The following is a 60,948-nucleotide window of genomic DNA, read 5'->3' on the forward strand; positions in this document are numbered from 1 at the left end:
CATGACAAAGCCATTTTTCACCTTCTCACCCCTTGCTTTTTCCTGTAAGACCTATTGCAGTCGTTAAGAGTCGTCAACAGGCTCATCACAGCTATCTGCCAATCACCTATTCCCACCACCCTTCTGAGTAATACCCCTCCCCACCTTCTCACTATATAGAGGGATCTGGCAACTTCTGTTTCAGTGTATCTGAAGAAGTGTGCATGCACATGAAAGCTCATACCAAGAACTAACTTAGTTGGTCTTTAAGGTGCTACTGGAAGGGAAAAAAATTTTTTTTTTTGTTTTGACTATGGCAGACCAACACGGCTACCTTTCTGTAACTGGAACATATGATCTTACTACACGTTTCCTCTTTCATAAGGAGTGGGAGACACAAACATGTTCCTCTTTTGTAAAACAAATACTCTCCTCTTCCCACCTAGACCTGCTTCAATAGAACATGAAGGACATCATGCCAATGATACTGGATTGGGGCTAGCATGTTGAAATACTTGGGAAGAAAACAAGGCTTATGTATTTTGCAGATGTGATCATTAACCAAGTCAGCATCTTTTCAAGATTATTAATTACTAACTTGCTGATCCTACAAAAACAGGAAACATGTCATCTTATTTCCCCTAAATTAAATCACCTGCACTCTAAAGCAATTAATCCATTTCTTTATGAGAGTGAAGGTCTGAATCAGCTGACTCAAGACAGCCTTGTGCAAGTTCAAAGTTGAATACATATTGAGCTGGTGATGTCAAAGGAATAAACATGACATTTAGAAGACATCTGAAGACAGCCAGTGTAGTGTAGTGGTTAAGAGCAATAGACTCGTAATCTGGTGAACCGGGTTCGCTTCCCTGCTCCTCCACATGGAGCTGCTGGGTGACCTTGGGCCAGTCACACTTCTCTGAAGTCTCTGAGCCCCACTCACCTCACAGAGTGTTTGTTGTGGGGGAGGAAGGGAAAGGAGAATGTTAGCCGCTTTGAGACTCCTTCACAATTTCATGACCATAAAGGACACTACTACAGGTAGCATATTATTAACTTTAAAAATCTGTACTTTATGTCAGATAATGTTATGTTATTCCACATTCTCTTCAGTCCTGATTTAAGGTTTCTTTAGCGGACGGAAATCTGCAACTCCAACCATATCTTCCTTGCGTGACCTAAATTACAAGAAAACATATTACTTTTCATTATTAATGCCCAAAGAAACTTAATTTCAGTTTACATTCATTCTGTGGTACTTCCTCTCATCCCATTTCGATGCAATTCTAACCTGAAAACATTTGCATGAAATAAGAGGAACTCAGAGATAGGTATAGGGATATTTCTATTCCACAAGCTAGATCCCAAATCTCTATATGTATGTACCTTCTTGTTTAAATTGTGTACATTATCCATAAGCTAGGATACCAGCATTATAATATAACAGCCAAAATAATATATTAATATTACCCTATTAATAAGGTGGGTTATAATGTAGTGAACTGTTAAGGTCATATCATTTCCAGCCTTTACTAAAAGAAGTGTGTATTTGGAGGTGAAAAGTAGTTTGAATATATTTCTCGAAGCATGGCCATAATTATATGATAGATACCACAGTACTGCATAGATGTAATAGTCTAACACCTTGACCCATTGCAAATGTAATGGCCTGCCCCTGGGCTCACACATGGACTCAATTTTCTCTGACATGAGTTTAGAAACTTTCACTATTTTAGATTAACTGTGTGCAGCTTGCCATGTCATCCAAATCCAGACAAACTGGTTAATCTGAACTACAGCTAGGGGAAATGAGCCAACTTCAAGCCATAGTTTGTGAAGCTGGCTTGTTTTCACTAACCATAGTTAAAATTAACCACACAAGAGTTTGGACCACATGCTACGCTATGATTAATCTAAAAGGGAAGCATACCCAAGTAGGAAAAGACGTGAAGTGTTTGAGAGCCAAAGCCAATCAGTATAGACAATACTAGATGGCCCAGTAGGACCCAGCTTTCTATGAACCTAAGCTTCCAGTGCTGGAGGAGTGGATGGGGTGCAGGGAACCTACACAAACATGGGGGAGGCTAGGCACATTTTCATTACACTGAACCACTGCTTACTGTTAGATCTGACTACAGCCAGTTTCCCAATCTCTTAACCATGGTTAAAAGATCAGGACAAAGGCACGTTTTCTCCTCTCGACTGCCACATTAATCTCATTATCCCTTCATTTTTCAGCCTAAAGTATTGAGTAGAATTACGTTTGCAGCAAGCCTAACCGTAGCTGACTTTAAACAGAATTTGAAACTGGTTTGCAAGCTAGGATTAAAGGTAACCATGGTTAGCATAAGCCTCAGTGCAGATTAATATTTTCCACTCTAATTTAATTCTCAATTTAAAACAGGCAAATAATATTAATATTTTTAAAACTTTTTATTGCTGTTTTATTTTTTCTTTCGGTAACCAAATTCTCAACTCAACTGTACAAACTACATTGTAAGAAGCTGCAAGAAGCAGCTACAGGGGAAACTTCAAAGAGCAATTCTCCTTCAAAACTGGTGAAAAAATAATATGTTAATCTGATCGTGAAAACCATAGCTTCAGAAGAACAAATAAAAAGAGCCTGCTTGACTAAAATGCAGTTCCAAGCCAAATCTGGATTGTATTGCATTCAGACATCCAATTAATACTTACACTTGTTCTTTAAGAGCCTTGAGGAATTTCTCAGTAGATTCCTCCGTTATCTCCTCATCTAAGCTAGCCAAGTAGCTATAGATAAATGCAAAAGTGTCATATGGAATGCGGGCTGCTCCACCTTCGGGATCCTTTGTAAGAATTTCACAGGCATGTTTCATAGAACTGAGTAAGGACTGAAAAAGATAAAAGGCAAGCATACATTAGCAGTCATGCGCTAAAGTAAAGTGATGAAAGTACAGAGTGATCTGTGCATAGCCACTGCAAGAGCCAGATCAAACACCAATGATATATTAGCAAAAAGTATGGAAATTGTGTAGAAATTATCATATGTGGTGATGCTGCATGTTTCTAATTTATTGCATCTGCCAGGAAGTCATGGCTAATTGCACAGAGATGTACTGGAAAACTGCACAGAAGCATGTGCCATCACTAGGCTGTAACAATCTACTAGGATTCACATGCTTTTTTCTACATGTTTTCTGATTAATGCATTCATAAAATCTGAAGCACTCCTCAGTTTACTAGTATAATCCTAAAAGGTGATAGGTAATCTGTTTATAAGCCAAAAAAGAAACTCAGTATAACATTAAAAAAAAGAATGCCATCCAGTGCTACTAAACAGGCATAATTGAATGGCACCATGGAATGAATCTGCAATTCAGGTGCATATTACTCCTAATTTCTGCTATGACATGGTCTCTTAACTTCTACTCAAACTGAAAATTTCAGATAATTTGCTCTTGGTGAATATTAGGAACCAAATAAATGATACTGTTAAGGAAGAAACATGTCACCTCTGTAATGAATGATGAATGTGAAACCGTTTCCAAATTTTGAAAAGCAGATTTACAATACAAAATTTAAAAGTTGAAAAACTGTGAGCCAAGGCATGTCTCAAAATCCAGAGAACATAAATATAGGAATCTTGATCTTTCAAAATTCTAAACACTGCAAACAGGTACACATTATGTTTGACAGGCCTACATACCCCACCAAGAGCGCTACATGCAAGGGCAAAGAACTTCATCCATTCCACTCCTTCTGCAAAATTGTCCAGTCGAAGAAGGTTGCGGAGCTGTTCCATTGGCAAGCACAAGTTTTTCCACTTTCTCTGAAGGTCCGATATTTCCACAGTTTCCTTTTCAGAGAGCTTTAAAAACACATGTACATCATAAATAAACCATAAGAAAACAGCATGGAAAGTTAAGTTATTTCTAAAAGAACATTCTGCAAAGACTTTTTACCTGTTTATGCAAAATTTTAAGGAGTCCTGGAGTCAGACCAGTGTCATTTTTCTGTGTGGCTACTGGCCTTTCAAGACGGTCCTTCACAGGAAGAGGTTCTCCATTTGACAAAGCATAGAAATACCTATGATAGCACAAATGCAAAAATATGGTTCATGTCAAATAAATAAATATTTAAAATCAGTACATGAATTTAAAGGTCAAATGTGTATAATGGTGGCCCAATAAGCCCTTTCAGGGAGAAAAAGCCATTTCCTGTTAGGGTGGAAGGGAGTAGGGAAACTTTTCCTCCCATAACGCAGGGAAACATGGATTTAAAATCCCATGGGATGAGGCCCTGCAGGTGGAAAACTACTAACCCCTTGCCCAGATTGTCCGGAGCTTTGGGCTGGGTTGTCACCAATATGCTGATGACACTCAGCTCTATCTGCTGATGGATGGCCATACCAACTTGGCCCCGGACACACTGACCAGATGTCTGGAAACTGTGGCTGGATGGTTTCGTTGGAACCGATTGAAACTAAATCCTTCAAAGACAAAGGTCCTCTGGCTTGGTCGGGATGGTATGGGGATGAGGGACCAACTCCCTTTTCTTGCTGGGGCCCAATCAGTGCCATTGCCTTCCGTTAAGAGTTTGGGTGTAATCCTCGACGCCTCCCTTTCCACGGAGGCACAGGTTACAGCAACAGCCAAGGCGACATTTTTCCACCTTCGCCACATCAAGCAGTTGGCCCCTTACCTTTCCCGCCCTGACCTGGCCACAGTGATCTATGTGACAGTCACCTCCAGGCTTGACTACTATAATTCGCTCTACGCGGGGCTGCCCTTGAAGCTGTCCCAGAAACTCCCAGTGGGTGCAGAATGCTGCAGCGAGGCTCCTCACGGGGTCTCTGCCATGGGAGCATATTGACCCAGTGCTTTTCCAGCTGCACTGGCTCCCGGTGGAGTACAGGGTCAGATTTAAGGTGCTGGTTTTGACCTTTAAAGCCCTTCACGGCCTAGGACCCTCGTACCTACAGGACTGCCTCTCCTGGTATGCCCCACGGAGGACCTTAAGGTCCATAAATAGCAACACCCTAGAGGTCCCGGGCCCTAAGGAAGTTAGATTAGCCTCAACCAGAGCCCACGGCCTTTTCAACACTGGCTCCGGCCTGGTGGAACGCTCAGTCTCATGAGACCAGGGCCCTGCGGGATCTGATTTCTTTCCGCAGGGCCTGTAAGAAAGAGTTGTTCCGCTTGGCCTTTGGCTTAGAATCAGTTTGATCCCCTCCCCCTCTTTCTTTTCCTTTCTCCTCCTGTGAAGAGGCTGCATCTTAATGTTTTAATGTTGTATTTTAATCTTGTTTTTTAAATTGTATTTTAATCAACTTGTTTTTATTATTGGTTGTTAGCCACCCTGAGCCCGGTCTTGGCTGGGGAGGGTGGGGTATAAATAAAATTTTTTATTATTATTATTAGTAGTAGTAGTAGTAGTAGTAAAATAACTAAGTATCTCTCTCTGCCACAATTCTGCTACCCTTTGAGAAACATTTATTTTCTCATTCTTAGAGGCTGTTCAGCTGCCATCGCACACCAATGCATTAATGTTGTTTAGGCCAAAATGCTCAAGACTGCCAATTTGGTTAGGACTTTGAGTGGACTGCCATTTCTCCATCCTCAGGAACCGTCTTTTTTCAACTCACTGTTTTTATTATCATTTTGTCTAAGCGAGACAGTAACATTCATGAGCCAAACCTGCCAAATTGGCTCATAACCCGCTAAACTGAGCAGGTTTCTGTACACACAAGAGTTCTCTAGCACACCTGCATCTAGCTGGATTGACCCCCCCTTGCATCAGGCAATGAATGGGGAGATCAGTCCTGATTAGCGCTGGTTTCAGGTGAGAGAGTTATTTGCAGGAAGCATTCTTATGCACTGGACCATGCAAGACTGACTTTCCCACAAAGTACAATCCTGCTTTGCAAAAAAGCTTCAGAAGCTCCTGACAACCAGTTGGCTGTTGGGCACTTTGGAAGTTGTGCAAGGGGGCTTTGCCTGTGCTGCCAGTTTGCCACTCCCACAGAGATGCTATCCAATAGTGATTGTTATGTGAAGACTTCTGGATCAGGGCCATTAGTTTCAGTTTTCTACTCACGCATAAGACCACTGAAGTACATCACGCGGTTGGGTCCTGATAGCAGCCTTGGTAAATTGTTTCATAATATCTGGCAGTTCAGGAGGAACATGGATCTGCTGCGCACAGAACATAACATCTGGAACAGGCATGGTTGTACTAGGTCCAAAACCAGAAAGCTAAGAGAACTAAAAAGAACATTATTCCTAAACAGATGACCCTCAAGACCACTTCCAACTCTACAATTCTATGAAGCTATTTCAAGCTGTCTTACTTTGGATAACGAAGATTTACCTGGATAACTCCAAAGACATGTACTGGCCTCGCCACACTGCCTGATCTTCTTGAACATGGTAGCATCATCATCACTGTTTGTCGATCCTCCCTCCCTGGTCAAAATTCCCCACACATATGTAACAATTTCCCTTTCTAGAACATTTCCTTCAGATTTGTTCTCAGCGCAAAATTTGTATACTAAAGCATCAATACTAAGACAAAAAGAGACCAAAAGTCACCAAAGGTCAAGAAGCATAGCTAATCAAGTAGATGCTTGTCTTAGGCTGCAATCCTACATATAAAACTCAATCACATGCCTACCTAAGGTAAAGGTAAAGGTACCCCTGCCCATACGGGCCAGTCTTGACAGACTCTAGGGTTGTGCGCCCATCTCACTCAAGAGGCCGGGGGCCAGCGCTGTCCGGAGACACTTCCGGGTCACATGGCCAGCGTGACAAAGCTGCATCTGGCGAGCCAGAGCCGCACACGGAAACACCATTTACCTTCCCGCCAGTAAGCGGTCCCTATTTATCTACTTGCACCCGGGGGTGCTTTCGAACTGCTAGGTTGGCAGGCGCTGGGACCGAGCAACGGGAGCGCACCCCGCTGCGGGGATTCGAACCGCCGACCTTTCGATCGGCAAGCCCTAGGCGCTGAGGCTTTTACCCACAGCGCCACCCGCGCCTACCAAGTAGGTAGGCACATGCCTACCTACTTGGAAGTAAATCCCACTGACTTCAATGAGGTGTTAGGCTTGTTGCCATCATCTCTTAGGAATGAATACTATTAAATTCACTGGGAATTGTTTTCAAGCAAACGTACTGGAAGTCTGAATTGAAGTGTGTGTGTGTGTGTGTGAGAGAGAGAGAGAGAGAGAGAGAGAGAGAGAGAGAGAGAGAAGCATTGTGGCTATGGGGTACTAGTGAGTGTCAACTACAGGAGCCTAAAGCAGACAGCTGATCCTGAAAATGTCCCTGCTTGTACATGGGGGGGTATGTTCACACATCCAGCAGGCTTTTTAAAATGAGTATGTATGTGTGTCATGGGATGTGGGTGGGTTAAACCACTGAGCCTAGGGCTTGCCGATCAGAAGGTGGGTGGTTCGAATCCCTGCGACGGGGTGAGCTCCCGTTACTCAGTCCCTGCTCCTGCCAACCTAGCAGTTCGAAAGCACATCAAAGTACAAGTAGATAAATAGGTACTCTTCCGGCGGGAAGGTAAACAGTGTTTCCGTGCGCCGCTCTGGTTTGCCAGAAGCGGCTTAGTCATGCTGGCCACATGACCCAGAAGCTGTACGCCGGATCGCTTGGCCAATAAAGCGAGATGAGCGCCGCAAGCCCAGAGTCGGCCACGACTGGACCTAATGGCCAGGGGTCCCTTTACCTTTATGTACGTGTGTAGGTTACGGACTGTTCTCTGCATCTAACATATACTGCTTTCAACAACAAAAAAGTGGTAAAAGCTCACCCGTGTACAACTGTGCACTGTACGCGATGGGGCGGGGAGGGCTGTGGATTAATCCTGGGTGTGCAAGAGATTCTGCACACAGGCGTAGCCAGGATTTATGTTGGGGGTGGGCAAAACCTCAGTTAAGGATTCCTGTTGATTTATTTGATTTGGAGGAGGGTCACTGCCCCCATTGGCTACTTCCGTGCATATATACACACACACGTACACGCACACATACATATATATGTGTTCATAGAAGCCGCCTCGAGTCTTGTCAGAGAAAAAAGGCGGGGTATAAATAACACATAATATAAATACATATATATTAAATATAGCATATTTTATCTATTTATAAATAATGTACTATATATATATATATATATATACCCACACCCACACACCCACACACCAACAAACTGTGCCCTCAGAGTTTGGGAAAGAGACGGCAGGATTAATACCACAATGACTTATCACAAATGGATATATATATGCAGTTTTTTGCCTCGCGAATGCTCCCCCCCCCCCTCCGAGGTTGAAACAGCCCCCGGCGACTCGAGGAGAAGCGGCAGAAGCGGAGGCCATTTACCTCGCCGGGGCTTTTAAACCCCTCGCCCTCCCTCGCGCTCTTTCTCGAAAGGGACGAGGCGGCCCGCCGCCGCCGCCGTTGAGTTGCTATGGCAGCGCGCTCGCGCCTCGCCGTCTCGTAGCAACCGCGAGAACCATAGAGAAGCGCGTGTCGGGGGGGGGAATGGATGTTCGGCGGAACGCCTAGAGCGACACTTGAAAAGACGCGTTCCGCGAGGACGCGAAAGGAGCGGGGGAGAAGGGGGGGGGAACTCTATGGTGGAAACCCCTCAGGTGCTTCGCTGTGGGAGCTGCGATAGAAAAGGCCTTCGAGCTTCGGGCCGGAAGTGCAGTCTCTGTATTGATTCGACGGTCTGTGGGCAGGGACGTCGGGGGCGCAGGCGCAGTAGGAAGGGAAGGGAAGGTGCATTTAGGTCGCCCAGCTACCAAGGTGGGTCCTGTTTTGGGGGATTGTGTTCATAGAAGCCGCCTCGAGTCTTGTCAGAGAAAAAAGGCGGGGTATAAATAACACATAATATAAATACATATATATTAAATATAGCATATTTTATCTATTTATAAATAATGTACTATATCATATATTCTCGTATACAGTATATGGCTTTTTAAAAAAAAGAATGGGGTGCATTATGGCTATTTCAAAAGCATCAATCAGCGCTCTCCCCATTCTTTGGAAGCAAGACAGAGATTCAAGCAATTGTTCACATTTTCAATACTGCTTTGATCTTTAAGAAGAGCCAGTTTTTTCTTCTAAAAAGTAAATAAAGCATATTATAGAATCATAGAACTGTTGAGTTGGAAGAGACCCTGAGGACCATCTATTAAGTCCAACCTCCTGCAATGCACAATAATCATTATTCCAATTATTAATGGAACATTGCACTTTGATGTGTGTAATCTTCACATTAATGGTGTTCACAGCAGAGACTTGTAACGAGATGCACACTTTTAAAGATCCCAAAACGGTGCCAGAGTTGGGTGGCTAAGGAGAGATTACTGGAGGAAGCCTATGACAGGGCACATAAGTTTCCGCACCTCGTAAATCCTGGTTTGCCTTTCAGCTGTCGCTTTTAGGTATGGAATTCTCTGAGGTGCTCACAAAACTCATCCATCCACAAAGATCCCTTGCTTCAAAGAATGGAAAAACTCCAAGCAGAGAAAGGGAGACATAGGCAGGTGTCTCCACTGAAACTAATGGGGACGGCTACTTGCCGATCGAAAGGTCGGCAGTTCGAATCCCCGCGGTGGGGTGCGCTCCCGTCACTCGGTCCCAGCGCCTGCCAACCTAGCAGTTCGAAAGCACCCCTTGGTGCAAGTAGATAAATAGGGACCGCTTACTAGCGGGAAGGTAAACAGCGTTCCGTGTGCTGCGCTGGCTCGCCAGATGCAGCTTGTCACGCTGGCCACGTGACCCGGAAGTGTCTGCGGACAGCGCTGGCTCCCGGCCTCTAGAATGAGATGAGCGCACAACCCTAGAGTCTGTCAAGACTGGCCCGTACGGGCAGGGGTACCTTTACCTTTACCTTACTTGCACAGAAGAGACCTGGATTCAGTCAGAATGCAGTGTGTGTCTCAAAACTATGCACTGTGTCTCAAAACTAATCTCTACAGCCTTGAAGACTGGAAACTCGCTCAGACACTCCATGCACCAGGTCCTGAGTAACAATGTTCTCGTGGCACCACAGAAAGTTACCATCCTACTAGCACTAGGAATATATATATAGCTGAACAGCTTAATCTGAACACTGTTTTGTTCCTACAGTATTACCTTATATTTTGATTTATTGATGTCAGTCCCATGCCACTTTTTAAGGTTATATAAAAAACCCCTACAAATATCACCTTCCTTTGGCAAGTATTCTTGGGCTTGCAAACTTGGGCTTTTCTTCTTTTTCATTTTAAAGTACGTTTCTAGTATGCTACAACAGCAGCGAGAATACTTATTGCAAAGGATTGGAAGACACAAGATCTACCCACACTGGAAGAATGGCAGATGAAGGTGATGGACTACATGGAATTGGCGGAAATGACTGGCAGAATCCGAGACCAGGGAGAAGAGTCGGTGGAAGAAGATTGGAAGAAATTTAAAGACTATCTACAGAAACACTGCAAAATGAATGAATGTTAGAATGATGTTGGAATGAAGTTAAGTGGTTTTAGCAGCAATGTTATTAAGGTCTATGTAAAAATGGATTGTTAATAGATGTGAACTTGAAGTAATAATATACTAAGATAAAGGATTAAGATAAGAACAAAGAGGGAAAGGATTTGCTGAATTAAGTAACTGAACTGGAATGCAAAAAAGGGAGGTGTGAGGAGGTCAGGGAAACAAGTGAATTAAAGACAAGATATGGAAAGACTGATTTGTTTTTAATTGTTATTCTATTTTTTCTGTTTTTTGTATTTTCTTTTTTTAACTTTTCTTGTATTATTTTGTTTGAAACTTTAATAAATATTATTTTTTTTTTAAAAAAGTACATTTCTAGTCCTTGGAGGCAACAGCGAAACATATAGGAAATGGGTGGTGAGATATGGATCGCAAGTATGAAGCACCCCACATACTTCCTTTCCCATTACAGTGGCACCTCAGGATGCGAACAGGATCCATTCAGGAGCCCCGTTCGCATCCTGAATAGAACGTAAGACGTGATGGTGCGCGTGCGCGGGTCACGTTTTGCCGCTTCCACGCATGCGTGAGTGGCGAAACCCAGAAGTAACGCACTCCGTTACAACCCGAAAGCTCTCAACCTGAAGCACACTGAACCCAAGGTATGACTGTACTAATAGAAGAACAATAAATAAACTTGGAGTAAGTGCACTTAATTTGTGTAATTGATACAAGTAAACAAAATCCAGTTTCATGTTGGCAGCCTTTGGTTCTACCCGCTCCAATCCCTTTAGAACAGAACACACACAGCCCTGCTTTGTGCTGCAATAAGATAGCAAGTGTCAAGGCTTTTTCTTAATAAACTTTAATAATCTTTGCAGATCAGGTTGTCCGGGATAAAAACAAAAATTACAAGATACTGCATTTCTGCAAAATGCTACAGGAAAAAGCACAGCATCGCTGGCAATATCCCAGTGGTAAGACTGCTTGGATATTAAAAACAAAAACAAAGACCATCAATGACAGATAATTGTGCAACCAAACACATGTATTACCGGAAAATGCAGTATTTGGGGGTAAAATATGCTCCTGTACAGAAAAGTATACCATTATAAATATTGAAATGTGTAATATTTGCATGTCCCAGAGGATCAGGCACAAAAGACTCAAAATTAAGATCTTTGTACAGTGAATTAGAAGTGTTTTTGGCCATCTCTCATTACTATGCCCTTTTTATTTGGAATTTTGTGAAATATTTATTTAGAAATAAACCTCAAGTGTATCAACACATTTTATAGCCCAGAATGTCTAAAATGAGGTAATGCTGCAAAATACCAAAGATGGACCTCTTGTTAGATAGTCCAGTTGGATAGTCCAGTTCCACTTCCACTACACAATTCTACTATTCTATTGGGCATGAGCGTAGATTGTCAGAAATCTTAACCACCGCCTCTGCCCCCAAACATGGAACCAGAACAGCTCTTGACATATTTCTGCTTTTTCTTTCAAGCACAAAGACATATCCTGAAGACAGTAGACAAATTCCTTGGTAATCTATTCAGTACACATAATTAAATATACATGATGTTCAAGGACACAGTCCTGACTGGCCACACAACTGCATAGCATTAATGTTTCTCAATACAATAAACCTAAATCAATTTCTCACTGTTTTTGAATAGGATGTTGTGTGTTTTAAGCACACAACTGAACTGTACTTAAAGCTTCGGCATAGTTCCATTTGTCTGTCTCAGAACTATTTACATTAAAAATGCATATCTACCTGCAGAAAATAAGTACACGTATAAAAATATGAGAATTGGTGAACTTGATTTGGGGGGCCTCTTCCTTAGCGCTATCATTGTAAAGATCAGCTCTTTATTTTATTTTTGGTTCTCTTTCTGCTGTTGTTAATACTATAAAGGTTTTCTCCCATAGAATCTACAAATTTCCCCCCAAAACCTCTAGCATTACTGCCATGCAAAATTAATGCTAACCATTTCTAGAATTACAGATGTTCATTTTTAATATGATATGGTATAAAGTCCATAGTACAAATTGCAACTTTGGTTGTAAGAAGGTTTCAGGCCACTCAAGAAAAAAGGAGGGTCTTTCGTAACATGTTCCAGCCTTTAAGTTCTCTGTGCTCTTGAATAAACTTGTCAGATAACCTTCTGCACTATTCTCTAGAGAGTAAATAAATCCTTGTAAGCATTTAAACTGTATAGCTTCAAAGATGTAAAAAGGAAATATTGGCTTATGCATTGGAAATGCATTCTTCCACAAACCTCTCAATTAGCAGATTTAAGTATTCCTGCCACTTAGCTCTAATGAACTTTGATTTAAGTGCTTAGAAATTCATTAAAATTCTGTCTTTCAGTGCCAAGGAATTAATGCCTTCCAGCCAAACAAGCAATGCCAAAACTGCTTGAAGGAGAAAAATCCATCTTGATTTACCAGTTACTGTACAATATTATAAACTTACACATGGAAAAAGATAATCAGGCAATAGAAAATTTACATCAGCTTTGATGTTATATAAAATGATAAAAAAATGAAGCTTATGTGTTCTTGCCACAGCCACTTCACTGCTGACTGTAATGGTCATTTTGTTTTTATATTGATGAGCCCCCAGCTTTGCAAAAATGACACTTGGGAAATGGCCAGAGCCACCATAAAAATGCAACTGTTGTTTTTTTTCCAAAAAAAGTGTCTTGCCTCTTGCAGTATTGCTTTGTGGCACATATGTCAACAGAACAGCAGTCCAAAACAAAGTGGCAACTAGATTTAATAAATTAATATTCTTTTAAAGATGTACAATGAACATTCATTTTTTAATTCAGGGTATTAGGGTATTGCTATTTACACATTTACAGATCTCAGCGCTGATAACTTCAGAAGTTGCAGGTAAAAGGTGCACAGCCTTGACTGCTTTCTGAACGCCATGAAAAAAGTAAGCCAAAATTAAAAGATAAGAACCCAGCTGAGAGGATTGTTGGGAAAGACACCCAAAGAATGAAGACCAGTCAATGAAAAAGGACACAAAGGCAAGGGAAGATCAAGTAATTCCATGTGAGCGTTTCTATTCTTGTGAAGACTGAGGGGGTGGGGCTGGTGTCCCTTGTTTTCCAGTTTTCCTTTCGTAATTCACAAGTCGCTGCCCAACAAGGTACCTATGATTTAAAAAACAAGCAAACACACCATTATGTTTCGTCATCACATGCCGTTCAAAAAAAATAGCGGGCAGAGTAAATGGGGAAGTATTTCATTTAAAATACTTTGCTGATGGAAAATTTGCTTGCAGTCATTAAGATCCCAATAGCAAGTATACAAAATATATTTTTTAAGCTTCTTATATAAAAGGAATGGACATTCAAAGTACAGTGGTACTTCGCAAGACGAATGCCTCGCAAGACAAAAAACTCGCTAGACGAAAGGGTTTTTTGTTTTTTGAGCTGCTTCGCAAGACGATTTTCCCTATGGGCTTGCTTCGCAAGACGGAAATGTCTTGCAAGTTTGTTTCCTTTTTCTTAACACCGTTAATACAGTTGCGACTTGACTTCGAGGAGCAACTCATAGCACGCGGTGTGGTAGCCTTTTTTGAGGTTTTTGAGGACTTTGGTGATGCTTTTCCAAAACTTTCCCGACACCGTGCTTTGCAAGACAAAAAAAATCGCAAGACGACAAAACTCGCGGAACGAATTAATTTCGTCTTGCGAGTCACCACTGTACAGAAAGTTACGAATATTTTTATTTTGAACACCTGCTTGATCCCCTTTGCAAATTCCAAATGGGCAGGTCATGGCATACCAACACGAATCGCTTCACAGAATTTCTGGTTTTGAAGAAAAGCTTTCAGTGTTTCCAGCGGCAGTGACATTATCATCTCTGTTTAGACTCAGTAAATCTGATCCAGTAGTCTGTCACCTCACTGTTCATCCCAGATGCTTCAGAAAAGGTTTAAAATACCACTTTCACAATGCTCCAAAATCTATCCATCACTTCTAGCTTCCTAAAACTTTAGCATACTAGTATTACTGCCCCAGAACTGATGAACTTTACTAATGCAGGTACTCACTTGTCATTTTTAATGTGTTCATAAAGGCGCTTGAACTGACGGACCTGGAAAGATAAGATCCCCATCAAAACCACCACCATGAGCAGAAAAGGATAAATTCGACGTTGCACTAGGTTTTGCATTTCAGGAGTGACACCTGCAAAAAAGTTAACAAGAGCAAATGAGCTAAAGGTTAAAATAAAGGCTTTGCATTTCAAATATTGGAACTGGAGCAACCAACAAGCAAAACTCTACCAATATCAACCTCTTGATTCTTGCCTTTCATCTCACCAAGTGATACTGCATTATGCTGCAAGGCTTGTCTCTTTGCTATGGGTGCTCAGTGGCTGCTGGTTTACGTGAAAAGAGAAGAATTTTTCCTGAAACCTCTTCTGCTTACTGGTATTCGGATTTTTGTCAGCAAATAGGCTTCCAGAGTATCAGAACATTTCTGTCTTTGCAAAGCCGAATTCATAGAAGCTGGAGCTAATAAAGTTATGGCCTGTTTAATATCCAGTTGCATGTTTGGTTTATTACCGTGTCACACACCCCACATATTCTCCCTCGGTAGGGACAACCATATTTTATAATGGAAGCTCAGAACATGAACACATTTGTTGTTGCTCAATAAGCCATTCTCCACTACCCTCTAGCAAACTACTGCCACCTACAGAACAAAATAAGTAATGCAGTGTTTTCTGGGGAAGGACACATTGCTTATCTACAAGGAGAAGCCATTGACTACAGCCACATTGTAAACGCTGTAAAGTCTTCCAACTAGTATTTGTAATTTAGTTGTATGATTAACCTGAATAGCTCTGAAATGGAGAATTCATAATACAAATAATTCTGAATCAATAATTCAATCTTGAATGCTGCAGCCATGTTTTTATTTGAGTGATTGTAAGCTCATTATGCATGGGATGCGGGTGGTGCTGTGGGTTAAACCACAGAGCCTAGGACTTTGCCGATCAGAAGGTTAGCGGTTCGAATCCCTGCAATGGGGTGAGCTCCCGTTGTTCAGTCCCACTCAAAGTGCAAGTAGATAAATAGGTACCGCTCCGGCGGGAAGGTAAAAGGTGTTTCCGTGCGCTGCCCTGGTTCACCAGAATTGGCTTAGTCATGCTGGCCACATGACCTGGAAGCTGTACGCCAATAAAGCGAGATGAGCGCCGCAACCCCAGAGTCGGCCACGACTGGACCTAATGGCCAGGGGTCCCTTTACCTTTAAGCTCATTATGTCCTAGATATACCGTATTTTTTGGTGTATAAGACTCTGTTTCCCCCCAATTTTTTTAAGTTTAAAATTGGGGGTCATCTTATACATGGGGGCATCTTATAGATGGAAAAATATGGTACTTCCAAGGTGACAAATGACAATGGGTGGAATTCAACATCACACTCTTCCAATTCTTCCATCTGACAAGCATTTCAGCTTGCCAGATGGAACAATCTCCCGTCTCCTCCCCCCATGTGTGGTTCAGGGGTTCTCCTGACACCACCACCCCAAGCCAATTTCAGAAATGCACAGGGTGAGGGCGAAAGGAGCCCAGTTGCACAAGCGGAAGCCCTTCTGCAGAGCTTCCACCAACGATGCTGGTTTGGTGAATCCCACTTATTAGGTCTTTCTTCTGAGTAGGGCTGCCCAATATTGCATTGTCACTGGACTCTAAAATACTAGCTATTTCGTGGTGGTAACCCTACTCCCCATCTGAATGTTTATGTATTTTGTACAGTTTCTTCTGTATAAATATTCACATATTTAATAGGCTATCTTTGTTTACTTGAAATGATTCTTTTTAGGGTGCTATTTTAGCCACCACCTTCAAATTTAACACATATTTCTATTTCATTTTTAATGACCTAGAAGTACATCTCTTTGAAAACAAAAGCTGGGAATCTCTAAATTTCAGCTAAAGCCTACAAACTGCTAAACAGCTTCAGGATCTATGCGTGGGCCAAAACTATGTAACTCTCCAAATGATGTAACATGATGGTTTTCACTGAAGCTAGCAAACGAAATACTTCTTGAACCTTTGGGCAAGATGCAAAATGTGGTACATGAAGTACAGCTACCTAATGGACATGCTTGACAGAACACTCATTTGACATCCTAACAAAAGATTTTTCATGATTCGTATCTTAAGCTGGGACCCACACAATGAAATCTGTATGCCCACCTGCACTTACCTAGTAAAGGTACAATACCAGAAGCTATGATGTAAGGTACGCAAAGAGAAAGCAACAGAACTGAGATAACAGGCGCTGCAAGCTTCCGTATTATGAAGTGTAAGTCAATATTCCTAATTCCATTTGCATAAACCTGAAAAAATAAGACCACAGTCAAGATGCATGAAGGCCGCTGCCCGGCTCCTGACATTAAACGTATTACATACAAAAATCTCCATATTTATGATTAAGAAGGAATGACAGCATTATAGCATTAAAATATTAGCATTAAATGTGGAAGTTAATATTTTAATATCAGCGTTAGCATGTAAACGATGGTTTAGTGCTATCTAGATGAGCTGCAGGCTGAAGCAAGCCCAAACAAATTACTGAGCCTGCATATCTTCCCCTCCATGCACAGCCAGGAGCAGTTCTGCAGAAAATAGTTTCACTTACAAATTAAGGTTGGCTTGCTGCCTCCAACAAACCAGGAATCCTGGCTTACAACAAACTCTATTAGTTTATGAAGCCAGTTTCATAACCCATGAGTTGAAGTTAACTTGTTTTGAAACTTAGTACAGTTTGCTGCAAGCCAGGAACTCTATTCCTGGTTCGTAGGACTACGCATTCTTCATTCTTTAAAAGCAAAGCTATTGTTTGCAGACATTTTGCTTGGGCACACTGTATCTCATCCACATAGAGCTAAACCACAGTTGAGTTTCCACGTACAGTGGTACCTCTGGATGCAAACAGGACCCGTTCCAGAGCCCCGTTCACATCCTGAAGCGAACGTAAGACGCGTCTGCACGGGTCATGTTTCGCCGCTTCCGCGCATGCGCGTAACGTCATTTTGAGCATTTGCGCATGCGCGAACGGCGAAACTCGGAAGTAGCGCACTCCGTTACTTCCGGGTCGCCGCGGAGCACAACCCAAAAATACTTTAGCTGAAGCGTATTCATCCCGAGGTATGACTGTATCACTAAACAGGTGTTTTAGTATGTAAATCAACTAAAGCAGATTTGGGAAGGAGAGGTTTTGTTGCACAGGCAGAAACCTCTGTGCAAATGGGACAACTTGGTTGGACACAACCCATTATTTATGTCCTAATAATCAAGATCATATTTTCTCCCAATATATAGAAATAAAAATATACTGTAATTAAACGAAAAGCTCAACACAGATAGAAACCAACCAGCAATGTTCCATGATAAAAATTTAAGATTGGCTTTATCACGGTCGAGTCTTTGTCAATTATTAGCTAAGGTACTTTTAGGGTTTGTCGCTTTATGTATCGGTCGCCTATCGTCTTTGTATGGCGGACTATCCAGCCGCTCTATGATTTCAATAGGTGAATGCAAAGTGCTCACATTTGTGAACACCGGATCTTTATTATGCATAAATTCCTTCTGTGGATATTCTGTTGCGGCCTGATTTTGGCCCAATTCTGTTTCATCTAGGTATCTCATTTTGTCCCATACGTCTGGTAGGGTCACCTTAGGGATATTTCTCCTTCGAGGGGGTGATGGAGTGCTCTCCTTGAAGGGTGGCACATTCTCTCTTGATGGAAAGTTGATCTCCGCTTTGATCTGAAGGTTATGTGTTGTGGTCTTTTTTTGGTCCCCCTTAATAACCTCGTTGCCTGAAGCTCTCTCGGCCAGCTTATCTCTTAGCTTGTCTAGTCTTCCCAAGATGTCAGTTTGTATTAATGGTGGGAACATCCAGAATTGGTCAATTAGGATATTTTCTTCCATAGTAAAGAAATCCTCACCTTTGCTCACAAGGCATTGCGGATTCTGTTTGTCAGGCCAGAATTTTGAGATTTGTTTCCCCTTTCTAAAATTTGCCTGCTTAGTTTTCAAAAGGGGGCTCAAAGGAGCCTTATTTTCAAAGAGCCTAAGTATTGTTATCCGTGCTTTTAAAAAGGCGGGTCTTGACCTAAAAATAAACTTGGCCAGGTTCTGATCCCTAAAAGTGGTCAGTGCTCTCACTGAGTGACCATCATAATGTAGATATTCCACCGAGATGATATCATTAGAATTAACCATTCCTGGCAGTATGTCGTTTAGGCTAGATACAAAGTTCATTATTCGCTGTTTCCCTGTAAGGAAGCCCTTAGGCTTCGGGAAGTTCGTGAATACCAATTTTTGGGGATTTAGGATCAGATTCCAATCTCTTTCCTGGCTGGAGGCTTGTCAGGCCTGAAGGGGGGTATCAAAATTGGGGGAGGGGGGACACCTGAGAACAGAGTATGTGTTAGGTGCTGCCTCATTTGTTTATATAAATGGGGGGGGGGAATGTACAAGGAAACAGGCATGTGTCTCCAAGGAGCTATGCATTCTGTATTATGGGCCCAATTCTGTGGAACTCCCAGTTGACGTCAGACAGCTCCTCTTCCTATTGATCATCCAACACCATCTGAAGACTTCTTTTTTTATTCCAGCAGGGATTTTAATTGAAGTCTTATTTTAAAGTTTTAACTGACTTTTACCCTTCTGCATTGCACACCATTCAGAGATGACTGTAGTTAAGTAGTATATAAATTGTTTAAATAAAATAAATACACTTTAACAATTTCAAGTTGTTTTTAAGTCTATAATACGTGCTGCTTACTCCTGTAGATGCCTCCATTATAGTGCATATGTAAAAAAATGAAAGTATGTTTTGTACTGTGTGTGCAAGGTTTGGTTATGGCTTATACCATGTGACCATTAGAAAACCATTGTAAAATTATAATACAGTTGGATTTAATCCATATTGCCATTTTAGTTTTTAAAATGATACAACCAAGAGTACTATATGTTGAAGATGCTCTAATAAGGGTGATCTTTTTCACATTTGCCATGTTCAGATGATAATGGCTTAACAGAGGTGAATAAACCTTCCCATAACCAAACCAGGAAATCTACAGGTATTTAGTTTCCTGTTATATCTGAAGAAGGAAACTGTGGCTAATGACTGCAGCAAGGCAGAATATGAAGTCATGGTTTCAAGTGGGCTTCTAGCTTATTCCAAAATTGTTTGTCAAAGTTTCCCAGTTCAGACAAAACGTAATTTATAGGTAACTTAAGACTTCCTCAGTTGTTTGCTAGGTTATACTGAGGAACAAAGCATCTTATTGAGCCAGGATATGATCATCTGAACAAGGTAACAGTAAAAGCAGAAATAAAACTTAGAAGGTATAGAGACAAGGCATGTTCAACTCATGGAATCAATAAGAAACATCCTTTGGGGGGAAATATTTGATAAAAGTGTGCCTTATATAATAAGAAAGGTTTCTATAGTGTTATTTGTTGCAATTTGTTTAACACTTAATTTGTTTGCTATATTTGCTTTGAAAAAACCTAACCAAAAGCCCTGTAAAATTTACTTACATTTTCTCCCTGCTTTTTCCCTTAACACTAGTGACATCCCTTCTGTGCAAAACCTTTGTCAACTTTTGTCACATTCTCCTCTGAGTGATAACCCATTGTAAGGTTATGCTTTTGGAGAGTGGGGAGAAATGAGAGCTATTTTGTAGCTTCTTGGTCAGGAAAACACAGTTCCAAACTGAAAATTCAGTAATTATGGGTATCAAGCCAAAGGCTCCCAAGCGAGAGGACAGATGCTAAGTTTTAGAGGTAGCTAAGGAAGAAGAAAAGAGAATAAACCAGGGATAAGGGACCTAGAGGCCTCCAGATACTATTAGACTCCAACTCCCATCAGCCACAGCCAACATAGCCAAAATGTCAGGGACGGTGCAAGTTGCAGACCAACAAGCTCTGAAAGGCCACAGGTTCCCTAGTATGGGCAATTTAATGGTCTGTATGTTTTGTTTGCCTCCCTTGCACCAAAGAAACAGTTCTTACCTGTTCAATAACAGTTTTCAGCCACCACTGAGGGCCCATCAGAGTTATGGCAGCAATTATTTTGGCATGCAGAACACCAAGAGCCCAGTCCTAAGTCAAAACAAAAACAATGATTATTTCTATACCATCGTCAATATGCACAGTGATTGTAGAGTAAAAGTGGGCAGGCTCTTACACACCCACCCAAAACTGTTGCCTATAATTTGCTAATGTAGGGAATTTGCTAATACAAAGGAAGGGGAGGAAAATAGATGCAGGGACATATATGAAATGAATGTGTGTTATTTTTGGCACACATACTCAAGAGTTAAGTTACAAATGAGAGTGTCGCTTGATTTTTTATCTTATTTGTATTGCACTGATTTTATGTAAATCACCTTGAATAATTTTTTGTGAAAAGGCAGGGAATATATAAAAAGAGCCCTGTGTTCGCTTTCAGTTTGCTTTCCGTTACAATGAAGCTCACAGTTCTAAGGCCACATTAATTAGTTTAATTTCCTGCAAAAGACAACAGTTGGAACTATTGAAGTTTTATTCATTCATTTCCCCGCCTTTTTCCCTGGCGGAGCTGAGAAGCCTAATTTCTACAACAGCACTCAAAACAAAAAGTTCAGAGCTAACCTGCCATGGGTAGAATAGCGGTGTCTGGTCCAGGGGAACTCTCAAAGGAGCAACAATAACCAGCTCAAACAAAAGTCCAAGCAAAAGTGGAACTACACCTGCCAGCAATATAGCAACTATTAATGTCTTCATTATCTAAAAAGTAAAAAAAAGGAGAGAAAACTTAATTTAGTGACACTTCAAAACCTTGTGGCTGTACTTACACAACATCACAATAAAACAGAGTGCAAAGAGAAACAAATACACAGAACCAGATTTAGAAAGGATTTAGTGGGTCCCCCCTAGAGCAGTAATTTCTAAGGCAGCTGCCTCTGACAAAATATATCAGAGAAAGCGCAGAGAGAGTAATGAAGGAAAGGAAGTCTACTTTCCTTCAGCTGGCACATATGAACGAGAGCTCACTAGGGTTCATACCAGGGGTCAGTTGTCAATGCTACAACTCTTCCCCAAAGTGAAGGCAAAGTAAGGAAGTTTGTGCTACGATGTGCTGAGTAAGGTTCAGCACTAATACTCTTTGCCAAATTCTCCACTCCAGATTATGTTCAGAGGACAAGAGTTCAAAGGCAGGTTTGAGAGACCTCGGCTCTCTCCTTCAAGAAATTAAAGACTGGCTCTGGTCATTCATTACCCTCCAGCCTTGGTTGCCCAGATCTGGTGAGTAACTGAAGGCCACGAAGCCTATGGTAGTTTGGGGGGGAAATGCTACAACTAATTATTTCCTTGATTTCCTCTTTCTAGAGAAGGCCCGTAGTGGAGGAAACATATCTGTCACAGTTGCTTCTTGAATAGTTAGACAAACACTACGTCCACATCAATTAAGTAATAATAAATAAATAAATAAATAAATAAATAAATAAATAAATTATTTGTACCTCACCCATCTGGCTGGGTTTCCCCAGCCACTCTGGGCAGCTTCTACAAAGACCAAAAATACACTAAGATGTAAGTGCTTCCTGAAACTTAAAAGAAATGTGTTTTTTCAGATGACTTACCATGAGGGACCATTCCTTAACTTTCTGAAAAATCACTTGGCGGCCCTGTGGCATCCAAGCAACAAGCACCGTCACCGCCCGAATGGTAAGCCAGCAAACATAGAGCCCACAAGCAGCTGTGTACAGTTCATGGATTTTGGCGGTCCCTGTCCAAAAGGACATCAGCCAACGGCCAGCGAATACTAAAACCAGAAACATTAATGAATATTTAAAAGAAACACACACTGCCAGACAGCCATAAAACGGTATGGGTCCAGATAATTCATAAGCAAAGTAGCTTCAGAGTTTTCTCTCACTCAACTGCAGCCCCCAGTGGTGCATGACAACCGCTTTTGAACGGAGGGCAGTTTAAAAAGCAATTCGTAATATTGAATGGGAACTACTTGTTCAAAGAAAGTAAAGTAAAAATTTACATTACATTTTCACAAGCTGATTACATCCCAGACACTAATTTGAATAGATCCAATTTTGTTTTAACCCCAGTATTAAATTTATTAACCACCTTGCACAAAGAAAAACCAAGTTCACTAAAATCTGCAAAGCATTTGCCCCACTTTTCAGGAGCTAACAGAAGTCAGGTCAAAAACAATCCCTGCTTTAAGTTCACCCAAAGACAATGATAACTGTTAAAATGATGTGTACCAAACAAATAGTGCCTGAATTCATTTTTCTTTAGAAAAGACATGTGGATGGTGGTTATTTGGTGCTTGCATCAGGAGATCTGGGTTCAAATTCCTGACCAGCCACAAAGCTTACTGTGTGGCCTAGGGCTAGTCACAGTGTCTCAGCCTACAGCCTCTCTCTGAGAGTTGTTGTGAAAAAGTTGGAAAGGGGGGGCAGAGAGGAGTACGCCACTACAAACTCTTTATAGGAACAGCAGGATAAAAATGTGAGATTTCCAGACAAAGAAACTACACAAGTTTAGCCCCTGTGAAGTTGTATATAGGAGTAAATAGCAGGGCCATACTGAATAGCCCCATCCCCATCCCCAGTATCTGCACGTACATATATTTAGATTAAGCCATCTATGGTTACAGCAGAGGTCGGGCCAATCGTGGGCCACAAGGCCATTTCACCCAAACTACACCCACCTGTCAATCAGCTAATGTCACTCTGAAGGGTGGTGAGGTCAACAGATGGGCAGAGTTCCATTATGCATTGGCTGTGCCCCCCCCGCCTTTCCCATGGGGAACTGTCACATGCAGCCAAAGCAGCAGGATTTAACCCCTACTCATCAGCTGTTTGGAGGGGGGAAATCCTGCTCATTTCAATCCTGCTTGGTGCTGCTTCACCACCACATTCCCTGTGGGGAGCATGTTGGTGAAGCAGATCTCTCTCCCACCAGTCAACTTTGATAGGTTGGCAGGTCCAGCAAACTGTCAAAGTTGTGCTACATGGTGGAGTGGGAGCTAAAAATTTGGCCCGGTTGTCCAAAAATTTTCCCCACCCCTGGGCTATAGGCTCATGGCAAGTGAATGAGTTTTATCTTCTATTTAATTTTTCAGCTGTGCTACAAGATTTAAGGCACTGGGTGGTCAGGAAGCCCAACCTTACATATATTTACTTGGATGTCAAATCTGCCCATGTTAAATGGGACTTATTTCTAAGTAAATATACCTAGGACTGTAGCTTTAAATTAACTAGCTGGTCCAATAAAAATTCATATTCATATTACATGAAGTCAGTAAGTTGGAGCAATTTCTAAAAGCTTTAAGGCGTCAACATGGTATTTTAGTAAGCACACATCGTAACAGCCAAATATAAATATGAAAGATGCCAAAATGACTATTTACTTTCATTTTTACTGAAATAACACTGGTCTAGTTATTGATTTATGAAAAAAGATCAGCATATTCAAAGTCCACACAACAGAAGATATGCTGTTTTCCTATTTTATTTTTCCATTCAAGCAATTTAAAATTAAATAAACAAGGACATGTTAATAAGCAGCAGCAACTTGCTACTGTGAAATACATACCTGGTAACGTTAGGCAGATAAGACTTGCTATCAGTAGTGTTATACACATGAAAATGATTAACAAAAATATCTGAAAAACACAAAAATGAAGTGGAAAAATTGTAACATCTATTTACAAAGAAAAAAGCAATAAAAATGACATTTGGAAGACACCTTAAAATTTAGCAATTTTATTCCAGTTGTATGAGAGCCTGCAGTCAAAAGTAGAAAATATATTCATGAAATACCCTGTGTGCCTGGAAGTCACTGAAAGCATTTTGACAAAGCAACAGGATCTGTGTCTGAATTAAGTAATTAACATTTCTGGTTCTCCTAATGCCTGGATCTTAAGCATTTATTTTTTTACTCAAAAACTACTGTATGGAGTCTTCAGAGAATCATGTTAGCTTTCTCTCCATGAGATACAGAATTTTAGACCTCCACATATACAGTCAACCTGGAGAGGCAGACCTCAAAGCTAACTGAACATAAAGTGGCTTCCTCTGCAACTGGGTCTGACAGCCACACAGTGAAGGATCACAGCCAATACCTACAATTACAAATTTTGTTTTCAGACTGCTTCCATAATATACTTCCTGAAATAAAAGTCACACATCCCTTTTATCGTTGTTCCTTTATGTGATGCCAATAAGCCCCAGAGTGGTGGGAAGCCATTCCTTTCTCTAAGAATCGAATGGGCAAAGAAAGGGAACAAGATACTGAACACTCACAAAAATACTGCCTTTAGAATTACTTGTTCCAGATATTGAAAAGAAATGGAGAATTAATTAACTAGATGCCAGTGAACTAGATTACGTACAGTGGTACCTCGAGTTACGAACTTAATTCGTTCCGGAGGTCCGTTCTTAACCTGAAACTGTTCTTAGCTAGAGGCATGCTTTTGCTAATGGGGCTCTTGCTGCCGCACACGATTTCCGTTCTCGTCCTGGGGCAAAGTTCTCAACCTGAGGTAACTCTTTCAGGCTAGTGGAGTGTGTAACCTGAAGCGTTTGTAAGCTAAGGCGTTTGTAACTCGAGGTAGTAAAGGTAAAGGGACCCCTGACAATAGGTCCAGTCGTGACTGACTCTGGGGTTGCGGCGCTCATCTCGCTTTATTGGCCGAGGGAGCCAGTGTACAGCTTCCAGGTCATGTGGCCAGCATGACTAAGGGGCTTCTGGCGAACCAGAGCAGCGCACGGAAATGCCGTTTACCTTCCTGCTGGAGTGGTACCTATTTATCAACTTGCACTTTGACATGCTTTCGAACTGCTAGGTTGGCAGGAGCAGGGACTGAGGAATGGGAGCTCACCCCGTTGTGGGGATTCGAACCGCCGACCTTCTGATCAGCAAGTCCTAGGCTCTGTGGTTTAACCCACAGCGCCACCCTCGTCCCCCTAACTCGAGGTACCAAAGCAGGGTTGGTTAACCTGCCCCACCATCTGATGTTGCTAGACTACAACTCCCATCATGCCTAACTACCGAAAATGTGAGCTCGGACTGATGGCTGTTGAGTCCAACATCTAGAGCAGAGCTTTCCAAACGTTTCATGCTTGTGACACACTTTTGAGACGTGCATCATTTCGTGACACAATAATTCAGTTTTACTTGCCAACCGGAGTTTAAACTAACCCCTTTCCAGCCCCAGAAGCATTTGCAAGCTACAACTACACACTGCAGCCGACACACTAACATGTCATGACACACAGTTTGGAAAGCTCTGATCTAGAGGGCCAGAGGTTAGCCATCCCTGCTTTAAATGGACAGTTAGAACAACTCACCCTGAGTGGAAATTTTAAAGGCCGACGGTAAGGTTGAAAGCCAACAGGTCCTCCTTGTTGTAGTATGGCTTGGTGGGCTGCATGAAGACCTTCTCCCACAACTGGAATGGCATTATTATTGCGAGCAGGTTGGTTATTAGGCTGTTGGTTTGCATTGTTTTCATTCTCTTCCTGGTCTCCGAGTAAGTAAGAATGCAGATCCCTGAAAAAACATTTTTTTTAAAAATTGTGAACCATCTTGGCTACCATAAATGTTCCTATTAGTGTTGAATGAATGTATAGGTATGATGATTAAAAGCACGATAATACAGTGGTTACTTACGTGCCCCTCTTGTTATGTATCCTTCGGGATACGCACGCAGCAAACCTGGAAGTATGTTTCCGGGTTTCGCCGCATGCACATGCGCAGTAGCAGTCTATCAAGCCATGCGCGTGCGCAGAACAGGCACCTCCGGTTGCGGAAACCTCAGGATCCGACCAGGGCTCCGGAACAGATCCCGTCCGCAACCGGAGGTACCACTGTAATGACACATAATATCTATCAAAGGCCACTGAAATCTGTTGTGCTTTCACAACTGTTTTTAACACGCTACATGGTTCTGAAACCAAACGTCTCATTACTAACCGATTGGAACATCAAAAGAAAAACAGCCCTAAATGCAGCATCACAGATCTGGAGTGAAGATGACCACACACCCTACATGGAATAGGATTCAAATAAGCGATGTGAGTGACATCTCTAATTCCAAGCATTACAGGGCAGGATAACTAGTGTATTGCCCTAATTATTAGTATTTTAAACATTTTTAAATTCTTCTCCTACCAAAAAGGCGCCTAGAGCGGCTAGCACATCAGTAAGAAACAAAAGAGTTCCCGCCCTCAGGCTTACAATAAAAAAAAGGTAAAGGTACCCCTGCCCGTACGGGCCAGTCGTGGCCGACTCTAGGGTTGTGCGCCCATCTCACTTAAGAGGCCGGGGGCCAGCGCTGTCCGGAGACACTTCCGGGTCACATGGCCAGCGTGACAAAGCTGCATCTGGCGAGCCAGCGCAGCACACGGAAACGCCGTTTACCTTCCCGCCAGTAAGCGGTACCTATTTATCTACTTGCGCCTGGGGGTGCTTTCGAACTGCTAGGTTGGCAGGCGCTGGGATCGAGCAGCGGGAGCGCACCCCGCCGCGGGGATTCGAACCGCCGACCTTTCGATCGGCAAGCCCTAGGCGCTGAGGCTTTTACCCACTTACAATATAAAAGGTAAAAAATACAGAAACAAAGGTTAAAGCAATGGGAAGGTCAGAAGGAAAACAAACTCAAACACTAGTTCCTCTGGATACGAACTTAATTCATTCCAGGGGTCCATGCGCACCCTGAAAAATCCATATCCAGAAGCGCCGCTTCTGCGCATGCGCAAGCAGCAAAACCTGGAAAAATACTTCCGGGTTTGCCGCTTTCGCAACCCAAAGTTTACGTTACTTGAGAGTAACGTAACCTGAGGGTCTACTGTACAGTTCTTACAGCAGGGAGGGAAACTGTTCTGGTAGCCTGATGGAATAGCCATTGATAGATGGTGAAAGAAGGAGTAAAAGAGCCAAAGATGAAATAGTCCTGTTCTTCCTCGGCTTCAGCCCAATGGAATGAAGTCTTAAAATAATTAATAGTAGTACTTCATTAACGTTTGGGCCATAGGCCATTCACATAAAATAATTAAGATTCAGCAAATCTTAGGATCTTAGGATCAGATTATTGTTTTCCCTCTCATCTGTATGTGTGCATGCTAAGTTTCTTCAGGAGTTGGTTAGCTTTCACACCAAGCTCTGACATCAAACATCCTATGAACATAAATTACTAGTCATTCCTACCCTCACAGATTGCAGAAACCAGCTAAAAGCCTCATTTTATCATATAGCAGAATTTTGATATATATTTATATAAAAAATTACATTGCTTCCTCCTTCCCTGCCTGAGAAAAATAGGCCCCTCAAGGTGTCATGAAGTTCCATGGAAGTGAGATTTATAATTGACACTACTGAGCACCCCCAAAAATGGACTTCCGAAGAGCAAGACACCTAGAAGAGCTTAGCCTCTTATACCTGGGGTGATCACATCGGAAGCTGTGCCCAGGCTAACTGAGGCATTATAGGTAAGAATAGAGAACGCAGAAACAAAATGATGATTGCTTTTAATTAACAAAACTATTTCCCCTCTTGCATAACCATCCAACAGATAAATATTAGTAAAGCTGCACAACAATTTCCATTGGTACACTTATGCAGAGTAACTTTTTAAAATATAGGTCATCATTACAAACCTCTGAATTTTTGCTATAAACACTTATTCTGCAGTATCTAAACATTCCATTTATATTGTCTAGTCAACAAAAAACATTAAAGACATGTGGGTTATTTGTGCTTTATGGGTTCTTTACACTTACAGTAAGTACCCGGCAGTAACAGTCCATGCTCGTACAAGACCCTTCAGCCACTGCCTTGTGTGTCCTTGTTCAAGCAAAGCTGGAAGCACCACCTGAAGCAAAAGTAGTTCTAGGGAAAGTTCACTCACAGGAGCATCACTGGGAAACAAATAAAGCAAGGATGTCATGAACAAATACCCGTTACATACATATAAAACTGGTATTTTGTAAGGCATTAAACAACCTGCAGCCTAGGGCCACTGTTTGTTTATATCCTACCTTTTCCTCAAGTTGGTCCCCAACCCCATTTTGTGCAGCCCCAGCAACCCCGATTCTTCCATCCCGTTAGAGTTCCTTTCTTCCTGTTTGTTCCCTCATTTCCCCCTTGTCTTTTCCCTTTACTAGTTTCAGGAAAATGGTAAAGGACAGTATTTTATTTGAATAAAAATAAATTGATGGTTTCCCCTGGTTTTATTACTTGGAGGGAAAGGTGGGGTAGCACACTAACGTCAGAAAGGCATTACTTGCTTTCCAAAACAGTAGCTATTGTATTTTTAAAATCATCTGCATACTTATTGAGAGTAACCCCATCAAACCGAGTAGGGCTTACTTCTGAGTAGAACTGGAAATTCTAATTTGACGTGGCCATAGCAAAAACTGAAGCAAGGTGGTTTTTATTCCATATTAGTTAATCCAAAGCACTTTGGTGGCTCCACCACCATCTGAATGCATGCCCTCAACAGAAAAAAGGTCGTTCACCTGTTTTATAGCAAGGATTCTTGCCTGGTTTGAAAGCAATACTAAACTATGGTTTGCTGTTATGTGCAGAAGCTTTGTGCTCTCCGTATTCTCTTCTACCACCACTGATCTGGCCACTAGGAAATCAGAAGCTATCATCTGTTTTCATCTGGTTCATCATTATGTCCAAATTCAAAACTATGGTTAATCCTAATGGTAATTTAGAAAACAGGCTAGGATTGTAAACTACGGTCTGTTTAGTTAAAGTACAGTTAAGACTAATAACAGTTTGTCCTGATTCAGACATAACAAACAGTGGTTAGTTATGTCCATGCCGCAGGAGTGGAAAGAAAGCTCGCAAACGTAAGAACCATTCATGTAATGAAAAACCAAGGTTTAGCATTATGTTTGCACTAGATCATTGTATAGCTAGTATACTGGAACAAAGTTTACAGCTACAGTTAAAAATATGCACATATGCATTTGCAGTAAAAGAACATACTATGGAAGACAGAAAATATTCCAAAAATAAATTACCTGTAGAGCATTACATTATATGGAAGAAAATGAGGCAGCAGATATTTAATAATTCGTATAGGAAGCCAAAGCATGAGCAAGACGATCGATCCGAAGACAATCTGCAACAAGGAAGATACTCTGTGTGACAGCCTTAATTTAAAGTCTATTTATGCACTAGCAAAATGCATGGACTGGACAATCATGAACATGTTATGAGGTTGCGCACTTCCTCCTCTGCTCTGTGTATTTTCTGTTCCTATCTGCTGCTAATCATAGTTTGCCATGACACTGAAATCAGAACAATCTGGTCAGCACTGAACTTAAAACATTAAGACTCAGCAACCATTTTCAAACCATGATTTCCAATTCTTGTTTTGAACAATTGATAGCTAGCCAGAGGCCACATTTGCACATCGTGCTAGGCCAAACCATACCAGAGTGAATGTGTTGGTTCCTGAGGAGCAGATCAAAACTGCTTTGTTCCTCCGTGAGGTTTTTAGGTAACAGCTAAGCAAAGGTTTGGCTTAGTGTGTTGTCCAAACCTGGCATGATGGTTAAGGCCTTTCCTCCTTATCCAAAACCTGTAATCATAGAACAAATCTTGGCCACAGATGGTGCTTACGAAGGCGGGACCTTAACCACAATCCCAGGTCTCAACAACATGCTAAGCCAAACTTTGGCTCAACTGTTGCCCCAAAATGACTTAAAAAGCCTAAGGAGGAGCAAATCAGGTATGAGCTTCTGTCTGAGAGCCAGCCCAGTAACACATTAATTTCTGAATGCCATGGTAAACCATGGTTAGCACAAGACATGGAAGCTAGGAGAAGAGGGAGCATACTAGTTAACTGATTGTTTCTAGTCTTGCAAACTATGGTTTTGATAACTCTCTGCATCAAAAAACTGTTTTGTTTCTTCTTCTTTTCTTTTCAGTTTGCACAAGTTGTTCACACATCTAAGCAACATAATCTATGAATCAATAAATCAGAGCTCCATTGCAACAACCTGAAAGTACATTTTGGAATTTTCCGGCTCACAAGTTACATTATGGGCCTGCTACTAATATGAGATGTCAAAGAGAAAAAGAACCAGCTAAATATAATGTCTGCATTGGCACTTGGATAATTTACCTGTAGATGTGGGTTATCAAAGGGAAAAACCTACCGTATTTACATCAAAATCTGGATACACAATTATTGGAAAATGAATCAGGAATGTTTACTATTTAGGCTGGGTTGTCACTTCTGCCTGGGATATGTACGCGCTAAATTTTAGACAATCTACAAAACTGAAGCCACTGGATTTATTTCTGACTCTTCTCCCAGCATCAATTTTGGGGGCAGCAAGCTGAAAAGGATTGGATATTTTGCCCCAAGAACAAAAATGTCTTGTGGCATGTCTGCTTAGAATATAATATCTTGTAACAAAACATCATTCTGTGCAATTGTATGCTTGCTAGTAATCTAAGTGATCTGAAGATTAGACATTTTCCACACAAGAAGCCACACATACTTGCTTTTAAGTAACATTTACATTATTTTCCTGTAATATGATCTACTTTTTCTTGGCACTGCTGAACAGTCTAAGCTGGTTCTTGCTGAATCATCATACTTCTGTAACTTATTTCAGCAGTAAGTTACACAGAAGAAAACTATGATACCAGAAAATATTTATAGAAAGGAAAAGAGACTTCTGGCCCCCATGGGTTGTATTCAACTAACTTTAACTCAGAATAGATTAATTGAAATTCATTACCAAGATTTAGGCCTATTTCAATGTGTCTGCTCTATGTAAACATGAACTGAATACAACCCAATATCTTTACATGCAGTTAGTTACTTTGTTTGCTAATAAACAGAGAAACAAACATTTAAATTCTAAATAGAAACTGAACAGAAAAACATTAGTTGCTATAAAAATATCAACTTTTTGAAGATAAATTGGAAACATGACTTTACCACTGATAAAATAAACCTCCTGAGATGTCTATAAATAGGCAGGTGAATCATTTCTTGAACTGGATTAAAGTCTGGATCATTTAAGTTCCTCAAAAACCAGAGGACGCCAGGTCTCAGTACCTGAAAAGAGAATATTAACATTTGAAAGAAAAATAAGTATAAGTAGGTTGATATTTGAAGGATTACAAGTTTTGACATTTCCCCCCCCCCAATAAATTACCGTATTTTTCGCACCATAGGATGCACTGGACAATAGGACGCACCTTGTTTTAGAGGGGGGAGAACAAGAAAAAAAAATTCTCCCCCTCTCTGCCCAGCGCCCCTTCAGCGAAGCGGCAGGAGGCGCTGCGCAGAGAGGGGGAGAATTTCCCCCCTCTTGTTTTCCCGCTCTAAAACAAGGTGCCGTTTAAGGTGCGTTCAGGCGGCTACCTTGGAAGCCTGGAGAGCACCGACCCCTCTCGCTCTCCAGGCTTCAGCTTCCTTTCGACCTGCTCTTTGGGGCTGGCGGGGGGAAGCCCACCACCAGCCCCAAAGAGCAGGTCAGGGAGCAGCGGAAAGGCGCAGCGGAGAGGCTGCTGCCATAGTCGCGCGTCACCTCTCCAGCTGGGAGAGGGTCGAGGGGCTATGGGTTCTTAGGGGGTTTAGCCCACACACGCTCTCCCAGCTGGAGAGCTGGCGCGCGGCTATAGAGGCTCCTGCCATAGTCGCGCGTCACCTCTCCAGCTGGGAGAGGGTCGGGGGCTATGGCGTCATCGCTCCAGAGGACGCACACACATTTCCCCTTCATTTTTGAAGGGGGAAAAGCGCGTCCTATAGAGCGAAAAATACGGTAACATTATAGAGACCTTAAAGATTCCTTATTTTATGTTCAATATGGTCTGCAGGTTAACAAAACACTACCTACCTCCTCTCAAACTGGTTTAAAACAATTGAGCCAGTTGTTACCTGAGGAGGTAACAGCTGAGTTATGTCCAAGAGAATTACACGGCTGAATTGTGTCAAACATGGCTCTCATGCTCCCTCTCTTCATGTCAGTTCCCCCCTCTCTTCCACGGCTTACTAGGCCCATTCCTGTCCTTCAGCCAATGGCACATGGACCACAAGGTGCAGAGGTTCTATGCATGGGTGAGGGGAAACCTTGAGGGTTCCCAGTTCTCACATTCAGTTCCCAGAAGCAGTGTCTGCATGAAAAACCCCCTACCCCTTCAGCTATACAATGCATGTTCTTACACAGCAGGCCATGGCTCAGCAAGAGATGGTTCCCTGCAGTTTCCCATCCAGCAGCCAACTTTGCTGCCTGCCCTTACAAGCAATTTGTGCAATTTTCGCTCACACATAGAATCTTCAAGCAGCAGCCGTTGGACTGCTCTTGTTCCACTGCAGAATAGCAAGCATATGCAAGACAGGCACTCTTTATTAAGCCAGTACAAGTTGTAGGGCAACACCTTGTCCCACCCTACCAATTATTTCCTGTCAGCAAAGGCTGGTGAACAGAGGTGAACACAAAAATAGAACGACATTAGCCGTTCCAGAGCCACATTCTTTCAACATATGGTTTTAGAAAATCACACTTCAGTCAAACCATACCTCTCTCAGCAAGAGAATGAAGGAAGCAAAGTAGAAGACATACACCATTCCCACTAGCCAGTGTAGGAACATTGTAGTGCCGGGGGCTGACTGAAAGCTCAATTCTCTATCCTTCAAAGTAGCATCAAACATTTCCTATGAAAAAGTTAAAACAGGGAAGTAATTCTTTTTAGCTCTCAGCAACTAGTAAAATTGTGTCATCTTTTATTTGTACATAACAGCAAAGTTCAAAATATATATTTGTAGACAGCATTTAGCAATGGTGAAAAAATAATGCAGCCCTTGCACAATAAATCTTAACAGACAGCAGTACAGTGGTGCCCCGCAAGACGAACGCCTCGCAAGACGGAAAACCCGCTAGACGAAAGGGTTTTCCGTTTTGGAGGCGCTTCGCAAAACGAATTTCCCTATGGGGTTGCTTCGCAAGACGAAAAAATCTTGCGTCCCCCCGCGGGTTTTTTTCGCTTTTTTCGCCCTTTTCCTAAGCCGCTAAGCCGCTTATCAGCTGTTCCGCTGATAAGCCGCTTAACAGCTGATCGCTGAAAGCCGCTTGACAGCTGTAGCGCTAATCCGCTAAGCTGTCAATGGGCTTGCTTCGCAAGACGAAAAAACCGCTAGACGAAGAGAATCGCGGAACGGATTATTTTCGTCTAGCGAGGCACCACTGTATATTCTGTAAGATTTTCCATAGCTTATATATGTCAGTTTTCAGCACAGAACTGTAGGCTTTTAAAATGAATCGCCTTTGGTATAAAATCCCTAAGAAAGCTATTGGATTCGTAGTCTTTGGAGATGGTCAACCACATTTGCAGCAAAACTAGCTAACGATTAAGGTGCAGCAACCTTATGGAGATGGTAGGGGGAGATGGGAGAATCTGTGACGGGGCTACTGACACTTCCTATGTCTTACAGGCTCAATGAAGCCAGGCCAGGAGATGGGGATGGATTCCCCGCTGTCATATTCCATTTTCTTCCACCCCTCCTCCTCTGCCTAACTGAATGCAATGGGAGGGGATTAACTACCTCGATTCCAGCGTCCTTCCTGGGAAGCATAGGATTGTCCCTTTAATCTCATAATAGTCATAATAACCTGTTTGAACTATGCCTGGAGAACAAGGAGGCTTAGGATCCTGTGGACCCACCACCTCCCTTTACACAGCTGGTTTTTGCCTCCATCACTAGCAGGACAGCGGTGGACCCTTTAACCCTCTCTTCTCCACCAGCAGAACAGCACTTCTGCTACAAAAAGATGGGTCCGATAATTTCTTAATAGTCATAACTTCTTTTTGCATTACTGGTCCTATTTAACAGACACAACCTACATAAGCAACCCTCCTCCTGACTGCCCCTTAGAATGCAATGATAAACGTCTGTCTCCTAATAAATGCTAATCTTACCAGAGAGCATATGTCCAGCCACCAGCCACAGATGAGGGGGAAAACACCAATTTCTACCACCACTAACAATGACACCTGCAGAGGGGGGAAAGACAGGTTGTTGTTTTTTATTTGGACCAACTACTGAATATTGATTTGTTATATTAAATAGACCGGCTTTTTAAGGCTAGAATACCTTGACAACTATATAGCACACTCCAAGCAAGCGACGTGATCTCTGAAATTTTACAAGTGCTGCCAAGCCCTGTATAAATATGGTCAAGGAAAGTGAAATACTGATTTGTGAAGCAGAGGGCAGAAGAAGTTCACAGGAATGAGTACTGAGCAACTAGAAGCCTGGAAATAGGAAACTGGTTGAAGGGGAAAGTATTCACTTAAATATAGATTTAAGCAATGTTTAAAAACCATAAGATATTCCTCACAAACACATATGGTCACTGTGGACCCAACACTTGGTACCCCTTAACTACAGTTGGGAGATCTGAAAGGGACCACAGGAACTCACATTTCCTTTGCCCAGACCTTCCTTTCTCTGCAGCAAATGTCCGCTCTTAATTCTTACATCAACCCCAACATTGTTAATGATAAAAGTTATCAAGAGTTCCCTCTTAACTACCGTATTTTTCGCACCATAGGACGCACTTTTTCCCTCCTAAAAAGCAAGGGAAAATGTGTGTGCGTCCTATGGAGCGAATGCAGGATTTCGCTGAAGCCTGGAAAGTGAGAGGGCTGGGTGCGCACCGACCCCTCTCGCTCTCCAGGCTTCAGGAAGCTATCCGCTAGCCGTGGGAGACCCAGCTCTCCCACGGCTAGCGGAGCGCTGCATTAATCCCGAAGCTTGGGGCGTGCGGAGCTCAGCGCGCCCCAAGCTTCTGGGTGCCGGCAAGGTCTCCGCTAGCCGTCTAGACCTTGCCGGCACCCAGAAGCTTGGGGCGCGCTGAGCTCCGCAGCCCCAAGCTTCGGGATTAGCGCTCCGCTAGCTGTGTCTAGGCTGCGGATAGCAGCCTGCTTCCCGGAGCGTCGGGCGCCCTGAAAGCAGAGCGCCCGGCGCTTCGGGAACTCATCCGCAGCCTAGGCAACCCTGCGGGAGATCCCGCAGGGATGTCTAGGCTGCGGATAGCAGCCTGCTTCCCGGAGCGGCGGGCGCCCTGAAAGCAGAGCGCCCGGCGCTTCGGGAACACATCCGCAGCCTAGGCAACCCTGCGGGAGGTCCCGCAGGGATGTCTAGGCTGCGGATAGCAGCCTGCTTCCCGGAGCGTCGGGCGCCCTGAAAGCAGAGCGCCCGGCGCTTCGGGAACACATCCGCAGCCTAGGCAACCCTGCGGGAGGTCCCGCAGGGATGTCTAGGCTGCGGATAGCAGCCTGCTTCCCGGAGCGTCGGGCGCCCTGAAAGCAGAGCGCCCGGCGCTTCGGGAACTCATCCGCAGCCTAGGCAACCCTGCGGGAGATCCCGCAGGGATGTCTAGGCTGCGGATAGCAGCCTGCTTCCCGGAGCGTCGGGCGCCCTGAAAGCAGAGCGCCCGGCGCTTCGGGAACTCATCCGCAGCCTAGGCAACCCTGCGGGAGATCCCGCAGGGATGTCTAGGCTGCGGATAGCAGCCTGCTTCCCGGAGTGGCGGGCGCCCTGAAAGCAGAGCGCCCGGCGCTTCGGGAACTCATCCGCAGCCTAGGCAACCCTGCGGGAGATCCCGCAGGGATGTCTAGGCTGCGGATAGCAGCCTGCTTCCCGGAGCGGCGGGCGCCCTGAAAGCAGAGCGCCCGGCGCTTCGGGAACTCATCCGCAGCCTAGGCAACCCTGCGGGAGGTCCCGCAGGGATGTCTAGGCTGCGGATAGCAGCCTGCTTCCCGGAGCGTCGGGCGCCCTGAAAGCAGAGCGCCCGGCGCTTCGGGAACACATCCGCAGGGTGGGGAGCCCTGCAGGAGTTCCCTGCAAGGCTCCCCAAGCTGCGGATAGCAGCCTGCCGCCCGGCGGGTGGGGCGCCCTGAATCAGAGCGCCCCTCGCGCCGGGCAGACATCCGCAGGGTGGGGAGCCCTGCAGGAGTTCCCTGCAAGGCTCCCCAAGCTGCGGATAGCAGCCTGCCGCCCGGCGGGTGGGGCGCCCTGAATCAGAGCGCCCCTCGCGCCGGGCAGACATCCGCAGGGTGGGGAGCCCTGCAGGAGTTCCCTGCAAGGCTCCCCAAGCTGCGGATAGCAGCCTGCCGCCCGGCGGGTGGGGCGCCCTGAATCAGAGCGCCCCTCGCGCCGGGCAGACATCCGCAGGGTGGGGAGCCCTGCAGGAGTTCCCTGCAAGGCTCCCCAAGCTGCGGATAGCAGCCTGCCGCCCGGCGGGCGGGGCGCCCTGAATCAGAGCGCCCCTCGCGCCGGGCAGACATCCGCAGGGTGGGGAGCCCTGCAGGAGTTCCCTGCAAGGCTCCCCAAGCTGCGGATAGCAGCCTGCCGCCCGGCGGGCGGGGCGCCCTGAATCAGAGCGCCCCTCGCGCCGGGCAGACATCCGCAGCGTGGGGAGCCCTGCAGGAGTTCCCTGCAAGGCTCTCCAAGCTGCGGATAGCAGCCTGCCGCCCGGCGGGTGGGGCGCCCTGAAGCAGAGCGCCCCTCGCGCCAGGCAGACATCAGCCAGCCCCACAAGCTCGGGGGACAGCAGGGAGGCGCAGCGCCACTATCCCGCTGTTCCTCGACCTGGTTCGGTTTCCCTGACCTGCTTTTGGGGGGGGGAATAAAGGGAAATTTTTTTCCCTTTATTTCCCCCCCAAAAAACTAGGTGCGCCCTATGGTCCGGTGCGTCCAATCGTGCGAAAAATACGGTAAGACTTGGAATCAGATTTTGAAGCGAGTACAAAAGCCTTCTTAAGAAGGAACCCTGGTAAGCTTGACAGTGGTTAACATTGCTACTGATGTAAGAAATCAGGGCAAGAGTAGAAGGAATTGGTGCCTCAACAGGAATGAGGTTGCTCCAATCCTATAGCATGATCCTAATATCTTACTTGCAATTATGAGTTTCCCAATGGTGCGCCCACACTGCTCCCATAAAAAGATAAAGACCAAAAATCATTGTTTCGTAGGCAAAGGTCGTGATTCACCTACCCAGCCCCATCAGCAGAGGCCCTGAATGAGGACTTCCACTTATGCAATGGGGCTTTCTCACCTCTCTTCCCCACGCACCTGAGACTGTCTCTGGGGGTTGGGGGAACCCAAAGAGTAGCACACGAGGGATTGCACCATCTAGCAAGCTGAAATGCTTGTGGAGACAAAATGTTCATCATAGTGCAACACTGAATTCCACCCTGTGTACTTAACAATGACCACCCATAGATCAAACACTGAAAACATGTGCAGTCAGTACTTATGAAAGGATACATGACAAACTATTAGTGATACTGCCAGCAGTACATAGCCAACTATTGTCGTGATTAGGCCTTCAAAGTGAGATGCTTGAACCTAAAGAAAACAAAAACATGTTTAGACTGTGAACTCCTTGTTCCAAAGTTTGGAGGGATTTTGAAATATGCTTTTAAGTACTACATGGAGCTCAGTCTGGACTGTGGAAAAGGGACTGATTGGTTGAAAAGGGGCAAAAGCATTATTAAATTGGAGATCACACGAGTGAAAAGAAAATATGAAGAAAAATCGTGGAAGGGACATGGAAGAGATTTAAGAGCCTCAGATATAAGATTACCAGGTTAATGTGCCAGTTTAATGGGATAAATGGACTGACAAACCCAGGACCAGGAGGAAGGGACGCTGGATGAAGATTTTTTTCTTTTTCATTTTGTTACTAGGACTGTCTTACATAACTGATGAATGTTAGAAGGATGTTTGAAATGAAATTGCTTGGCTTTAGTATAAAAGTTTAAGGGATTAGGAAGGAATATAATGGTTAAGAGAAGTATTAAAAATAAGATCTAGGTTTTGAATTATAAGGTTTTTTATAAGACAATGAGGAAATTAGAGTAAGGTAATGTAATGAAAGATTAGAATAAATAAAGTGGGGAAGGATTTGCTGAATCAACAAACTGAATTGGTATACAGGAAAGGGAGGGGTGAGGAAGTCCGGGAAATAAGCAAATGAAAGTTAAGTAAAGGAAGATGGAATTGTTTTTAACTATTTTTAATTTGTTTTTTTCTTTTTTTGTTTTTTGCATTTTGTAATATTTTGAAAATTTCAATAAATATCTATGGGGAAAAAATAGACTGTGAACTCCTTGGAGTAAATATTTGTCAGTTTTGCTTTTGAAGGTTTGTAAAGCACCAAGTACACTGATAGGGTAGAATAAAATATTTCAATACCACTTATGACTACCAAAATGTGCCGATATTTGCATGTTATCATCATTATTTTATACTTCCAACCTCATCATCCCCAGCCAGCTACCATGGATCAATCACAAATTTTAACTGTTATCTATGAAGGAGTCACATATTTCCAACATAACAAGATCACTGTTAATGGGGGGTGGGGAATATTACTGTGAACGATATAGAATCAGAAGTCTCAGAAATAAAGCTTGGTTTAAAATACAGGTTCACGCATGAAGGATTTAATATTCCATATTCAGTTCCACAAATTTTGGCCTGGTTTACTGGCTAAGCCATACTTTGTGGTTGCCACCAATTCTTCCTCTTTCCCAAGTCCTATAGTATATGCAGAGAACTTGAGTAAGAGAGGCTTTGGGTTGGACTATTGCAAAAGGTGGAAGCAGCTTGCTGTGGTTGCCTTCCGTAAAAGTCTCATTGGGAGGGAAATAAACTACTCCTTTCAACAAGGGGTGATTTCTACCCCTTTCTGCAAAAGTCATGTTGTGGGACAAACTGTGTAGTTTGTCTCCCACATGTTGAGTTTTAAATAAATGCTTAAATAAATAAATAAATAAATAAATGATATACTTACATATTCTTCAAAGCCTAGCCCAACAATAGAGAAGTGACCAATATGATAGGGACAAAACGCTAGGAGGGAGAAGGAAAAAAAAAACTAATGAAGTTTACTCTTTTCAACAATTCTCTAATGTGCAGCTTAGAATAATTTTTAATGAGCTAGCAAAAGGATAGAAATATTTACCGGTATGTGTTATCCGTTCAGCCAGCTACACAAAAGCTACACAAAAAGTTTTCCATCATTCTACCCCTAGGGCCCACAAGACGGCTGAAATTACTGAGGTCCCCACCAGTCACAAAATGATGGCAGACTGACATAATCAGCAGGCCATTACTGAAATCATCTTCTACCATTATCTAACCCATCTATAAAACACTACAAAAGCACTCCATGCTTCAGTTGTGCAGCTAAGGGATAAGGGAGGGAACAGAAATAAACCTCTGGTAAATAAAATAAAAAACAATTCTAAGATGTTAGGGCTGTGATGTCAAATTGATACCATTGTGTACTGTCATTTACACAGACTTACACATGTTTAAACAAAAGAAATTTGAAATATTTCAAGTGCTTTTTTAATGCTTTTCACAGGCAACCAAACTTTTAGTTTGATTACTGGAAACATTGCACATTGGGAAACGCATGCGAAGAAAATCAGAATTTCATCTCTTGAGAATATTATAGAACTGCTGCTTAAAACTAATCCAACTCTACTCTAATTTGGGCCCAAATGCACAGCAATTATCCTGAAAGAACTGTAAATGCAGTCACTTACCAAAGACAAGTATGAACAGTGTGTTTAATGACACCACCCAGAATACGTGTTCCTAAGAGAGAAAGAGGGGAACACTTCAGAAATGGCAATATCAAAGTATTTGAGAAGTAACTTAAATTTCTTATCTTGTGTTCTCATCAATCACCCCATTTTGCCACTAATTGGTAGGTAATGAAATGTTAAAGATTTTCTCAAATAAAAATTAATAATAATTTTTGGCCCATTTGTATCAGTTTTCCTCCTAACAGGACAAAGGATATTGCAGGTTCAAATTTTCACAGAGACACAATATAAAGCACATTTTCCCCCAAAATGCCTAGCAAAATCAGACAGGAATAAAGGTCCTATTACTTCTTCTGATTCAGTAATAAAATGAACTGAAAGTATCTGATATAGTAAGAAAATATACTGAAGATTATAGATCAAGAAGACAAACAGACGATGCGAGACACAATCCAACTACAGAGTTTTAGTGCAATAAAGCTTCACTTACTAAAAAAACCAGGGATCCATCAAGTCCAAGCATCTAGAAGTAAGAGATGATTTTGCTGTCAGTAACCAGAATCATCTACATTCATGTAAGATTCAGCAGTCTCTGAAGTGTCAAGAACCTGTAATCCCCCATCATTTTTTTACAATACATGGGAGAGGTTGCAGAGAACCACAAAGTCCCCTAGGCCCTCTTCCACTTTTTCACATTTTTGGAAAGAGGATTTAGTGATGAGCAGGTTGGCATGGTCTGTTTAGCCCTGCCCTTATTCCATTCCTCACTACATGGCTATCTAGCCAGTTCATCCAACTGGGACAATTAGGCAGCAGCTTTTCAAACTTGACAATGTCAGGCTGGATCTGTTGCCAGGCAATACTGTGGCAAAGAACAGATAAGAAGAATGAGTCAAACTCATACAAGAATAAGCTTTAAGATCCGCCAGTCAGATGTTACATGAACCTGCACACATCTGCCAAACAGCTGGTGCTTAGGGGATTCCCTAAATATAAAGGTAAAGGTAAAGGTACCCCTGCCCGTACGGGCCAGTCTTGACAGACTCTAGGGTTGTGCGCCCATCTCACTCAAGAGGCCGGGGGCCAGCGCTGTCCAGAGACACTTCCGGGTCACGTGGCCAGCGTGACAAAGCTGCTCTGGCGAGCCAGAGCCGCACACAGAAACGCCGTTTACCTTCCCACTAGTAAGCGGTCCCTATTTATCTACTCGCACCTGGAGGTGCTTTCGAACTGCTAGGTTGGCAGGCTCCCTAAATATATAACTAGCTTAAAACTGTGGACCAAGTTCAAAGAATTTAGCACATATAGGAAATGTGTTACTTTTATGTTCTTTGAAGTGCAACAGAATAAAATGTTAAGTGGTAGGTATAACAGCTCACACAAATGAGTGTGTGTGTGTGTGTGTGTGTGTGTGTGTGTGTGTGAAAGCTCACATGAGTTTCTAGATGTCCAACAGAAATAATTCATGATTGCCGGCTTAGAAATCTCTCTCACAATAACCTTGACAATATTTTTTCTATATTCTCCAAGGACTGCCGTGTGCCTTAAGAAACTGTATTAAGCAGTGATACACAAGAACTAGGAACACAGTTGCCTAGTTACGCAAGAAAAATGAATTTCACTCTGACAAAGCGTGCCATGCCACCTCTGAAACCTCTTTTTTCTTCTTCTTTTGTAACTTCAAGAGGTAACTGGGACCAGTGAAGCAGCATGGGGGAAGGGGACACTCAATTTTGTCATTGTTCACCACTTCCCAATTTGGCTTCAAAAGCAGCTTTTTCACACTATATATTTCTCCTCTCAAACACCCCCTTTTCACCCATTTCAACCACATCCACCCCAGAGAAAACTTTCCTTGTTAAAAAGGAGCCATCATCCTATCATTCGACAACCATGGTTTCCTGCTATGAGGAAAGGCCACGGTGGAGGATGCTGGTTCAGATATATCTGTCCAAGGTCAAAGTACGGAAAAGCATCCCGAACTGGTTCCAAGATTATGGGCATTATTAAAGCCATGCCATGTCTGAATGACTCAAAGCAAACAGCATTTCCAAAATATATAGTCCTTACTCACTCTCTCCCATGTAAGCTCTTCAGCTGCTCGATCCCATTCCAAAGCATTCCAGTTCATATCATCTAAATAGATAATTAAATTTTAAAATAGCTAAAAGTAAAACTCAACCAGGATAGTAACACTGAATAACTGGAGAGGCCTCTTACGGCCAATTTAAGGTACACCAGTGTTCTAACAATAAATTAAAATATGTTCTGCATGTTCAGATAAAATGGTTGCCAAGTTTGTTGCTTGTAGTAGATTAAGTGTAACCAACCGCCCTGAAAACCAGATGCATTGTTCCCACAATTCACCAAATTACAGTGGATTGGCTTTTTAAGGTTCACATAAAAAAACATTAAGGCCAAGTTTGTCTTTTACTGATGTGTGGCAGGTTTTACAAGTTCTTATGAAAATTTCCAGGAAGCAAGTACTGAAATCAAATAGCCAAAACACAACCCTATTATCCTGGAACAGGGTACAAATATGGTCGTTAAAAAGTAAGTCATATACCTTGCCCGCCATTGTTGGCACCTGCAGCATCTTCTACTACAACATCTTCTTCATCTTCATTGTCTTCCTCTTCTTCATCTGGTTGTTCTTCCTGGATTTCTGGATTTTCACCTACAACTGCATTCTCAGCTGGCTGGTCTGCAGGCTGGTCAAGTGCAGCATTTTCAGCTCCACCATTTCCAACACCCTGAACCTGGCACAGAAGGAAAAAGCCCACACAATTTAAAGAGTTCTGCTATACTATGATGAGTTCCTGCATCATTAGAAATGTCAGGCAACACGTTTGAGTGTTAAGAAAATTCATTTGAATTGTTTTTATCATAGATTTGCAAAAAAATAATAATAGAAAGCCAGAATGATACAACTCTTCAGAATTTAAAGAAATGTTTTAATAAAGCATGTAAGCGTCAGCTTCGTGTGCATGAAAATTGTTAGATAAAACAAAGATGGTTGAGTGTGTGGCAGATCTCTACTGCCATGGAGTGAAAACTAATGTCCATTAAAAATTATGATTTCCTTCTTGTCCAACTTTATCCTATCTAGGAAGATGGCTACAAGGAATCTAGTAAAGACTGTAAAGACTGCCTTGCCCCAGAGCAAGATGCTTATTAAAATATCAACACATTGTGGTATCTTCTGCTTGTCAGAAACATCTGCAGCTTGGTTTCCCTGATATACACAAATCCATACCAGTATGAGACATTAGCTACAGCAAATAAAGTCCATTTCTCAGGATGTACCTGAGTGACTTCCCTGGGGAACAGTATCTTAAACTGAAAGGTGAAGAGGAGCAACTGGAATAAATCTATACTCAAAAATTCAGAGGATGCCAGTTTCTTCAATCTGATCAAGATACAGGTACAGTCTCAAATAGGAAAATTATTCTGGGTGTTTAGAGAAAGATGATGCAGGTTTAAGGGGGAGGGACCCCATTTCACTGTGATAATTTAGATTAGCTTCCAGGTGCTACTTTAGATGTTGATCTCAGATGTTGAGGCTATAACAAGGAGTTTAACGTGTTCCCTCTTTGCTCTCATATCATTACTGTGAAAACAGGACAGGAAATAGAACCTGTAACATATGCACATTTAGAAGTAAAACCATGGAGACTACACTACACAACTTTCTACAGACACCTCTGTAATATCAGCCTCCTACGCTAGGATCTTTCTTGTAGAAAGAAGGCACATGATCTCCTGTTGCAAGTATCCCGCTAAATATTTCTGGTATTACAGCTGCTATGTCAGTTTCACAAACAGTGTTGCACAGCTTAATGATCTATCTGAATGCAGCCATTCAAAGACCCTTAAGATATTTGATAAAGGTACAGAACAAAACACTATACAGTGGTACCTCGGGTTACAAACGTTGGGTTACAAACTCCGCTAACCCGGAAATAGTTGCCTCGGGTTGCGAACTTTGCCCCAGGATGAGTACGGAAATTGTGCAGCGGTGGCACAGCAGGAGGCCCCCATTAGCGAAAGCGCACCTCAGGTTAAGAACGGTTTCGGGTCAAGAATGGACCTCTGGAGCAAATTAAGTTCGTAACCCGAGGTACCACTGCAGTAGGAAAGTTGCTGGTACTAAGTGCAATCCACAAGTCAATGAAGCTTCTGCCAGAAGAGTGCATTATGCAACAGGATATGTGTATTTATCTACCTAGTGTTAGACAATTCTATATTGGGGGGGGGGGGGGAGTAGAGAACAAGCCAATGTGCAATAGAGAGGAATTCAAGCTGAAAGTTGCAACCAAAAAACTGAAGGACATATTACCTCATTCTGTTGCCCAACACCATTGATGGCTTGCTGCTGATTTTGTTCCAGCCACTGTGGTGCTCCTCCGTGGACAATTTGTTCACGTAACCATACAAGGCTGATAAATGCACAGAGTGTGCACGTCACCACAAAACAACCTTGCAAACAGTCTGCCAGTAAATTCTCTCTATTGAAGAGACAACCAACACATTCTTTACACCCGTTATCACAACTGTTACGTTCCAAATGCAAAATCATTGTCGACTCACTCTACAATCAGTCACCCACGCTTAGGTAAGACCTCCTTAACGGTACCAAATTTACCTGATTTTGAACAAAAGAACAAGTCAAGATCTCCAGTAGAAGATCTCGCTGTGGAAGCCTTTAGATATTTCAATTTAAATCTATTCAATCATCATGTTGATCTCAAGTTGCTTGCTATCTGCACAAAATTTTTAATTAGAAGTTTCTCCAGCATCTTCATTCACCTGATGATACTAATCTGATCCTTTATTTTGTTGATGAAGCGTTTAAAATAAGGCAGTGTAAGACATTTACTTTCTTTTACTTTATTATTTATTACCTCCTGGAGGTTTTGAGCTGGTGAGATGCTGTAGGAATTAACACTGGGGATCATTACAGGCCATAGATCGCTTCCCTGTATATTTTTGCATTAAGCTCAATTATTTAATACACCGATAAATAAATAAATGGGGACTGATAAATGGGGACGTGGGTGGCGCTGTGGGTAAAAGCCTCAGTGCCTAGGGCTTGCCGATCGAAAGGTTGGCGGTTCGAATCCCCGCGGCGGGGTGCGCTCCCATTGCTCGGTCCCAGCGCCTGCCAACCTAGCAGTTCGAAAGCACCACTAAGTGCAAGTAGGTACCGCCTTATAGCGGGAAGGTAAACGGCGTTTCCGTGTGCTGCGCTGGTGCCGGCTCGCCAGAGCAGCTTCGTCACGCTGGCCACGTGACCCAGAAGTGTCTCCGGACAGCGCTGGGCCCCGGCCTATAGAGTGAGATGGGCGCACAACCCTAGAGTCTGTCAAGACTGGCCCGTATGGGCAGGGGTACCTTTACCTTTAAATAAATACAGTGGTGCCCCGCAAGACGAATGCCTCGCAAGATGAGAAACCCGCTAGATGAATGGGTTTTCCGTTTTTGAGTTGCTTCGCAAGACGATTTTCCCTATGGGCTTGCTTCGCAAGACGAAAACGTCTTGCGAGTCTTGCGATTTTTTTCCGCTTCCCCCCTCCTTTTTCTAAGCCGCTAAGCCGCTAATAGCCTTTTAGCTGCTAAGCCGCTAAGCCTTTAATAGCCGCTAAGCCGCTAAACCGCTAATAGCGCTAATCCGCTAATCGGGTTGCTTCGCAAGACGAAAAAACCGCTAGACGAAGAGACTCGCGGAATGGATTAATTTCGTCTTGCGAGGCACCACTGTACATCTCATTTTATTTCTAAATTATAAATTTCTGCATGAATTTTCTATTCCATTCCAATATACTATTTATTTTTAATTAAAAGGTTGCCTTTCTGCTACAGGCTCTCAAAGAATTAAAATAAACAATACTTTTAAAATGTACATAATAATGTAGTGTGTTTTACAAGCTGAGTAACTGCTGTACTGGCCAGGCAGAGAAGCAGACAGCCTCATCTTAAGACAAGTTAGGCTGGGATCCTACATGTGAATATTTACATTTTCACAAAATAAAAGTGGTATCTTTTCACACAGATGGATTAAAGCAGAGGCTATATACAAAAACATATTTTATTCATATTAAAACTGGAAAATATTTATTTTGTACAGTGATCGCTTTCTCTTTTACTGAATAACCCAGAAGCATTATTCCCAGGCTAGCTATTAAATTCTGTTCACTTAGAGTATATTAAAACACACAGACTGGACCATAAAGAGGAATAAATAATAATAATGCTACTTTCTTTAATTTTCTATCCTATCTCCTATCTCTTTGATTGTAAGAGAAAAACAGCAAGCTGTTTAGAACACAATGTGTAGAAATATCTATAGTATTAGCTGATACTTACGTTGACAGCATATCTAATGGCAGTGTCAGTAGTGAGCTCACAGAGCCAGTAAACAAGCACTTGTAGATACGGCCTAAAGGAGTAAAAATTGACAAGAAATGCAATTTCCACCAATTAAACCTGGGTTCTTTGGGAGAGTTAGGAGCATCCTAAAGTTCATTTTAACAGGCTAACAATGCTTCAGTAACAAGCCTAGTAAGATGAGGGAATTCAAACCAGGTTTGGGGTGGAGAGGAGTGTGTTCTTGCAGACCAATCCCTCATCCCTTAAGTCTGGGAAAAGTTCCATTTGCTTCAGACCTTGATTTCAAATAGCACGTTCAAGATAATTTTTAGGGGAAAGGCATCAGAAGCTCCAAACTTCCTTGTATCAGGTTCTTAAGCAGTGAATATTTTAGAATCTGTGAGCATTTGCGTCTATGTGTGATTTCAAAGGAACAGAATCATATCCGATCCAATTACCCAAACTATTCATAACTATAACAAAGTTGTTACAGATGTTTCTTGTATAACCTGGGAACATATGCAAATACCACACCTGGAGGACTGTGTCCAGTTCTGGGCAACACATTTTAAGAAGGATATTGACAAGCTGGAACGTGGTCAGATAAAGGATCTGGAAACCAAGGCTTATGAGGAACAGTTGAGGGAGTTGGGTATGTCTGAGAACAGATATGATACCCATCTAAACATATCTAAAGGACTGTCACATGGAAAATGGAGCAAGCTTGTTTTTCCTACTCTGGAGGGTAGGACTTGAACTAATGGATTCAGGTTACAAGAAAGGCAATTCTGACTAAACATCAGGGAAAACTTTCTGAGAGTAAAAGCTGTTCGACAGTGGAATGGATTCCCTTGGGAGGTTTTTAAGCAAAGGTTGGGTGGCCATCTGTCATGTATGGCTTAGTTGAGATTCCTGCATCACAAGGGGTTGGACTAGATGACCACTGGGGTCCCTTCCAACTCTATGATTCTAAGAGATGCAGGCAAACAGACCACAGTAGAAGAAACTGTTAAAGCTGTGAAGATTAAAAGGCACATGCAAGCCAGAGAATAACCTTCACCATCTTTTCGCCAATTAATATCTAAGACTGCAGTCTACAAGAATTTTAACACAGGCAAGAGGAAATCCAGCTCTTGCCATTCTGTCAGCATCTATAATACCAACCTGGCTAAACTAGAAGAAAAGCAAACTTACTCCTACACAAAGTGCCTCAGAAGGCAGCTTAAAGGGTCCAGGTGTAGCATTGTTCTCTGCGCAAGCACTAGTGATTTTTGTGTTTTCCAATCACCTTTGAAGAATTATGCACACAGCATTCATAGCTGCTTTTTCTGAAATTCAGTGATTAAGAACCGGATATGATGAAGGTTGGAGCTTCTAATACTTTCCCCCTTAACTAGCTTACTGTTAACTATGGTTCTGAGAGCCCCCTGACAATAAAACGTTTCCCCTCCCTCTTGTACTGCTATGCCATATGCATATTATACGTCCACAAAATGAGATACTTACATGCTGTAAGAGGTACAACTCCTAACCATGCAAAGGCCACAAGTGTATAGTGAAACCAGTATCGTATTGCTGTGCCAATACTTGTAACCAGTCCAGCACATATGTCTTGGATTGGAAGCCGAGAAGGCATATCTGGGGAATAAACTAAGAAAAGAAAGAACAGAAAGGATTGCAATTTTACTTCTACCACTCTGAATTGTTTTTATGAGAAACATCATAGTATTCCTGCAAAATTTCCCATGACACTGAACTGAAAATACTACATGGTCATCTATCATTATAGTTTTAAAGCCAACCTTTTCAAGTGAAGGATAAAAACTTCTTAAAGCAAAATAATGACAAAGACCAATTTAGATAAAGCCAGTCTGCAATGTGCTTTGCTTATGAAAGTGTTGCTGTGTCAGGTGGCACATCCATAAACTCCAAAATGCTCACTAGCAGTATGGGTGTTATTTTAAAATGAAAACAATGTGGTATCATATGGGATGCTATTTACATGAAGGATTTTCTAGGGCTGTTGTCGGATTTCAACCAAGCCAGTCAAATCATTGTTTCAGAAGGGGTTACAATGACTTGGCCATATCTCAGATACACAGCTTAGAGACAGTGCAGTGCCTACAATATTTAGTTTACTGGAGACAAGCACACTGCTGGTGAACCTGCAAATTCACATGAAGACTCTTTGTCTAAAACCACCATAAAGAAAAGTCTTTGTTTAAACATATCACGAACTCTCACCATATACTTACTTGGTGTGAAAGCAAATCTATGTTTACATAATTCACAGTATTCTTTTCTGCTGTGTTTGAGCCACTGAACTAAGCTGCAATTAAAAAGAAACATGAGTACAGTATATCTACAGTTTAAAATCTACAAGTTATTTTTTGAGTGTCAGAAATTAAGAAAATGCAGCAAAATAATCAGTAAAATATAAAGAAAAACATTAATAATTCAAATTCAGAGGGATAGAAAAACAGAGATAATGCCTTTCTTTAAAAACTCTTGTTTTGTTGATAGTGAACATGTTTGAAGAGCATAGGCATACAGTTCAAGAGCACTGCTCTCCAGAAACCGCAAATACATCTACTCGGCTACAGTTATGAAAGGCATTCCTAAATGCCAAGTAGAGCAGAAAGGTAGCATGTAAGTTTTCAAATCAAAAAAGACTAATGCAAAGGGCAAAGGACCATGTGCTACACGTGCAAGGCTTTCTTCAGCAACCCCTTTCTAGAAGCAGGCTTCTGCTCCACCTTTCTCTGTTCTCAAATGTGAAGGGACCCTCTATAGAGGCTTCTTATATTATTTAAGGGACTATGCCATCAAGGGAGAAACTGACATATCTCCTTGGATTGCATACAAAGTAAATTCACAGGGCAGAAGCTCACACTGCATTACATGTCTACTACTATTGCAGTTGGCCCTTCACCTTCCTTTTCTCATCCTTGTAGCACCTTGAAAGCCCCCCTAAATCTACACCAGAGGGTCAATGACAAAAAGGAGCAAGCATTTAAAACACTAAACACTATTAATACATAGATCTAACCCTTCTAATAAAAAACAATATACCCTTAATATCCAGAAATTCTATAAAGGGGTTTCAGATACTTCTTGTATTATCCCATTAATTACACAGGGATTAAAAATAATATATGCAGTTTTTCTTCTCCACACCTCGATAATTCCTTAACATGTAAACCTATGCTTATGGGTTCGTGGTCCACCAATTGGGAACCACAGAGCATTATTTATCTACCAGATTCCCAAAATGTTCATAGGGATTTCATGCCGTAAGCATATATGAATAGGCATTGACATAGTTTGGAGGAAAAAACTTACCATTCTTGATGAATGAATTTAATACTGCCAGTGCATACACATGGATGATAGAGAGGTTTCTCAGGAGTTCCTTCAGATCGACATACCCTGCATATGTCTGTTAAACACAAATAGAATTAATACAGAATAAAACTAATAGAAATGCTTTCCATTATAATGAGATACTTCTTTAAGTTTCCTGGTGTATCAACTTTTCCTAAATAGTAAAAAAAAAAAAAAAAAAAAACAGTGCCAAAGGAAGATCATTAAGTGTCAGCTTTTATCCCTTGAATCTGACATTGGTGCACTGCTATTATCAAAAATAGGTGAAATACTATATTTAAAGCAAGAGCATTAAAAATACTTTTTGGCAGATGTTCTTAAACAAGCATTTCTGCAAGTGTACTCTTTAAATGCAGGATGTTCTAACAAGCCACAAAGGAAGTAGCAATAGCAAGTTCTACTCCTGGCTCTTGTATTGACCAGTCCAATGTTGAAGCCTAGAAGCTTCATTGGGCATTCTCCTATAATCTGAAAAACACAGCAGCAATTCACATTGCATGGGGCTTCAGTCAAGAACATAGGAAGCTGTCTTCTACTGAGTCAGACCACTGGTCCACCTTGTTTAGCATTTTATGCTGACTAGCAGCTGCTCACTAGCATTTCCAGCAGGGCTCATTCCCAGCCCTACCTGAAAATGCCAGGGACTGAACCTAGAATCTTTCGCATGTAAAGAAAGTGTTCTACTATTCAGCCATGGCCCTGATTAATCTAACACTAACACAGGAAGAATATTAAAATACTCCCAAATACAGCAGTCTCCTCAATGTTGGCAAAGACTGGTATAGATCCAAGTTTCCCTAATAACAGGGTTTAATTTGTAACACGCATCAATGGAATACAGCCCCAATATCCATTTTCAAGGCTGCATTCATATATAATGCTAACTTAAGCCATGGTTTAGCATTAGGGTAGACAAGCCAAAGTAAGCTTTGGATTTACACGCTCCCCACAAAATGTCAAAGGTTGTAAATTTCAGTTTCACAATAGCTGCGGTTTAGCATTATATTCAAACCTTAAATGCAATCTTAGCTACCATTTGTTGAAACAAGCCAGCTTCACAAACAATGCTTTGAAGTTGGCTTGTTTCAGAAAACCATAATTAAGATTAACCAAACTTTGTCCAGGTTCAGGTGTCACAATTTGTAGCTAACCAAAAAACATAAATGAAATCTCCTTAGCTCATCCTCATAGGTGACAAGAAAACCTATAATTATTTAAGTGATTTCAATTCTTGACCATGCATTGGATGCCTAACAGCACTTTGTGTAACACAGCAGAACCGGAGGAAAACGTGTCCTTTATATGACAGCTCTATGATAGCTTAACAGCTGTGACAAAAATGAAATAATGTGCATGGAAAAGATCTACATGAGAGTGGAAGGCTAGACATCACTATCACTGCCTTACCTGGCAAGAAATTGAAAAACTAGAAGCAACGGTTCAGAACTTGATAATGTTGTGAACTACCAAATGAATGCACTAACAGAAAGGTTGACCTATTTGCTGGCATCACACCATGTGGCCGCTCTCCAGGAAAGCCAGTACACTCTCAGTTCCACACAACACTCTCATACATACTATAACTCTAAAAGGGCACTTTACCCATGTATCTTTCCTATTCACGTTCTGAACATATATGTGGGGAGAAAGCCAAAGGGTCTATAATCCACCCTGGAAAAGCTATGTAATGTAAACCAAGGGAATTTACATTACCAAGAAAAGAAAAAGGGAAAGACAGAAAGGCTGGATTAAATCTAGTTGCCTGTAGGCATTTCATGTATTTTCCTAAACAGTGACACAAGTGAAAAGGTTAGTCTAACCAGTTTAACTTGTTCATTAATTCAGAATTTAATAGAGCATTTATACAATCCAGGCCAGTACGCATTGTATAAGACTCATACTTAAAAAAAAAAAAAGGCAGCTACTCATTTGCAACAGCCATGTCTGCTTTGTTGTATGGCAAAGCATGAAAACACTTGCATTCTTTTCTTTCCAGTGTTATTGTTTCTGGTTTCACTTCTGCTTCTTCTTGCTTACTGCATGACTCCCTGGCCTTGCCTCAATCCCAGTACAGAAACGCAAAGTGGGCCTGACCTTACTCAGCTGTGACCACTTGGATTTTCAGTACTGTACCAGGCTAGACTAGGGTTGGAGTGTGCCTATTGTCTATAAGAATACCATATCCTTGATCAGGAAGCCTCTTGACATCATCATCATTTATTATTATATTTATACCCCGCCCATCTAGGGTCTGCACCTGGTATTGGGCCAGAGAGACAGGTCAGGGGTGCTGCTGGGCTACTAACCACTCTGTTGCCCAATGGTATCCCTGATCCAGCTTGCCAAGGTAGTCTCTGGGGTATTGCTGGAGGACCCTAAAACAATAATCCTGGGTGACTTCAATAGTCACGCAGAGGCTGTTGTCGGGCCAACTTGAGACAACATGGCCTCCATGACAACTATGGGTCTCTCTCAGATGGCCATTGGTCCAACACAACCCTCTGGAGCACTCATAGACCCGCTGTGACCAACTGACAACACACTTTGAGGATAAAGTTACTTGTCTTTGGAGTGATCTTCACTCTGCACCTGTTGCAGCTCCAAATGAAGTACCCAGGGTCACTACTGAGAATGTTTTGTGGGATCAGTTTCACCTTAGGCAATCAGCTGATGTGGACATGGTGGTGGCATGTGCCCCATCAAATCCTAACCACGTGCCCCATCAAATCCTGTTCCTCCTAGCTTATTAAGAAGACAGGGGATGAGGGGGTGGTTCCTGATGCAACCACTCCTAAAGAAACCGCCTCTGGACCTTCGGATTGGAACAACTATCAACCAGTTGCTAATGTCCCCTTTTAGGGGAATATGGTGGAGAGGGATTCTTGGTGGAAGCATTCTTGGAGGACCCAGATTATTTAGATCCATTTCAATCTGGGTACAGGTCTGGCCATGGAATTGAGTCAGCCTTGGTCACTCTGGTGGGTGACCTTTGCAGAGGGCAGGACGGGGGAGTGCAACTTTCCTCCTGTTTCTTGATCTCTCATTGGCTTTTGATACCACTGACCATGGTATCCTCCTGGAACAGCTCCAGGGATTGGGAATTTGGGGCAACGTATTGCAGTGGATCCATTCCTATCTTCAAGGGAGTCCAGAGAGTAGCCTGGGGCAAGTGCCTTTCAGCCTCCTGGAGGCTACTATCTCCAGTGATATTTAATATCTACATGAAGCTGCAAGGAGTGGATGTTAGAAGTTTCACCGCGAGGTGCCATCAGTATGCTAATGACACTCGGCTGTTTCTCCATAAAATCTTACTCAGGAGAGGCCATTGCCTGGATGCACTGGTGAAATGGATGAGAGAAAATAAGCTGAGCTTGAATCCTGGCAAGACAGAAGCACTGTGAGTAGCTCCTACAACTGAGAAACCGATCAATTGCCTACTCTGGATGCAGTATGATTTCCGACAGAAGTTAGAAACGTAACACCTATGCACTGGCTGTTGATATGCTACCAGGACAAGTTCAAGGTGTATGAGGTATACAAAGCCCTTAATAACTTGGGACCAGATTACCTACAAGGTTTCCTTACCCCACACATGACAACTTTTTGTCCCCTTACAAGGAAAAATGGATTTAGGAGTACTGATAAAGAGTTGGATGCATGGAGTGCAGGGGAGGGGTTGTACTTCGGGGGGGGCACACTTCATTCTCCTTCTGCGGTAGTTTGCCCATCTTGTACTCAGCTCTCACCTGCGGCTCCTAGAGGCTGTCAGCATGAGACAGCAGCTACACCTCCAGGATATGGCTTTGACTGTCTCAAACCCTCAGTGAGTTAGGGACTTCCCCTGCATGTGAAGACAGGCTACAGCAGATTGAGCGCATGAGACCAATAGCGGGCCCAACAGCCAAGAAGGCAGTTACAGCACACGCTGTAGAGGGAAACGAGGGGCAGATGGGGCTCATCAACCAGGGAAAATAGCTCATTTAGGAGAAGGAAAACTGGTCCTAAACCTCTGCTGCCTTACAGCTATACTCATTTGTGAGAAAGGCTTCAGGAGTAAACCCTGGGGAAAATCCATACCTGCTACCTTGCAGGATATTCTTGGGAGAAGAAAAGGCTAAAGAGTCAACCCTACATAAATCCGGAGTAGATGGTTGGACCTCCTTCCTTCCATGAAACTACTGTGTAAGGTCATAGGGAGATTTGGAGCGCAGTGTTAACAGTATGCTGATGACACCCAACTTTGTTTCTCCTCTCTATCTGTTGCTAATGAGAACTAATAAAACGAAAATGAATCTAGATAAGATATTCTTGTAGTGTTGGATTCGCCTCCCAAGTAGGTGATGGCCAGTCTGAGGGAAGCTGTTCCCCATATCAGTCTGCCTGTAATCTGAAATCTAACGGGGAAGCTTGGTGCTCCATGACCTGCTGAAGGACCACCTCAGTAATAGCACCCTGGTTCTTGGGTACACTCCTCCTGGAGGTTCTGCTGGCACCAGTTTATTATTTATTTATGTCACTAAATGCATACACTGCTTGAGTGTAAAAAAAACCATCAAAGCATTTTACAAAAAAAGATAAAACAGTAACAATAAAGCAGTGTTGTTTATCTTCAGGCAAGTGTAGAAAACCTGCCTCTTCCACCATGCTTTTTAATGTAGAGGGATTCCAAAATCACAGAAAATTCCCAGACTGAAATGGATCTCGATAATTAGTATTGTACAAAAATGCCTGGTACAGTCACCAACCACTTAAGCATCTTGCCAAAAAAGGTAAGATTTGCAACTGGTCAAATTTGGCACTAGGTAAAGGTAAAGGTACCCCTGCCCGTACGGGCCAGTCTTGACAGACTCTGGGGTTGTGCGCCCATCTCACTTAAGAGGCCAGGGGCCAGAGCTGTCCGGAGACACTTCCGGGTCACGTGGCCAGCGTGACAAAGCTGCATCTGGCGAGCCAGCGCAGCACACGGAAACGCCGTTTACCTTCCCGCCAGTAAGCGGTCCCTATTTATCTACTTGCACCTGGGGGTGCTTTCGAACTGCTAGGTTGGCAGGCGCTGGGACCGAGCAACGGGAGTGCACCCCGCCACGGGGATTCGAACCGCCGACCTTTCGATCGGCAAGCCCTAGGCGCTGAGGCTTTTACCCACAGCGCCACCCGCGTCTCTCAAATTTGGCACTACCTTCAGGTTATTGGAGTGTTTCTTTAGGTGTGATCTTGCAAACACCTCCTTCAAGGAAGCGTGGACAATTCCCTTGTGAAACAAGGCCTTAATCATCTCCCAAATCCAAGAGGCCATTCCTCCCTTAGCTGCTGTGTTGTAAGCCAGAAAGAGCAAGGGTTGCATAAACAGGTAGTCGGCCACACTCCAAGCACCTTGCCTACATCCCCCAGCTGCAATTCAGCCAAAGAAACAAAATGACATAGTACCCCAGATACATTCTGAGACTGATTTGCAAGCCAGATCCTGGTACACAATCCTGCTTTGTAGGAGGCATTCAAACCACAGTAACCAGGTTTGGACATCAAAGCAACAGCAGTTTAATTAAGCTTGGCATGTGAGGGAGCACATGAACACACAACATGTTCCCTCTCTAAGACCTACCTTCTGAATTATCTAAAACTGTATTAAAATATTGCATAAGAATTAAAATACATTCCCCGAAAGGCTTCCAATGTTTGGGAGAGGGGAGAGAATATGTCCATTTGGTAGTGAAAACATCAACAGTAGCTATAAAACATTTACAAATGTCCTACGTGGAATCCAGAACAAGATAAATCTGTCTCTGTCATCTGTTAGAATATACTGGACTGTGAATCTAAGAGAAGCAGCGAGTATAGCAGTCACCATTCTCTTTTCCAGAAGTAACAAACTGTTCTTTGAAACAAGGTTTGTGTTTGCGGTATCTTACAGGTTTCTTGGAGCATGAAAATCTCACAATGCTCTCTGATAAAGGTCCATGTTACTCTTCAGTACAGGAGTGGGAAACCAGAAGACCTAATACAGTTCCCCAGGCAATTTTTTCTGAACCCTAAGACCTCACCAATTTTGGCAGCACTAGGGAACATGAAAAAAATGAAGTAGGCAGAAAGGTTTAAACACAGCACCCTAATGAGGATGAGAATCTCAACCTCATGGTCACCAGACATGGGATGATAAGCCACTTTTTGGCTGATCTGTACTGAAGAAGAGAGTTGTATGTGAATGTATGAGACAGGATTTGTGAAAAAGTGGGTGGCATATAACCCCTCCAGGCAGATAAACAAATATGAAGGTGGGCAAAAACAATTAACTACCCCTGCTCTAATACATCCTTTAACACTGTGGTGGGAGGGGTTAACTGAATGTTTTTAAAATTAAAATTTAATACATTTAATGGGGAAAATGTTAATTTTATGGCTCTGGGTTAATGTACAGGTTAAAATAGTTATTTAACTATTATTGCTCAAATACACAAGAACAATTCTAACCTAGTAATCCTAGTCAGAAAATACAACTGAATATACATTTAAACATTTTTGAAAGGGGCATGAAGTGAAGCAATTGTAGCTAACATATTCTAAGAATGGACTATCATGACTGAGTTTACTAAGCCAAGATATGCACGGGCCTTTCCCCCAAACACATAGCTGCTTTGCTTGAGTTGCAGTTAAACCAATAAATGTCTCAATTAACCATATAGTCCCATTCCATCTGAACTGAGGAAGTACGGTAACCAGCTCTGAAACAAGCCAGGATGTAAAAACAAAAAATGGTTTAATATCCTGGCTAATTCCAAACCTGGTAACAGCTGGTTGAAATGTGTCCAAAATAACTGCTAGCCTATACAGCAACTCTTAAACTGAAAAATTATTATAGGCCACAATGTTCCTGTAGCGCTAAGAAATAAGATTTAAGATGGAGAATTATTAAGATTTGAAGTCTTACAAGCACAAGGACGCACAATAATTACAGGGACTATTCTACTGCACATGGAGCAAATCAGGATTCATTTAATCTCCTTCATTCTCCAAGGCCAGTGACAAGCTCTCTAGGTCCAGTCTATCAGTAAAGTGTACACTGAGTTCTTTTAACAGCTGAACCCGTTTCAAGGTGGTGATTTGCCAGACCAAGTTGCAGAGACCCAAAATCTACATATTTGGTTTTTATATACGAGTCAGCTTATTAGGCCTCTGTTTTTAATATTATAGTAGAGTGATATTAGAGTCTCATCATGTGGGCCCCCATTCAGTTAGTGAGACAACAAGGAAAATAATCTGGCCAAACCTTGTTGAAGAAAGGGTTCGGCATACATGACTTTCTACTTGTCCAGGGAAACTGTGAAAATGCAGATTAGGCCTTCAGATAAATTTTCAAGTCATCACTCTCCTTTTGGTCCATTCGTGTCTTCACTATGCCGCAATGTTAAACACTAACTTTGCAGTTTCTTCTACCCTCCTCAGCACCTCAGCAATTAAATGAAGTTAGGTCGTAATGACCAATAACTGGGACACAATCTCTCAGATTCATTTGGGTTACAATCTTTACAATGTTAGGATGAACTCCTGGCACAGACTAGCAGAATCATCAGAAGACTGCACTGTTCAAGCTTTTTAAGAAGACTTTGATTATGCTTTTTTATTATTGTTGTTACATAAATTTAAAAACAATAAAATATTTTTAAACAGACAACAACTTTAAGGAAAGCAGACCTATCTGTCAAGATTTTTGGGTGTCCAATTTTAGCACTGCGGCTCCTGGAGGGCTGTTGTAGCAGCTTACATTTTCAAATGGGGTTAGGAACCTAAACATCATAGGTGCCAACACTACCAGTTCATTTACGCTTCATTCCGGTCTCTTCTTAACATCAACCTCAAGGTAAGCATAACCCCTCCTAAGCCCAAAAATAAATCAGACATCAAGAATAAATTATCAAAGCAATGATACAGCAAGTTAAGAAGTTCTGGGGATACATGTCCCCAAAAAGCTCACTTGCCAGCAATCCAATTTAATATCTTCTAAATCAGGAACTACTCAATTGGCTTATGAGCAAATGTTGATGTATTTTACACAGAATGAATTGTATTTAAAAACATATACAACTTCAGTACTCTTTTTTTTAATTAAAGGAAATCTCATCTGAGCAAAACATGTTTCTGTGACACCATAAAATGTTCTTAATTTCTTGATCACTTTTGGGTGGTGACATGGATATGGATTAGAAAGTTGTTGTTTTTAGAGGATGTGTGCCACTTGTCTAACTTTTACCTAAATAAGCATTTCTCTTCCAATTACCCTTGTGACTGTTAAGCTTTTTACATAAGCAGGTATAGCATATGACATTTTTAATTCAGAACTAGTTTAGCAGGAGGAAAGAGAGAAGAGAAATCAATAGGAAAAAAGAAAAGTTTTATGGTGAGACTATCATTTTTCTATCACGACAAGCTGAACAATGCAAAGATGCACAATTTACCCAGGAGTGCAAACATTATGAAAAGTAAGCAACAAACATCTCACCAGGTGAATCCACTACATTTTCCGAATCATATTTTGAAAAAGAAGATGGGAAATAACGCCATGTTTTCAACACAGAGTTATGCCTCTTATTTCCCATTACGAAGTGAAAGAAGAAAAGTTTACAAAAAGCCTATAGCTGTAGCAGCAAAGGAATTACTGTGGCACAAACTTTCTGCCTTTTGTAAGGCCTTTTGTAAGGCTCCTACTTACAAAACCTAATGTCATTTAGTCTTCTAAGGGGACCACAGGACCCTGTTACCATTTCCTACAAAAAAATGCTTAGCACACCTACTCATAGCTGTCAACTTCTCCCCTTTCTTAAGGGAAATTCCCTTATTCCGAATAGTATTCCTCGCAAGAAAAGGGAAAAGTTGACAGCTATGCACCTACTATTTTGGAACATGTCCCACCCAGCAGCTTTTGGAGGGTGAGCTGTAAAAAAACATGCCCTACTTTGCAGCGGAAAAAGAAAACAAAAACCAAGCAGCTGTCAAAGCTCACTGCAGCTGCCTACAACTGTAGCCTCACCTCTCTGAAAGGTTACCTAAGATCCACACTACCATGGGGGAAGGGGAAGGGGAGTGTAGCCAGCTCACACACATCACCTCAGTCATAGAATCAGGGAATTGTAGAGTTGGAAGGGACCATGAGGGTCATCTAGTCCAACCCCTGCAATGCAGCGATCTACTTGCCCCTGAGATTAAGAGCCTCAAAATCTACCGACTGAGCTATCCCAGAGGACTGACACCTAGTTCAATCCAACCCTATTGGACATTGCCTTTCCCTCCCTACCAAGGAGGGGATGCAGGACAAGGAGGTATTGATTTGTTCTTGTTTTTATGTATTTTGTGGTTGGTTGGTTTTTTTAATATTATATTTTTGCGCTGTGAAGTGACCCGAGACCTGCAGACGGGGGGGGGGGTACAAATGTCAACAATCACAACCACCTTACACACACACACACACACACACACACACACACACTTCAACACAACACACACACACACACACACACACAGAGTTCCGTTTCTGATGGGGTGTTTATTGGGTCTTTTCTGTTCTTGTTTTTATGTATTTTGTGGTTGGTTGGTTGTTTCTAATATTATGTTTTTGCGCTGTGAAGGGACCCGAGATCTGCAGACGGGAGGGAGGCATACAAATGTCAACAATCACAACCACCTTTCACACTCTCACATACACACAGAGCGTTCCGTTTCTGGTGGGGTGTTTGTTGGGTCTTTTTTGAGAATCCCGAACCAGCATCCCCCCCTCCCCCAACAACAACAACACACAGCTGTCAATAAGCACACACAAAACACCCCCGTGCCGCATCTGCTCGCCCCTCGCGTGCTAAGTTCCCACACACACACACCCAGAGCAACAACATGCCTCCCTCCCCCCCCAAAAAAAAACCAACAACCCACAACCAGCGGCACCCCGATGTTCAGTTGTAAGGTTTTGCCAACCACGACCACACACAATTGCCATGCACACCACCGACACACACAAATCACACAGCGACCGACAACAACACACCTCCACACGCATACCAAATATATATATACACACACAGAGAGCCCCCCCCCCCGCGACGCCAACCGTCCCCGAAGCGGCACCTGAGGCGCTCCGGCGGGCCAAGGGAGGGAAGCTCAGGTGAGGCGCGCAGAACCCCCACGGGACGCCTCCCCGGCGCAGGCCAGGCTATTTCCCACCCCCACCCGCGACCCTCAGGCCGACGGCCCGGGCTCCTCCCCGCCCCTCCGCTCGCCCCCCCCGCCCCCCTCACACAAGCCGCCCGAGGCTCCAGGCCGTTACCTTCCTCGGCGGTCTCCATCTTGTCCGGGTGACGCAGGCGGGGCGTGACGCAAGCCAGAGAACGTGGGGGCGGAGGGAGAGAGAGGGAGCGATAGAGAGGAAGAGAGAGAAGGAACGGGCCCAGCGGGCTCCCGGTAGCCAGGGCCCGCTGCGGCCTTGCCGCGGGCTCCCCCTGGAGGTTTCTTCGCGTCACAGCCCGTCCCCCCTTCAGCGGCCTCCTCGCCAGGGGAGCGTCACAGGAGAAGAGTTCTCCCCGAGCGCGGCGCGGCGCGTCACAAGCGCGGCGTAAAGGCCGCGCGTGCGTCGTTGGGGAGCGCGCAGCCAAGCCTGTCTTGGCTAGGTAGGGGTTAAGGATCACAGAGCAGTGGGTTGCTAGAGAAGGCACGTCTAGGCCACGCCCCCCTCAGCTTCCGGGGAAGGTGGGGGAATGTTGTCTGTGGTTCCCCCCCTTCCCCTGTTTGAACCGTATAGGTAGCCGCATGACCTAGCCAAGACTCTGTACTTCTAGAATCATAAAATTGTATAGTTGGAAGGGTCCCCCAAAGGTCATCTAGTCCAACCCCCAGCAATGCAGGAATCTCAACTGAAGCTTGAAGATGATATTATTATTATTATTATTATTATTATTATTATTATTATTATTATTATTATTATTATCTGAAGATTTTTAGGGTAGTGTGGGCGCAGAAAGAATAAATGCCATGGCACGCCTGTGTCACCCCAGCTGGATGCCTTCCTCAGCCCCGGCTGCAACAAAACATGT

The 60,948-nt window shown here is 42.8% G+C and overlaps 2 protein-coding genes and 1 long non-coding RNA gene across 3 annotated transcripts; 1 reads left to right on the plus strand and 2 right to left on the minus strand.

Moving 5' to 3' along the window:
- Window positions 1-1,026: 1,026 nt before the first annotated feature.
- Window positions 1,027-8,455, minus strand: ROPN1L (rhophilin associated tail protein 1 like). Its single transcript, XM_053397171.1, has 6 exons — window positions 8,345-8,455; window positions 6,055-6,221; window positions 3,921-4,044; window positions 3,665-3,826; window positions 2,674-2,849; window positions 1,027-1,157 (listed from the first exon to the last, which is right to left on the minus strand). The coding sequence occupies exons 2-6, from the start codon at window positions 6,183-6,185 to the stop codon at window positions 1,100-1,102; spliced, it is 651 nt and encodes a 216-aa protein (XP_053253146.1). The 5' UTR covers window positions 6,186-6,221; window positions 8,345-8,455; the 3' UTR covers window positions 1,027-1,099.
- Window positions 8,456-9,874: 1,419 nt separating this feature from the next.
- Window positions 9,875-15,019, plus strand: LOC128417929 (uncharacterized). Its single transcript, XR_008331621.1, has 2 exons — window positions 9,875-9,995; window positions 14,555-15,019. It is a non-coding gene; the product is annotated as an uncharacterized LOC128417929 (long non-coding RNA).
- MARCHF6 (membrane associated ring-CH-type finger 6) lies at window positions 11,293-60,442 on the minus strand. Its single transcript, XM_053397170.1, has 26 exons — window positions 60,186-60,442; window positions 49,835-49,931; window positions 48,748-48,821; window positions 47,999-48,142; window positions 46,490-46,562; window positions 44,463-44,631; window positions 42,690-42,882; window positions 42,198-42,259; window positions 40,614-40,646; window positions 40,121-40,172; window positions 39,361-39,419; window positions 37,830-37,910; window positions 34,650-34,718; window positions 34,475-34,549; window positions 33,078-33,212; window positions 31,491-31,610; window positions 29,554-29,654; window positions 28,300-28,437; window positions 25,870-26,071; window positions 24,113-24,182; window positions 22,135-22,316; window positions 21,143-21,277; window positions 20,522-20,611; window positions 16,698-16,830; window positions 14,529-14,664; window positions 11,293-13,623 (listed from the first exon to the last, which is right to left on the minus strand). The coding sequence occupies exons 1-26, from the start codon at window positions 60,202-60,204 to the stop codon at window positions 13,533-13,535; spliced, it is 2,733 nt and encodes a 910-aa protein (XP_053253145.1). The 5' UTR covers window positions 60,205-60,442; the 3' UTR covers window positions 11,293-13,532.
- Between the last annotated feature and the right edge of the window lie 506 nt (window positions 60,443-60,948).

This window comes from Podarcis raffonei, chromosome 7, assembly GCF_027172205.1.
Source record: "Podarcis raffonei isolate rPodRaf1 chromosome 7, rPodRaf1.pri, whole genome shotgun sequence".
NCBI lineage: Eukaryota > Metazoa > Chordata > Lepidosauria > Squamata > Lacertidae > Podarcis > Podarcis raffonei.

Excerpts from the sequence above, each read along its gene's own strand:
- MARCHF6 (XM_053397170.1), bottom strand. Across the intron at positions 37,911-39,360 it reads GGCTAGGCTTTGAAGAATAT|GTTCAAGCATCTCACTTTGA; the intron begins GTAAGTATATCA and ends TGTTTTCTTTAG. Across the intron at positions 14,665-16,697 it reads TGGTATTGTACCTTTACTAG|GTGTCACTCCTGAAATGCAA; the intron begins GTAAGTGCAGGT and ends ACTTTTTTGCAG.
- ROPN1L (XM_053397171.1), bottom strand. The coding sequence starts at position 6,185 with ATGCCTGTTCCAGATGTTATGTTCTGTGCGCAGCAGATCCATGTTCCT. Across the intron at positions 4,045-6,054 it reads GTACTTCAGTGGTCTTATGC|GTATTTCTATGCTTTGTCAA; the intron begins GTGAGTAGAAAA and ends GTGCTATCATAG. Across the intron at positions 2,850-3,664 it reads CATGTAGCGCTCTTGGTGGG|TCCTTACTCAGTTCTATGAA; the intron begins GTATGTAGGCCT and ends TATCTTTTTCAG.